This window comes from Balearica regulorum, unplaced genomic scaffold (assembly GCF_011004875.1).
Source record: "Balearica regulorum gibbericeps isolate bBalReg1 unplaced genomic scaffold, bBalReg1.pri scaffold_100_arrow_ctg1, whole genome shotgun sequence".
Classification (NCBI taxonomy): domain Eukaryota; kingdom Metazoa; phylum Chordata; class Aves; order Gruiformes; family Gruidae; genus Balearica; species Balearica regulorum.
Window position 1 is genome coordinate 1 of NW_022679032.1, and position 51974 is coordinate 51974.

The 51974-nt window shown below is 54.8% G+C and overlaps 2 protein-coding genes, 1 long non-coding RNA gene, 1 other non-coding gene and 2 pseudogenes across 7 annotated transcripts; 4 read left to right on the top strand and 2 right to left on the bottom strand.

The window, feature by feature from the left end:
• Positions 1-3426: 3426 nt before the first annotated feature.
• Positions 3427-5980, top strand: LOC142599740 (uncharacterized). Of its 4 annotated transcripts, none has more exons than XR_012833246.1 (6): positions 3427-3546; positions 3654-3756; positions 3995-4747; positions 4863-4918; positions 5068-5228; positions 5371-5980. XR_012833246.1 is itself a non-coding variant. In XM_075741507.1 (6 exons), the coding sequence occupies exons 3-6, from the start codon at positions 4709-4711 to the stop codon at positions 5960-5962; spliced, it is 858 nt and encodes a 285-aa protein (XP_075597622.1). In that variant the 5' UTR covers positions 3427-3546; positions 3654-3756; positions 3995-4708; the 3' UTR covers positions 5963-5980. The 4 variants fall into 4 exon arrangements, 3 of the variants coding, with proteins under 3 accessions (XP_075597622.1, XP_075597624.1, XP_075597625.1); XM_075741507.1 differs by having other exon boundaries at positions 5058-5228; XM_075741509.1 differs by having other exon boundaries at positions 3654-3689; positions 4327-4747; positions 5058-5228.
• A 6385-nt stretch (positions 5981-12365) lies between these two features.
• On the bottom strand, positions 12366-14516 carry LOC142599737 (class II histocompatibility antigen, M alpha chain-like; annotated as a pseudogene).
• Positions 14517-22634: 8118 nt separating this feature from the next.
• On the top strand, positions 22635-25272 carry LOC142599738 (uncharacterized; annotated as a pseudogene).
• A 684-nt stretch (positions 25273-25956) lies between these two features.
• TRNAL-CAA (transfer RNA leucine (anticodon CAA)) lies at positions 25957-26065 on the top strand. Its single transcript has 2 exons — positions 25957-25994; positions 26020-26065. It is a non-coding gene; the product is annotated as a tRNA-Leu (tRNA).
• A 12525-nt stretch (positions 26066-38590) lies between these two features.
• LOC142599739 (class II histocompatibility antigen, M alpha chain-like) lies at positions 38591-41692 on the bottom strand. Its single transcript, XM_075741506.1, has 4 exons — positions 41083-41692; positions 39828-40109; positions 39635-39760; positions 38591-38628 (listed from the first exon to the last, which is right to left on the bottom strand). Exons 1-4 carry the CDS (start codon positions 41690-41692, stop codon positions 38591-38593), a joined length of 1056 nt encoding a protein of 351 aa, XP_075597621.1.
• Positions 41693-45817: 4125 nt separating this feature from the next.
• Positions 45818-47613, top strand: LOC142599736 (uncharacterized). Its single transcript, XR_012833245.1, has 3 exons — positions 45818-45920; positions 46209-46629; positions 47304-47613. It is a non-coding gene; the product is annotated as an uncharacterized LOC142599736 (long non-coding RNA).
• The last annotated feature ends 4361 nt before the right edge of the window (positions 47614-51974 follow it).

A 51974-nucleotide genomic window follows, 5' to 3' on the forward strand; every position in this document is an offset into this window, starting at 1 on the left:
AACCACCTATGATTCTGTGATTCTATGACCAGCATGACACAGTGACTTATCGGGCCACCAATGGGATGGAGTGACACAGGGCTGGTTGTTAGAGGGGCCAAAAGAAGCAGCAATAAATCCAAATTTTCCACCTTTTTCTCCTGGTCATCCCACAGTTGGTGTCTGAGATGTTTTCCTCCACAATCGTTGGCAAGGGTGCACCAAGTTTCTCTCTATTTTCCCATCACACCTCCAGAAAAAAGTGCATTTTCCTCAAGGTTTGGGGTCCAAATGTGTCATCAGAAGGCTGCTTTGGCCAACAATGTTCTCCTCCAACCGATTGCGGCCTTCCAGTACCTTAAGAGGCCTCCAAGAAAGATGAGGAGGGACTGTTCATCAGGGAGTGTGGTGACAGGAGAAGGGGGAATGGGTTTAAGCTGCAGGAGGGGAGATGGAGATGAGATGTGAGGCAGAAATTCTTCCCTGTGAGGGTGGCGAGGCCCTGGCAGAGGTTGCCCAGAGAAGCTGTGGCTGCCCCTGGCTCCCTGGCAGTGTTCAAGGCCAGGTTGGAGAGGGCTTTGGGCAACCCACCAGGTTTTGCCTTTTCCTTCCCATTCTCCTGCCCACCTCAGCGGGGGTGAGGAGTGAGCGAGTGGCTGCGTGGTGCTCGGCTGCCAGTGGGGCTGAACCACGACAGGGCCCCATGGCGGCCCCCGGTGAAACAGGGCATCGTCTCAGCACCCACTCTTAGGGCACGGGCGGGAGCGAGCGCGGGCGCCCTGTGTCGGCGTCTCCCCGTGGGGTTTCCCTGTTCTTCGACGATGTGACTGTCACAGCTGCCCACCCCAGCACCAGGCCAGGTGATCACCAACACACAGGTTATATAGAATCAAAATGTACATATTCATCATCTTTCTCAGAAAAGGCAGTCATATGAGAATCATTTCTTAGAATTCATTTCCATATTCTCCTCCCCATCACGCATGCTCAGTGATTTGAGTCGGTGGTCCTCAAGGGTCTCTGGTGGTGGTCAGTGGTCTTGCACCCATGTCCGCTGGATGACCCCCTTCATGCAGGCATGCGCAGTATCCTTGTTGCAGGTGCACCTGCACGTGTCCATAGAGGTGCACCTGCACCTGTCCATAGCAACTTACTTTCTAAGATTAATATTCCCGGGCCTATTGTCCGGTTGGGTAGGGACTGTACAAGGAACATAGCAGCATTGTATCTTGCCACGGTCACCTTGCCACTTGCCATGGTTTGTTAGCTTCATTACCTATTACCTTGGTTACAAACTACGGACCCCTATCCTACGGTTACAACACCAGGGCTGGTGGTAACCCCCTGCGTGTCTCCCCTTAGCGCCCCAAACCCCCGACCCCTCCGAGGTGCTGGAGACGGCGCTGTGTGGTGCTGCCATGGCTCTGGGCATCCTCCTGGGGCTGCTCGGCATCGCCACGATCCTGGCGGCGTGCCAGAGCAGCCACGGTAGGGCCTGGATGCTGGGGTGTCCCCCCGGAGAGGGGGTGTGATTGGGGGGGGGGGGTTGAGGAGGGGGACTGTCACCAAATCCCCTCTCGTGTCCCCTGCCCAGGCTGAGCACAGGACGGTGCAGAGAGCAGCTCCGCTCGTTGCAGGAGTGGAGATGGTGGGGGGGAGGGGGAAGGTGGGAATAAGCTCCCTCCTGCCCCGCCCCAACCCCCCAGCAATGAAACTCCTCATCCGTGGCTGCGTCCCGTGTCCTCGCCTGTCCCCCACCCCATGCAGTGCTGGCTTCTCCACTGTCTGATATTGGGGTTCAGCTGCATCACGCCCCCCAAAGAGCCATCCCAGAGGAGAGTGCCTCAGTTTCCCCACTGGGGAAGGCCGGGAGATGGCTGCAGCCATGACTTCTCTGCTGCCTAATATTGGGGTTGGGTTGGTTCATGCCCTATCCCCAAAGAGCCATTCCCCAGAGGCGTGCCTCAGTTTCCCCACTGCCAAAGGGTGGAAGGGCAGCAGCTGGCCACAGGGAGGACGTGGTGGTGGCTTCTCCGCTGTCTGATATTGGGGTGCAGCAGGATTGCACTGCCCAGAGAGCCACACCCAAGAGGTGTGCCTCAGTTTCTCCACTGGGAAGGGACAGGGGGGATTCCCGTGGTGCCAAGCCCAGCCCTGGGGCACAGTCCCCTCGGGGCGAAGCCCTGCGCTGCCCATCGCTGGTGATGTGGGGTGCCGGGGCCAAATCCCTGGGGATAAGCCCTGAGGAGGAGCAGGAGGAGGAGGCGGAGGAGGAGGAGGAGGGAGCAGGCCGGTGGCGGAAATGAAGGTCGGGCACTGCAGGGAGAGGCCGGAGCTCATCCGCCATGCCAGACGCACCGGCACCCACCGCCGCCCATGTGGGTGGTGGGGGTGCTGGGGCTGGTGCTGAGCTGCTGGGGGGCAGGTAGGATGTGGGGGGACAGGGGCGTGCAGCAGGTTTGGGGGGGTCTAACCCATGGGGACCCTGCCCACCCCCGTGTCCCCCTCGTAGACGCCTTCCTGGTGCACGTGGCCAGCCCCTGCCCGCTGGCAGCCAACGGCTCCATGCTGGATTTGAATTTGGCCCTCGTCTTCAACAAGAACCCGCTGGTCTGCTACGACCCCGAAGCCCGGCGCTTCATCCCCTGCGACTGGGGGCTGCTCCGCCCCGTTGCCACCCAACTCGCCACCGTCCTCAACAACGGCACCGCCTGGGTGCAGCGCGCCGAAGCCCGGCGTCGGGCTTGTGACGACCTGGCCCCCTAATTCTGGTGATGTGGTGGAGTGAGCCCTGCGGCGCACGGGGGCTTTGCACGGGGGCATTGTGCACAGGGGCTTTGCATGGGGACGTGGCGTAGGGTGTGGGGTGGGGTGTTGCATGGGGATGTTGCACGCGGGTGTTGCATGGAGCATTGCATGGGGATGGTGCATCGCACGTTTCACGAGGACGTTGCATGGAGCATTGCATGGGGATGGTGAATCGCACGTTGCACAAGGACGTTGCACAGAGCATTGCACAGGGACATTGCATGAGGGCGTCGCATGGGTGGGGAGGGGGCTCACTGACCATCCCCCCTCCTTGCTCCAGCACCACCCCAAGCCCGCATCATCCCCTCCACGACGGGCAACGCCCGGGCGCCCGTCCTCCTCATCTACCACGTCTGGGGCTTCTACCCCCACCGAGGTGACTGTCACCTGGCTGCACAACGGGGACATCTTGGGCCCCGGTGAGCACCTCCCCATCCCCAACGGTGATTGGACCTAACAGATGCAGGTCACCTTGATGGCGGCCCTGGTGGCTGGAAACACATTCACGTGCTCGGTGCAACATGCCTGCCTGGACCAGCCCCTACTGGAGCACTGGGGTGCATCGGGGGGGGATGAGACACCCACCAAGATGGCCGGGTCCTCGCCATGTCATTGCTCACCCCCACCATGTCCCCACAGGTCTCGGCTTGTCCCCAGGGCTGACGGTGAAGATGGCCGTGGCCACCGTGCTGATGGTGTTGGGACTCAGCATCTTCATCGCCGGCCTCTACCAGTATCGGGCCAGGCCACCGGCACCGGGTGAGCAGCTGGGGGGGTACAGGGACGTAGACGATGGCTGAGGGGCGACAGGGACTGTGGTCTGCGGTGACACAAAGCCTCCTCACCCCCTCTACTCCCTCTTGCAGGTTACACTGCCCTCCCCGGAGACAACTCCCCTGCAGGTAACGGCACATCCAGCCCGTCCCTGCCCCATGTCCCCAAGGGGCATGTCACCCCTTCTGCTACCCCGTCTGCTCCCCAGGCAGCATCTGAGGACCCCCAGGACTGTGACCTCCTGGGCCGGATGGCCCCCCATGTCACCGTCACCCCAGGGGTGACGGCTACTCCTCTTCCCCTCCTCTCCCGCAGCAGAACTTCCAGAAGGAAAAGAGGGAGACACCCGCAAGCCTGGAAGAGGCGCAGAAGGGAGAGGGGAGAAGGAGGCCCATCCTGACAGGCTCCGGGAGGGGGGTGCCAGTGCACCCAGCTAGCGCCGGCCGAGCCGGGCACAGGGCGAGGGACCGCTGGCCGGGGGCGGGTGTGCAGGCGGCTGATGGGCGCTGGGGCGTGGGAAGCTGGGGCAGCGCCACGGGCGAGGCGGGTCTACGTCTGTGCCAGGGAATCTGATGGTTCCCCATTCCTGCAGGCAGCAGAGGCTCCGGGGACCGATGGAGGAGCCGGCACAGATTCTGTGCAGAGCTCCACCAACATGGCAAAGAGCAAGGAGCTACTGCAGCATATGGTAGGTGTGGAGTGGCTCCCGGTCCGCGGGGGCCGGGGCTGCAGGCCCTGAGCCCCTGCTCTCCTTTCCGCATGCAGGAGGAGACGCATCGGGATGTGCGTGAAGCCATAGACAAGTTCAACAGCAAGGTCGGTGTCCTCTCCTCTGCACAAGTCCCAGGGCAGAGTCGGCTGGGGCTGAGAGCTTTGAAGGGACTTCTGGAGGTCATCTTGTCTTGACCCGCTCAAGGAGGGTCACCTCACGCCGGTCGCCCAGCGGCTCTGGGCAGGAGCGTGACCGGGGAGGACGTTTTCCCCAGACACTGGGGGCATCCACCACTTACTTCCCTATGCCTGGCCCTGCCAGTCGCCCAGTCTCCCAGTGCCCTGGGGCTGGAGGGGGGTGAGGGTGCCCAGGTCCCAGCCCAGCCGCCCGCACGATGCGCCCGTTGTTTTGCAGGGGGACAAGCACTATGCCCAGATGAAGGCCTGGCTGCAGGAGGACAAGCGCTACAATGAGGTAGTGCCAAAAGTGCTGGGGGAAAACGGGTGGGTGCCCACGGGCCCTGCGCGACTAGGGGGGGCTGGAGGAGGGCCGCGGCGGGCTCAGGGACTCAGACCCTTCCTTCTCCCAGGTGCTGCGCCAGGAAATAGGGCAGCTTGAAGAGGCAGTGGAGCAGGAAGAGATCTGGTGAGCTGGGCCCCTGCCCCACACGGCTGTCCGGTGGGGGGCCTCTGCGGCACCCGGAGCGATGGGGCTGCCAGTGCCGGTGCCAGGCAATGGGGTGGGGGGGGACGTGCAGCACGCACATGTGCAGCATGTGTGACAGGGGAGCCCAGTCCCTGCCTGGGGTGGGGTATGTTTGGAAGGGGACCCCCCGCGTGGCCGTGGAGGTCCGTAACTCGTCCAACCAAGCCCTGTTGCCTGCAGGCAGCAGCAGAGGAAGAAGGAGGCAGAGGCGCCGCAGACTGTGCTGCCGGAGGTGGTGGAAGCACAGCTGGTAAGCGGGAGAGGGGTCCGTGGAGGTCAGAGCCATGCGTGGGCTGTAGTCCCGCGCAAGGCGGAGGGGCACCGCGCAACCCCAGCTGTCCCGACCGCGCGGCAGTGCCTGACAAGTGTCCTTGCTCTGTGTTGACCTGCAGGAGAGGGACCTGCTGGCAAGGAGACGTGGCTTCACGTATTGGCTGCAGTGAGTGTCCCCTCTGGGTCCCCTGGGGCCCGCTCCCGGGCAGCGGCTGCGATGGGCCGCACACCTGCTCCAGCCGCCGGGGCTCACAAGTCCAGGCTGCTGGGGAGCTGCTGGCCGGCTGTGGCCTTTGCCGCTGGCGAGTGCTCAGCGTCCGTTTACCCTGGGCCGGGGCGTTCTCCCAGGCTTGCGGAGTCTCCTGCCCCACCCTGCCCGAGGCAGCAACGCGAAACGGCTGGGGAGGCAGCCCCCGGGACTCCCAGGACAGCCCCCTCCATCCCATAGGCAAGATGGGCTGGCGATGCATCCACCCTGCCCTCTCTCCCATCCCTCTTCTGCCCCACAGGATACTCTGCCTGCTCCTGCTGGGCCTGCAGCTGGCCGTCGGCTTCGCTCTGGCTGCTGCGGTGCTCTACGCCGCCTCCTACGACCCCGAGCTCTTCTACCGCCTGCTGCCGCATCTGCTGTGTGAGGAGACCTACACCCACCTGGCCTACGCCCTGGGAAAGATCCTCCCCGTGGCCAGTGAGGGGCTGCTGCCCTTTTGACAGCCCCCGCCAATAAAGCCTTTTCTGTCTCCACCTCCATCTGCTCGGGCGTCTTTGCTGGGGCTCAGGGAGAGGGTCCTGCCCCGCGTGCCGCTCCCCCCAGCCCCTCCAGGCCAGGCCCAGTCTCATCTGCAAGGCACCGGGCACCGCCACCCTGCCTGCCGCAAGCCAGGCCCCTGCGTGCCAGCCTCACCCGGCATCCCTCCCTCCCTCCTCCCTCCTCCCTCCCTCTGTCCCCGCAGGATTGATGGCGCTGGATAGTCAGGTGGAACCCCTGGTCTCCTCAGGCCATGGTCGGGGTTTTACTCCCCCTTTTCGGCAGCCCTTTAGCAATGTGCAGGCCACCCCGTAAGCGTGGCTGAGACTGCTCGGGCTCCAGCAGCCGGGAACTCATTTACACCGAGGCCGGCAAACGCAGATCGGCCGTCCCTGCACATGTGCACACCCGTGGTGCACGCGCCTGCGTGAGAGCGTGTGCGTGTGCCTGCTGGGAGTCCACGCGCAGCTTGGCTCGTGCCGGGTGCTGGGGTGGGCAGCTCTGACAGTCACATCGTCCAAGAACAGGGAAACCCCACGGGGAGACCGCGCTCGCTCCCGCCCGTGCGCTAAGAGTGGGTGCTGAGACGATGCCCTGTTTCACCGGAGGCCGCCGTGGGGCCCTGTCGTGGTTCAGCCCCACTGGCAGCTGAGCACCACGCAGCCACTCGCTCACTCCTCACCCCCGCTGAGGTGGGCAGGAGAATGGGAAGGAAAAGGCAAAACCTGGTGGGTTGCCCAAAGCTCCCTCCAACCTGGCCTTGAACACTGCCAGGGAGCCAGGGGCAGCCACAGCTTCTCTGGGCAACCTCTGCCAGGGCCTCGCCACCCTCACAGGGAAGAATGTCTGCCTCACATCTCATCTCCGTCTCCCCTCCTCAGCTTAAACCCATTCCCCCTTCTCCTGCCACCACGCTCCCTGATGAACAGTCCCTCCTCATCTTTCTTGGAGGCCCCTTCAGGTACTGGAAGGCCGCAGTTGCTTGGAGGAGAACATTGTTGGCCAAAGCAGCCTTCTGATGACACATTTGGACCCCAAACCTTGAGGAAAATGCACTTTTTTCTGGAGGTGTGATGGGAAAACAGAGAGAAACTTGGTGCATTCTTGCCAACGATTGTGGAGGAAAACATCTCAGACACCAACTGTGGGATGACCAGGAGAAAAAGGTGGAAAATTTGGATTTATTGCTGCTTCTTTTGGCCCCTCTAACAACCAGCCCTGTGTCACTCCATCCCATTGGTGGCCCGATAAGTCACTGTGTCATGCTGCTCATAGAATCACAGAATCATAGGTGGTTTGGGTTGGAAGGCACCTTAAAGATCATCTAGTTCCACCCCCCCTGCCGTGGGCAGGGACACCCTCCACTAGCCCAGCTTGCCCAAAGCCCCCTCCAACCTGGCCTTGAACACTGCCAGGGAGCCAGGGGCAGCCACAGCTTCTCTGGGCAACCTGTGCCAGGGCCTCGCCACCCTCACAGGGAAGAATTTCTGCCTCACATCTCATCTCCATCTCCCCTCCGTCAGCTTAAGCCCATTCCCCCTTCTCCTCTCACCACCCTCCCTGATGAACAGTCCCTCCCCATCTTTCCTGTAGGCCCCTTCAGGTACTAGGCGGCCGCAATTAGGTCTCCCCGGAGCCTTCTCTTCTCCACGCTGAACAATCCCAACTCTCTCAGCCTGTCCTCATAGCAGAGGGGCTCCAGCCCTACGATCAACTTCGTGGCCTCCTCTGCACTCGCTCCAACAGCGCCATGTCTCTCCGCTGAAACCGGGGCAGGCCCCACCTCAGCGCTGGCACCAGCCCCAGGGAGGTGATGGCCATGTGACGATGGGCAGCGGTGGCCATGGCACTGTGATGTCACTGTGCGTTTGTGACACGGGCGCCCTGGCTGGTACAAAGGGAGCTGCTCCCAGAGCTGGGGAAGCATCTGGAGGAGAACCCAACCTGGGTGCTACTGGGCAGGAGTTTGGAGAGGAGTCGCCAACGACCTGTCCTGTGTCCGCCGTGCAGTGGAAGGCACCCCACGGAAAAGAGGAGGTGAGGGCAGAGGATGCCCACGGTCCCCGCAGGCCTCGGCCGGGGGTCTGCGCGTGTCTGCCAGCGGCGGGGGGGAAGGCAGCTGCCTGGGCCGGGGCAGGGCCGGGTGGGGAGGACGCATGTGTGCTGCTGGGGCTTATGGGGGGGGGGCGGGGGGGGACCGGTCCCGGGTGCCCCCCACCCACCCCCTCCTGCCACGTGCCCAGCCACCCCCGGCTGGCGCAGGCCCAGCCGGGCACAGAACTAGTGCGTGTGCGCGCACAGGACCGCTGCCTGCGGGGGCTGCAGGCGCGTGACTACAGGTGGCTGACGGTGCTCCTCTCTGGGGGGAGGCTCCCGTGCCAGCCCTGGGCAGCCCTGACCGTGACCGTGACCGTGGCTCCCCCCGCGCAGGTCCAGCCATGCAGCTAGAAGCCGTGAAGCAAGGCCTCCGCATGCTCTGGGAGCAACTGGCGCAGCGTTTTGCGTGGTCGGTAAGGCGCACGCAGCCGCTGCGGTGTCTGGTAGGTGTGGAGCGTTGCCCGTGTCCCCGGGGGGCTGGGGCTGCGAGACCTCTGGAGATCATCTTGTCTCGTGCCCTGGCCCCTGCTCGAGCAGGGCCAGCAAGAGCCAGGCGCTCGGGACCACGTCCAGGCGTGGACCGTGTCCAGCGTTGGGCCTGGGGGTCCCTCTGTCTGCCCGCAGTGCCTGCAGGGCTGGGAAGGAGAGGGGACGCCAGGGCAAAGGCAGTGCCCAAAGGGAGCCGGGAGGGGATAAGGCGGAGGGCAGTGCGCTCGTGGGAGTGTGCCGGTGCCCTGACTGCTGCTCCTCTTCCCCTCCTCTCCCGCAGCAGAACTTCCAGAAGGAAAAGAGGGAGACACCCGCAAGCCTGGAAGAGGCGCAGAAGGGAGAGGGGAGAAGGAGGCCCATCCTGACAGGCTCCGGGAGGGGGGTGCCAGTGCACCCAGCTAGCGCCGGCCGAGCCGGGCACAGGGCGAGGGACCGCTGGCCGGGGGCGGGTGTGCAGGCGGCTGATGGGCGCTGGGGCGTGGGAAGCTGGGGCAGCGCCACGGGCGAGGCGGGTCTACGTCTGTGCCAGGGAATCTGATGGTTCCCCATTCCTGCAGGCAGCAGAGGCTCCGGGGACCGATGGAGGAGCCGGCACAGATTCTGTGCAGAGCTCCACCAACATGGCAAAGAGCAAGGAGCTACTGCAGCATATGGTAGGTGTGGAGTGGCTCCCGGTCCGCGGGGGCCGGGGCTGCAGGCCCTGAGCCCCTGCTCTCCTTTCCGCATGCAGGAGGAGACGCATCGGGATGTGCGTGAAGCCATAGACAAGTTCAACAGCAAGGTCGGTGTCCTCTCCTCTGCACAAGTCCCAGGGCAGAGTCGGCTGGGGCTGAGAGCTTTGAAGGGACTTCTGGAGGTCATCTTGTCTTGACCCGCTCAAGGAGGGTCACCTCACGCCGGTCGCCCAGCGGCTCTGGGCAGGAGCGTGACCGGGGAGGACGTTTTCCCCAGACACTGGGGGCATCCACCACTTACTTCCCTATGCCTGGCCCTGCCAGTCGCCCAGTCTCCCAGTGCCCTGGGGCTGGAGGGGGGTGAGGGTGCCCAGGTCCCAGCCCAGCCGCCCGCACGATGCGCCCGTTGTTTTGCAGGGGGACAAGCACTATGCCCAGATGAAGGCCTGGCTGCAGGAGGACAAGCGCTACAATGAGGTAGTGCCAAAAGTGCTGGGGGAAAACGGGTGGGTGCCCACGGGCCCTGCGCGACTAGGGGGGGCTGGAGGAGGGCCGCGGCGGGCTCAGGGACTCAGACCCTTCCTTCTCCCAGGTGCTGCGCCAGGAAATAGGGCAGCTTGAAGAGGCAGTGGAGCAGGAAGAGATCTGGTGAGCTGGGCCCCTGCCCCACACGGCTGTCCGGTGGGGGGCCTCTGCGGCACCCGGAGCGATGGGGCTGCCAGTGCCGGTGCCAGGCAATGGGGTGGGGGGGGACGTGCAGCACGCACATGTGCAGCATGTGTGACAGGGGAGCCCAGTCCCTGCCTGGGGTGGGGTATGTTTGGAAGGGGACCCCCCGCGTGGCCGTGGAGGTCCGTAACTCGTCCAACCAAGCCCTGTTGCCTGCAGGCAGCAGCAGAGGAAGAAGGAGGCAGAGGCGCCGCAGACTGTGCTGCCGGAGGTGGTGGAAGCACAGCTGGTAAGCGGGAGAGGGGTCCGTGGAGGTCAGAGCCATGCGTGGGCTGTAGTCCCGCGCAAGGCGGAGGGGCACCGCGCAACCCCAGCTGTCCCGACCGCGCGGCAGTGCCTGACAAGTGTCCTTGCTCTGTGTTGACCTGCAGGAGAGGGACCTGCTGGCAAGGAGACGTGGCTTCACGTATTGGCTGCAGTGAGTGTCCCCTCTGGGTCCCCTGGGGCCCGCTCCCGGGCAGCGGCTGCGATGGGCCGCACACCTGCTCCAGCCGCCGGGGCTCACAAGTCCAGGCTGCTGGGGAGCTGCTGGCCGGCTGTGGCCTTTGCCGCTGGCGAGTGCTCAGCGTCCGTTTACCCTGGGCCGGGGCGTTCTCCCAGGCTTGCGGAGTCTCCTGCCCCACCCTGCCCGAGGCAGCAACGCGAAACGGCTGGGGAGGCAGCCCCCGGGACTCCCAGGACAGCCCCCTCCATCCCATAGGCAAGATGGGCTGGCGATGCATCCACCTTGCCCTCTCTCCCATCCCTCTTCTGCCCCACAGGATACTCTGCCTGCTCCTGCTGGGCCTGCAGCTGGCCGTCGGCTTCGCTCTGGCTGCTGCGGTGCTCTACGCCGCCTCCTACGACCCCGAGCTCTTCTACCGCCTGCTGCCGCATCTGCTGTGTGAGGAGACCTACACCCACCTGGCCTACGCCCTGGGAAAGATCCTCCCCGTGGCCAGTGAGGGGCTGCTGCCCTTTTGACAGCCCCCGCCAATAAAGCCTTTTCTGTCTCCACCTCCATCTGCTCGGGCGTCTTTGCTGGGGCTCAGGGAGAGGGTCCTGCCCCGCGTGCCGCTCCCCCCAGCCCCTCCAGGCCAGGCCCAGTCTCATCTGCAAGGCACCGGGCGCCGCCACCCTGCCTGCCGCAAGCCAGGCCCCTGCGTGCCAGCCTCACCCGGCATCCCTCCCTCCCTCCTCCCTCCTCCCTCCCTCTGTCCCCGCAGGATTGATGGCGCTGGATAGTCAGGTGGAACCCCTGGTCTCCTCAGGCCATGGTCAGGGTTTTACTCCCCCTTTTCGGCAGCCCTTTAGCAATGTGCAGGCCACCCCGTAAGCGTGGCTGAGACTGCTCGGGCTCCAGCAGCCGGGAACTCATTTACACCGAGGCCGGCAAACGCAGATCGGCCGTCCCTGCACATGTGCACACCTGTGGTGCACGCGCCTGCGTGAGAGCGTGTGCGTGTGCCTGCTGGGAGTCCACGCGCAGCTTGGCTCGTGCCGGGTGCTGGGGTGGGCAGCTCTGACAGTCACATCGTCCAAGAACAGGGAAACCCCACGGGGAGACGCCGACACAGGGTGCCCGCGCTTGCTCCCGCCCGTGCCCTAAGAGTGGGTGCTGAGACGATGCCCTGTTTCACCGGGGGCCGCCGTGGGGCCCTGTCGTGGTTCAGCCCCACTGGCAGCTGAGCACCACGCAGCCACTCGCTCACTCCTCACCCCCGCTGAGGTGGGCAGGAGAATGGGAAGGAAAAGGCAAAACCTGGTGGGTTGCCCAAAGCTCCCTCCAACCTGGCCTTGAACACTGCCAGGGAGCCAGGGGCAGCCACAGCTTCTCTGGGCAACCTCTGCCAGGGCCTCGCCACCCTCACAGGGAAGAATTTCTGCCTCACATCTCATCTCCGTCTCCCCTCCTCAGCTTAAACCCATTCCCCCTTCTCCTGCCACCACGCTCCCTGATGAACAGTCCCTCCTCATCTTTCTTGGAGGCCCCTTCAGGTACTGGAAGGCCGCAATTGCTTGGAGGAGAACATTGTTGGCCAAAGCAGCCTTCTGATGACACATTTGGACCCCAAACCTTGAGGAATATGCCCTGGGCAGCCCTGACTGTGACCGTGACTGTGGCTCCCCCCGCGCAGGTCCAGCCATGGAGCTGGAAGCGGTGAAGCAAGGCCTCCGCATGCTCTGGGAGCAACTGGCGCAGCGTTTTGCGTGGTCAGTAAGGCGCATGCAGCTGCTGCGGTGTCTGGTAGGTGTGGAGCGTTGCCCGTGTCCCCGGGGGCTGGGGCTGCGAGACCTCTGGAGATCATCTTTTCTCGTGCCCTGGCCACCTTCCCCCTCCCCCCCCACCATCTCCACTCCTGCAACGAGTGGTGCCGGTCTCTGCACCGTCCTGTGCTCAACCTGGGTGGGGGACACAAGAGGGGATTTGGTGACAGTTGCCTCCTCACCCCCTCCCTCATCACACCCCTTCCTCAGCAAGGGGACACCCCGGCATCCAGGCTGTACCGTGGGCTCTCCGGCGTGCCGCCAGGATCATGGCGATGCTGAGCAGCCCCAGGAGGATGCCCAGAGCCACAGCACCATCTCCAGCACCTCGGAGGGGTCGGGGATTTGGGGCACTAAGGGGAGACACGCGGGGGGTCACTGGTGTCTCCCCAGCAGCCCCGTCCCCGTCCCCATGCTCACCCCAGTAGGCAATGACGGAGGAGTTGTCCCCTTCATGGGTGACCATGCAGGTGTAGACGTCACTAGCGCTGGGCGTCACCGGCAGGTAGGAGAAGCGGACGAAGGCCAGGTTGGCCGTGGGGTATAGTGGGTGTGGGTGACCTCTTGGGTGACAGGGACCCCATCCAGCTGCCAACTGATCTCCACCGCCGGCAGGAAGACGTTTCCCACCAGACACACCAGCGTGTTGGGTTCACCCAACGCCAGTGGTCGCACCAGGAAGACGTCGGCCACCGGGACACCTGCAGTGGGTGAGAGGGGACGGGGTGGGATAGAATCCATCAAAGGACCATTTTGGGTGGGAAGGGACCTCTGAAGGTCATCTCCTCCCTCAGCAGGGGCATCTTCAACCAGCTCCTGTTGCTCACAGCCCCGTCCAGCCTGACCTGGAGTGCTTCCAGGTGTCACCGAAATCTGGGAATCAACCTCGGAACACCAATGTAGTGTTAAAAGGCAGGCATTCTTTATTGCAGCGCTGGATGCATGGGGGATAGTTCCACCCAACGTGCATGCCAGGTGATCACCAACACACAGGTTATGTAGGATGAAAACATACATATTCCTCGTTTTTCTCAGAAAAGGCAGTCCTATGAGAATCATTCCTCAGAATCCATTTCCATATTCTCCTCCCCGTCACGCATGCTCAGTGATTGGAGTCGGTGGTCCTCAAGGGGTCTCTGATGGTCGTCAGTGGTCTCGCACCTGTGTCCGCTGGGTGTCCCTCTTCGTGCAGGCATGCGCAGTACCCTTGTTGTAGGTTCACCTGTCCATAGCAACTCCCTTAAGATTAAGATCTCCAAACCTATTGTTCAGTTTGGTAGGGACTGTACATGGAACGCAGCAGCATTGTACCTTGCCATGATCAGTTAGCTTCATTACCTATTACCTTGGTTACAAACTAATTAGCTCAACCTGATTCTATAGTTTCTGTTTCATGGCCCCTATCCCACGGTTACACTTCCCCCCTTTGGAAGTTTTGAAATAATAACTTTTGAATACTTCCACTCATATTTTCCTATCCTAGACACGTTACAGATATTCTTAAACTTGTAACCATAGCATCTATACCCCAGTGTGTCTGCTCATGTTTCTCTTTTGCAAGTTCTAACATAACTTGTGGGGTCACTATTGCCTTATTTTCTGGTGTTACCCACCATCCTTCCATATCCTGAGATGCCTTTAAGTGCTCTGCCAATTGTTCACCTAGTTGACTGTATCTTGCTTTTAAATTTGGAATTTTCATCTGTTTTACTGGTACTAGTGCAAGGACACCTTGTTCAGCAGCCTCCTTTGCAGTTTTATCCGCCAATCGATTACCTATATTTATAGCCGTCTGACCAAATTGTTGTGCCTTGCAATGCATTATGGCCACTTCCTTCGGTTCCTGCACATCTTGTAGGAGTTGAAGAACTTCCTCCTTATGTCTTATTGGTGATCCTTGGGCTGATAACAGTCCTCTCTCTTTCCAGATAGCTCCATGAGCATGGATCACACCAAATGCATATTTGGAATCCGTCCATATGTTTACCCTTTTCCCTTCTGCCATCCGTAAAGCCTGCTTTAGTGCCACCAGTTCTGCTTTCTGCGCTGATGTATTGGCAGGTACCGTCCCTGATTCCAATATCTTGGTGGCGGTGACAACAGCATACCCGGCTATTTGCCTTCCTTCTTGCACGAAACTGCTTCCATCCGCAAACAGTTCCAGATGAGGATCCTTCAAAGGTTTGTTCTTCAGGTCTGGTCTGCTGGAATAAACTTGTTCAATGGTCAGCAGGCAACCATGTTCCAATTTCTTGGTAGGATTTTCTGTTGACAGGAACATTGCCGGATTTACAGTTGCTGTGGTTTTTAATTCCACATCATCTTATTCCAATAGGACAACCTGGTCTTTCAACATTCTGCTAGGGGATAGCCAGTGACCCCCCTTTTGTTCTAAGACAGTTATTACCATATGTGGTACATATACCCCTCTCTTTTGGCCCATAGTCAATTTTCCAGCTTCCTGAATCAGCAGCACCGTTGCTGCCACGGCACGCAAACATCCCCGCCATCCTTTACTCACGGTGTCAAGTTGTTTGGAGAAGCACCCCACCGGCTGCTTCCAGGATCCCAGCCGTTGTGCCAGCACTCCAAGGGCCAGATGTTGCCTTTCGTGCACAAACAGCTCAAAAGGTCTGGTTAGATCAGGGGCCATCATTAATGCCTTTTTGAGTTCTTTGAATGATTTGTGGCATTCAGGTGTCCAAATCAAGTATTGGTCTTTGGATTCCTTCAGGGCTTCATACAGGGGTTTCACATACAGTCCATAATTTAGAATCCAGAGTCAACACCACCCAATTATTCCCAGAAAGGCTCTCAGTTCCTTTGGACTGTTAGGTTCGGGGATCTGACAAATGGCTTCTTTTCTTTCGCTTCCCAATTGTCTCTCTCCTTGAGATGTCTCAAATCCCAAATAAATCACTGCTTCTTTCCCCATCTGGGCCTTGTTTCTAGAAACTCTATATCCTCCTTGGCCCAGGAAATGCAATAAACTGATGGTCATTTTAAAACATGTTTCTTTGCTTCCTGCTGCTATCAGGATGTCATCCACATACTGTAATAATATCCCTTCTCCTTGATTCTGTTTCTTCCACATTTCTAACTCTTTTGCCAATTGATTTCCAAATATTGCAGGGCTATTTTTAAATCCCTGTGGAAGCACAGTCCACGTTAGTTACGTTTTTCGTCTGGTAGCAGGACTTTCCCATTCAAAAGCAAATATGCTTTGACTTTTTGTATCCAGAGGTACGCAGAAGTAGGCCTCCTTTAAATCCAGTACAGTAAACCATTTATGTTCCTCCTTCAAAGAGGTCAGGAAAGTGTATGGATTGGCCACTACTGGGTGTATATCTCGAACTATTTGATCTACGGCCCTTAAATCCTGAACTAATCAGTATTCCTTACCTCCTGATTTCCTTACTGGTAATATAGGGGTATTGTATTCTGATTCACATTCTACTAACAGCCCATATTCTAAAACTTTTATGGTTAATTCCTCTCATCCCTTTCGAGCCTCCCACTTAATAGGATACTGTTTTTGTCTTACCGGCTTGGCCCCAGGTTTTAAAGTCACCTTTGCCGGTTCTGCCAGTTTGGATCGTGCCGGAACTTCACTTGCCCATACCAAAGGGGTTACTGCATTGTCCACCACTTCTGGAATCTGTTCCTCCTTGGAGGACTCCTGTAGCATAAACACTCTCGCCTCTATGGCTTTCAATTCTGGTATTAGTAATCTGATTTCTCCATCTTTTAAAAATAATTTGTGCATCTAATTTGCTTAATAAATCTCGTCCCAATAAGGGCAACGGACATTCGGGCATGTACAAAAATTGACCCGCTGTTTTCCCAGCTTCAATTTTTAACAGTTTCAAGAAAGGCTAGTTCTCTTTTCGCCCTGTCGCACCAACACCCTCTGCTGATTTATGGTTGAGTTTCGCTTTACACGTATTCAATACCGAATATGTAGCCCCCGTATCTACTAAAAACTCCGTTTCTTCATTCCCTAGCTTTAATGTAACCAGGGCCTCAGCTAGGGTTGATTCCCCCGGTCCCCTTGATGATTCATTATCCAAAGTCATCAATTTAACAGCATGGAGTGTTGGACCTAATCTTCCAACTTTAGGGCAGTCTCTTCTCCAATGCCCAGGCTATTGCAAGCATTTTACGTAAGTCTCTGGACTCAGCCCCTTCCAATTTTTGGAGCTTTTTCCTGATGTCTGGGGCTGATTGTCCCATAAATATAGAGGCCAATTGTATAGCTTCCTCCGGTTTTTCTGGGTCCAAATTACTGTAGTTTCTAGCAGTCACCTTCAGTCTTTCCATAAAGGCTGAAGGGGACTCATTTCATTCTTGTCTCACTTCATCAAGTTTAGACCCATTAATTGCCTTTGGCATTGCATGTCTAGCACCAAATAAAATCCACTTCTGAGATCTAGTCAGCATCCCTCTGGGTCCTGGCTGATTAGGGTCCCACTCAGGATTTGTGGATGGAAAATTCTGGTCCACTGTCCCTTGTATAATCCCATTTGCATGAGCTCCTTCCACTTGTTTTCTGGCCGTATTTAATACCATTTTCTTTTCAGTGTCTTCCAACAAAGTATCCAATATTACTTGCAAATCCTCCCAATCGGGGTTTTGGGTTCTGATCATTGTTTCTACTACTTTGGCAACCCTTTCGGGATCATCCCGATAAGTGCCCGCAGTTTCTTTCCATGCTCTTAAATCAATTATTGAGAAGGGAACTTTTACCATTACCGGACCCTCATTGCCAACTGCCTGTCAAAGAGGGGCCTGGAGGGGAGTTAATCTGTCTCCTCCCCCTCTTCCCCTTGTCCTCCCAGCAACCGGGCTGAATCCTTCTGCCTCCCCTTCCACAGGAGGGGTGGAAGCGTTATTAACCTCCAGATTTTGATCCCCCTGATCATTTCCTAGCCTTCTACAAGGTGCAACCAATAATTCAACATCATCGTCTTCAAATTCACATGTAAAACACCGTTTACCAATATCACAAGCTGAGCAAACTTTTTTCAAATTTTTACCAGGTTCCTGCCCATTTAATGCCATTACCGCAGAACTAGGTGAAACCAATTCACATTGCCTTTGCCATTCCGGATGATTTTGCAGTGTGAAAAACAAATCCACATATGCCATTTCATTCCGTTTACCTTCCCTCTTACAAAATAGCACCAATCGCAAAATTGTGTTATACTGCAACGTCCCATTTTCCGGCCACTTTTCCCCATCTCTAAAGTACACAGTGGCCACCAGTGATTACAATATTCAATCTATTCTTTCCGAGTCAAAGGATCAATTCTTCCCAGATCTTTCCAATGTTCCAAAATACATCCCAGTGGTGTTTTTCGCGGGATTGGTTTCTTACTCGGAAAAGTACCCATCTCCCAGGGACTTAGTGGTTGGGATTGTGCACTATCACAAGCACTAGTCGGAGGGACCCCAACTCGCATTGGAGCTCCCTCGGGGATTTCTCTCGGTGCGGGCCTGTCCCGCCACGGTGGTGAGAGAAATCTCAACCTTGGAGGCTTCCCCTCCCCTGTGGGCCCTGCTCCACAGGCTTTTGCCTAGCAGAGACTTTTACCTGAGACGTCTCCCTAGCCCAACTCTGCACAGCTTTCACCGCGCCTTACGAGCACCGTGCTCTTGGTGCGGGCCTGTCCTGCCACGGTGGTGAGAGCCACAGGGCTCCTTAAATAAGGCCTTCAACTTGTGCTCTTGGTGCGGGCCTGTCCTGCCACGATGGTAAGAGCAAATATTCAAAAAACTAACTATTTAAGTCAAATAAGAATGCCTTTACCTCTCCCAGGGGTCTTGCTCAAAGCTCTTCAGTCCGGGGATCGGAGGTTCTCCGGGAGAATTCCCCAGTGCCGGCTGGAGGTCCTGCGATCCCACGGATCCGTCGAGGTTCAAAAGCAGGGTCCCATCTGGGTCGCCAGAAACTGTCACCAAAATCCGGGAATCAACCTCGGAACACCAATGTAGTGTTAAAAGGCAGGCATTCTTTATTGCAGCCCTGGATGCATGGGGGATAGTTCCACCCAACGTGCATGCCAGGTGATCACCAACACACAGGTTATGTAGGATGAAAACATACATATTCCTCGTTTTTCTCAGAAAAGGCAGTCCTATGAGAATCATTTCTTAGAATCCATTTCCATATTCTCCTCCCCGTCACACATGCTCAGTGATTGGAGTCGGTGGTCCTCAAGGGGCCTCTGGTGGTGGTCAGTGGTCTTGCACCCACGTCCGCTGGATGACCCTCTACTTGCGGGCATGCGCAGTACCCTTGCTGTGGGTGCACCTGTCCATAACGACTTCATAAGATTAATATCTCCAAACCTATTGTTCAGTTTGGTAGGGACTGTACATGGGACGCAGCAGCATTGTACCTTGCCATGGTCAGTTAGCTTCATTACCTATTACCTTGGTTACAAACTAATTAGCTCAACCTGATTCTATAGTTTCAGTTTCACAGCCCCTATCCTACGGTTACAAGTCCACGTGGGAACAGGACACCTCAAAGTGCCTGTGGCCATGAAGAAGTCCAGAGCAGAGCCCCTGCCCTGCTGCAGACACTCCCCACTCTCCTCTCCCCCATCCCGCAGCAGCACATGTCCCTCTCGGCCCTGCCCAAGCCCACCCTGCCCAGGCACAGCACCATGGCCTTCAAGAAAGCTTTGTGGGTGACCATGGAGTCTGGCCGTGCTGGTTCCTGGGGGCTTTTTGTCCTGATTCCTGCCTGCCCGGGAAGGCCATTTGCAGCCAGCGCAGTTGGAGCAGTGCTTGGAGCAGGAGCCTGGGGGCAGCTCCCTGCAGGATGAGCACGGGGAGTGGGGGTTGGAGGCGGGGGGCACTCACAACTCAGGCACCCCCTTCTCTTCCTTCTGGGCACCCCCAAACTTTGCCAGCACCCTGTGTCCCCAGGATGCCCCTGCTCTCTCAGCATCCTTCTCCACCACACAATCCTGTTGGGAGCAAGACTGATTTGTCTTTCCCTAATCCCCTTCCTCGCTGGGCACTCGGGACAGGCGGCTGCGGCTCGTTGCTGCTTCTGGGGATGGGGCTGAGTGTGCGAAAGCATCTTGGTAACCGAGTGGCTTTAGGTGCAGCAGCAGAGGAACCTTCTGAGTGCAGAAAGCATTTCCCAACCTGGGGCTCTTTTAGGGGGATATTTAACAATATTGATGGCTGTGGCTGCTGCTGCTGTGGGGTTTGGTGCTGCAGTGGGGACTGTGGGATGGGATAGGATGGATGGGATGGATGGGATGGATGGGATGGGATGGGATGGGATGGATGCGATGGGATGGGAGGGTGCTGGGAGCAGGGGCTGGGGGTGGCCAAGCCTGGCAGGGCGCAGGAAGGGGTGAGGGACACACAAGAAGCAGGGGGCTGGGGCTGTGGGAACCAAGAACAAAGCAGAGGCCAGGCAGCCCCGCTTGTCGGAGCCGGTACCGAAGGTTGGAGCCGCTCCCGGTGATGCCACATCCCTGTAGGTGGAGGGTGGAGGATGGCCGGGGCTGGGGACGAGATCCCCCTGCTGCACTGACCTGGGGGGTTTGTGGGCCATCCTTCTGCTCCCCCTGCCCTCTTTTGAAGGTGGCCTCTGGTAGACAGCGGGTGAGACATAAGGCACAGTTTGGCCCCTTTCGGGGTCCAGACGAGCCCGCAGCCCCAATGTGAGTGGGGCCGTGCGAGGGCCGCTGAGGGAGGTTTGAGGCCAGGCAGCCCTTTTGGGGCTGGCACCTTTGGCCTGGGAGCAGGGGCTGGATGCTGACAGTTTGGAGGCTGGACGAGCGAGAGTGACAGTAAGCCATGCTCGGACTTTAGGTGTCTAGCCAAGCGCGCAGCCCCAGGTTTGGCCCTGGTGGGACCCCATGTCTCCCTGTGTCCCCCCGTAGATGACGGCACCATCCCAGTTTGGCCAAGTCTGGCTCTGAAGGGAGCTCATGTCACCACATGGTTGAGAGTGCCATCCCAGCATGGCCCAGTCCTGCCCTGGTGGGACCCCCACCCCACGCCATGTCCCCATCCAGGTGGCAGTGCCATCCCAGTTTGTCCCAGTCAGTTACTGGTTCTTCACCTCCCAGTGTCCCAACACTTTTTTTTCTTTCTTTTTTTACAGTTTTGCCCCTTTTTCGCACCGTTTCTGCCCATTAAAGCTCATGGAGGTGACATAGGCAGTGGCACTGTGTCCTGTCGGGGGTGGCACTTGGGGACACTTGGGGGGGGGGCGTGGTGGATGTCCCGCAAAAAGGAGGGGAGGGTCCTGCGGGCGGGCAGGAGGACCCGGGGGGCGCCCGCTGCCGTTGCCATGGTCACCCGTTGCCACGGCGACCCCGCCCAGAGGCTGGAGTGCCATCCTCTTGGCAACGCTCGTCCCACCTCCCACGCACCGCCATTGGCTGCCGTGCTCCCGCCTTACGTGCACTGATTGGCTGGTGCAGAAGCGGAAGTAAGAGGAGGGGGCCCTGAGCTGGGAGGCGGCCCCAGAGCAGTGCAGGGCCTGAAGTGGGAGCTGGGCTGAGCCTGGGAAAGGGCCTGAGCCTGGAAGGGCACCTCAGCTGGGCCAGGTCCTGAGTGAAACTGGTCTGGAGCCTTGGACTGGTGTGGGATGTTAAGTGGTAGAGAGTCTGGGCTGGGCCTAGAGGCCTGGGCTGAGTTGTGACTTGAAGTGGTGCAGAGCCCTAAACTGGAACAGCTGTCAGCTGGGCTGAGACCTGAACTGGGCCAGGAGCTGAGCTGGGACTGCTGAGAAACTCTTTTACCAAACAAGGATTAGCTTTGAATGTAACAAGGCCTATGAGTAATTAATGTGTACGGAGAAGATATCCTACCCTTGAGAACGGAAACCTCCTGGCAGGATTGCCCAGACAGGGTTGATCAGGAAGAACAGCTTGGCCGGACAACACCTGATCTAACCTGGTTTACCGTTTTAGACCTGAAGGATGCCTTCTTTTGCCTCCCTCTCCGTAAAGCCAGCCAGAAAATATTTGCATTCGAATGGGAAAATCCTAAAAGCGGTCGTAAAACTCAGCTTACTTGGACGGTGTTACCACAAGGGTTCAAAAACAGCCCTACTATATTTGGTAATCAACTCGCAAAAGATCTTGAGTCTTGGGAAGCCCTGCCTGAGGAAGGGAAACCGTTGCAATATGTGGATGACATCCTGATTGCCACCAAGGCAAAGGACGCTTGTATGACCTGGACGGTGAGTCTGTTAAATTTTGGGGGGCTCCAGGGATACCGGGTATCCAAGAAAAAGGCCCAAGTAATGCAGCGCAAAGTGATTTATCTGGGCTATGAAATTAGTGCTGGACAAAGGACTTTGGGACAGGCCCGAAAAGAGACAATATGCCAAACCCCGAGACCACAAACAGTGAAAGAGTTACGAACTTTCCTGGGGATGACTGGGTGGTGCCGACTATGGATCTATAATTATGGACTGCTTGTTAAACCCCTGTACGCACTAACAACCACTGAGCAGAAACCCCTTAAATGGAGCAAAGAGACCATACAGGCCTTTGAGCTGCTAAAGAAGGCCCTGATGTCGGCCCCAGCCTTAGGACTCCCAGATGTGAAGAAACCATTTTTCCTTTTTTCCCACGAGAAGCAGGGGATTGCCCTAGGAATATTAGCACAAGATCTGGGCCCGTATCGACGAGCAGTTGCCTACTTTTCCAAACAATTGGATGCAACTGCAAAGGGCTGGCCTGGATGCTTGCGAGCGGTTGCGGCTGTAGTACTAAACATCCAGGAAGCCCGAAAATTCACCCTGGGCCAGAAAATGACTGTGTTAGTGTCCCATACAGTATCTGCAGTACTGGAAGCGAAAGGTGGACGCTGGCTTTCCCCACAAAGATTCTTGAAATATCAGGCTATAATGGTAGAACAAGATGATGTGGAGATTGTAGTCACTAACATTGTCAATCCAGCCTCTTTCCTCAGTGGAAACACAGGAGAACCAGTGCATCGAGACTGTCTGGAGACCATCGAGGCAACATATTCGAGCCGCTCGGACCTGAGAGACAGTCCTATAGAAAACACGGAAAACTGGTTCACGGATGGAAGCAGCTATGTCCTAAGCGGTAAAAGACATGCCGGATATACCATTACCACCAGCCAGGAAGTAACAGAGTCAGGGCCCTTGTCCATGAATACCTCTGCGCAGAAGGCAGAAATAATTGCTCTGACCCGTGCCTTGGAATTGGCCCGAGGCAAAGCTGTAAATATCTATACAGACTCGAAATATGCCTTTGGAGTCGTGCATGCGCATGGAGCAATTTGGAGGGAGAGAGAATTACTGAATTCACAAGGCAAAAACATCAAGCATGCGGAGGAGATCCTGAAGCTGTTGGAGGCAGTCTAACTCCCTGAGAAAGTGGCAATCATGCACATGAAGGCGCATCAGAAAGTGAACTCGGAGTTGGAAAGAGGAAACGAGCTGGCGGACAGAGAGGCAAAACAGGTAGCCAAAACAAAGGTAAAAACAGAAGGGGCTTTGGTCCCTGACGGACGAATCTCCCTAGAAGGTAAGCCAGAATATACCAAGGAGGATCAGAAGCTAATCACAGATCTAGAAGGGTCATATAATAAAGAGGGGCGGGCTCTCACCCCACAAGGGAAACTAATCATTCCCTCCTATCTAACATGGTCTCTGATAAGGGAAGAACATAGGAAGAGGCATTGAGGGGCAGAGGCCCTATATAAACACCTAATTAGAGAGATGGTAGCTAGAAATTTATATGCCACTGTGAGACAAGTGACTCAACAGTGCGATCTTTGCCTCCAGACTAATCCCAAGAATACCCCCAAACCGGAAATGGGCCAAATTGGGAAAGGCAACGGGCCTGGGCAACAATGGCAGATTGATTTTTCGGAACTCCCGAGAAAAGAGGGGTATTGATATTTATTGGTATTAACTGATACCTTTTCAGGTTGGCCAGAAGCATTTCCTACCAGGACAGCCAAGGCTCGGGAGGTAACCAGAACATTAATACAAGAAATAATACCATGCTTTGGGGTTCCAGCAACCATATCTTCTGATAGAGGACCACATTTCATTTCAAAAATAGTACAACAAATTAGCCGCCATTTGGGTGTAGATTGGCAGCTTCATACCCCATATCGCCCTCAGTCAAGTGGCCAAATAGAAAAAATGAACCACTTAATTAAACAGCAAATTGTGAAATTGGGACAGGCAACTAACTTGGCCTGGCCTCAGTCTCTTCCTTTGGCTCTCTTGCGCATATGAACCAGGCCAAGAGCAAAAGAGGGGCTGAGCCCTTTTGAAATTTTGTATGGACGACCCTATGGAATACAGAAGGGGATGTCCACACAAGCGGGGGATGAAATCATGACCTCCTACCTGGTGGCATTAGGCAAACAACTCAGCAAAATTGAGAAACACGTGGTTGGGACTCGAAGTAGGGGTTTGGATAGGCCTGTACATAACATACAACCTGGAGACTCTGTATATGTTAAGTCTCTTGCAGAGAAAACCCTGGAGCCACAGTGGGAGGGACCGTTTCAAGGGCTCCTTACTTCTTTTACTGCAATCAAGATTAAAGAACAGAACGCCTGGGTCCATCACTCCAGAGTGAAGAAATCTTGCAAAACCCCATGGAGGGTAAAACAGGTGCAACCTGGAAATTATATTTTTCATGTTCTTAACTCCAGAATATGGATGGGATGACAACTTGTTCATACAGTTTACCCATAACGTAACAAATACATTAAATCTGTCTAATTGCTGGGTGTGCACTGCTCTCCCCAGAAATGATGGAGGCGAAACGAAGTTCCCTTTCTTTGGGATACCGGTGTCTTATGATAATTGGAGCTGGCCATATGATAATTTAGTTACATCCTCCTTGCCTACGGGAGAAAGTATAACCTGGAGAGTGGGAGGGTCTTGTGCAGATGGTCAACAAGAGGTTAAGCTCCCTACTGGAGAATCTATATGTTGGGGTTATGAATCCCCATTGCCGAAAAAAACCGTAACAGACTTAAAATATTCTTGCGGACCTCATGTTGCCCACCCTGTAAAATTTGACTTACAAGTTCTAGGAAAACCGATTTTTATAGAACGATTAAATAAAACTGCTCCAAAGGTTGGAAACTTTAATTTTAATCTGAGCACTATTAATGGAACTAAGTGTACTCGACAAAGCGATAACTCTTCAGAGTGTCCTCTCACAATTAGAACAGGACTGCAGCTTAATTACACATATGACTGTGTACCCGATGGATTATGGTGGTTATGTGGAGACGGTCAGGCCAGGAAGTTCCTACCTCATTATTGGGATGGAACTTGTACTTTAGGATATGTAATTCCCCAAGAGTCCATATTCAATCACTCTTATCCACCTCCAGGAATAATTAGAACTCACTGGAGAAAAACACGTCGTGTTCCATCGAATCCCCTCGTAGAAAAGCCTTCAAGCTTTCACAGTTTTGTAAGATGGCTATTCCCCCCACTTGGCGTTAATGAATTAAAAAAGGCCATAGTAAATATCTCGGCCACAATAGAAAAGCTCGAAAACCTGACGATGGATGCCCTTTAGGGACTCCAGACAGAAGTATCATCCTTAAGCAAGGTAATATTACAAAACCGCATGGCCCTGGACCTTCTGACCGCGAAAGATGGGGGAGTGTGCATACTAATAAATCAAACCTGCTGTTCCTATATAGACCAGGAGAAACGAGTTGAGACAGACTTAGAAGCTATCTGGGAGCAGACTAGAATTCTTCACGAAGTGACTAAAGATGATACTTCGTGGGAGTTCTCTGAGTTATGGAACAAGTTAACATCTTGGTTGCCAAATTTATCATGGTTAAGGCAATTGTTTGTTGTGACAATTATGATTATAACGCTGGCTCTAGTATTGTGTGTGACAATTCGGTGCGCTTTATGGTGTTGTCAGAACACGGGTGATTCTTACAGTAAGTGGAAGAAAAATCAATTACGGAGGAAGCTAGAATCCAATAAATACTTTGAAAAGATGTTAGATAAGGAACAGCTATATTAAAAACAGAGTATTAAATTAGGGGCAGTAAAAGAATTTACTGATTTTCTAGAAAAGGGGGAGAATGAGACGGGGAACTGGGAACTGTGAATTGCGTTTCTACTGACTAGCTTGCAATTGTATAGCACGAAGGGGTTAACCGAACGGAATTTGTGGTGTGAGGGCTTACACAAATCAAGCGAAGCAAGAAGCTCCATGGACCTTGTCAAGGATGACTCCTGATAACAACTAAAAGTCTCTCTCAAGAGACCGGCTGAAACCAACCTTGCAATTTGGACAAGAATCAAGGAGTAACTGAGTCTGCGCAAGAACAAGAGGTTACTTGCGGTGATGAAGAAGAGCCATCAGCCTTCATCTTTATGACCCCCCACGACCACCACCAGGAGGTGCTGCGCAAGCGCAGGGAGGAGGAGTTATGGAAATAATTCCTTGAGATTAATTTTAATACGACGCGGGGACAGGTTATGAATATGTATAGGCATGTTTTGTAATCTTATGAATATGTAATCACTACACTGTATAAAACTAAAACAAAGTAGCAACGTAGCACGCACGATTTTGGTGGGATGACCCCCGTGCTGCCCAGCGCTGAATAAACATACCTACTTTACAATTTTCCCAGTTGTGGAGTCTGATTTTCCGCACGTCACGTTGAGGATGAGGAGGGCAAGGGAAGTGTTTGACAGTGTCAGGATGGCCGAGTGGTCTAAGGCGCCAGACTCAAGGCTCTGCTTTCCCTGCCCCGGGGTTTTCTGGTCTCCGAATGGAGGCGTGGGTTCAAATCCCACTTCTGACACACCTTTTCCTTCGAAAAACCTTAATTTTTTTAGAATTGTTTTTAAAGAATTGCCCCCATCATCCCCACACCTGAGTTAAGGAAACGCCGATTCTTCTCCTCCCCGCAAAAAACCCCAACCCAAAGTTGCTCCTGTGACCGTCTCTACCGTTCGCCGCTTGCAAAGTGCAGCCACGCGTGGAGAAAAAGCACGGGAAGCGGAGGGGGAAGGGAGGGGAAGCGGGCTGGACGCTGCCCCGCGGGTCCCTCGGTTGTGGGGAGAGGCGGGGGCAGTGCAGACGCCCCCTCCATGGGGGTCCCGTGGAGCGGACACATGTGGGGCTGCGGCAGTACCGTGTTATCACCGCTTCCCTGGTGCTCTACTGGTTAGGATTCGGCGTGCTCACCGCCGTGCTGCGGCTTCGATTCCTGGTCAGGGAAACTCGTGGGGGTTTTTTCCCCCCCTTCAATAAAATAATTTCTTTTCCCCCGCTGATGATACTGGCAATAGGCTTTTTCGCAGCAAATGCAACCCTCGAAGCAGACACAGCAACCACCACCATTGTTCTAAAAGCCAGCTGGCACCCTTGCTGCACAGCACGTGGCTGGGCTGATCTTGCTTCTTTTTAAGAATCACTGCTTGAATTGTCATGGCCAATAACGAGGAATACGTTTAACAGAACTGGGATATCACCACCACTATCCTAGGGCAATTTCGACTAGTGGGACTTTTTCCCCTGCTTGCAGCAACTCCCATCATCTGCTGGTGATTTAAATACATATATTCAAGTATATATAACCACCTACTTGCAGCAAGAAGGGCATGAAAGCCCTTATTTCTCTAAGGTAAACCACCTACAGATCCTCACTAACGAAACACCGAGCCACAGCCCAACCCCTCATCATCCTTTCCTGCAAAAGAAACCCCTGACACCACCAAAGGCTGCTGCATTTGGGCTTTATTGCAACACCATGTTATTTCATTTGACAGACTCCCCAACTCCACGTGGTGCGTTGCTCAGGTCTTCCCAGCCTGGTGGTTATGCTGGTCTTTTCAGCAGCCGGGGTGTGTTGGTGTTTTAATTCCTCTCCCTTGGGCTTTAGGTCTTGCTCGGCACCCATCCAAAGCTCAAGGGAAGGAAGACGTTTCGCTAGTGTCTGTTTCTGAAGAGCACGGTGGGCATCTGCTTCCACCTCCTCTTCGGCATCACGTGCTGCAGGGCAGCTTGCACGTGTGTGGGGCTGATGAGGGGATCACGGCTCTTCCTCCGCAGCCAGTCGGCCTCGCTCAGCACCTGCTGGTAGATGTTCTCCACGAAGCTGATCATGAGCCCCTTTGCCCGGTGCGAGAGGAACCGGCTGTCACGCTTGATCTGGTTGAGCATCTTGGCATTGACGGAGCGGAAGGAGCGTTTCAAAGCCCTTTTCCTCTGCTTTGCCACATGTTGACGCTTTGCCTGCCCCCGATGCTTCCTCTGCTTGGCTGGAGATCTCCTGCCACGACTTTTCTGCCTCCTTCCATGCTGGGATCTCCTTTCCTTCTGGGATCTTCTTCCCTGCTGGGTCCTCCTCTTTCGTTCCCTAGCAGATGCCATGGCTCAGCTTTGTAGGGTTGTGAGGGTCACTCGAGGGGTTTTTAGAAGTGAGAGGACAAACATCCCCGCCTCCCCACTTTATGCAAGTGAGCATGCAAATGAGGGGCAGCTCTGAGCCCTACTATTGGCCAAAGGAACAATGCCCCCTCCCCACTTCATAATGGATAGAATCCTGACCGGTGCTGGTCACTGAGGTCCCTCTGGGCCAGGTCAACCAGGCATGATGAGTGCCCGCAAGGTTTGAAGACCTCCAGGACCCCTCACCTCTCTGGGATGCTGTCACGTGAAAGGGTACAAGTCTGATACGTGGCTGAGGGAGGCCCTCCCGTTGAGTCACGAGGTTCAGAAAGGACCCCCTTGCTTTCTAAACTCCTTCTCAGAGAGGAGCCTAGGTGCGGCTAGGTCCAGTCTTAGGTCAACGGTTTATGTCTAAAGGGTTATGTGTGTAGCCACTTATCAGAGTGTATTGGGTCTGGCTGAGATGGAGTTAATTCTCCCCACAGCAGCCCTCATGGTGCTGTGCTGTGTAGTGGTAGCTAGCAAACTGTTGATAACACACCAGTGTTTTGGCTACTACTGAGCAGTGCCAGCACACCTCAAGGCTGTCTCTACAACATTTCTTTTTCCCCAGCAGCAGGCTGGGGGTTGGCAAGATCTTGGGAGGGGACACAGTCAGGACAGCTGACCCAAACTGACCAAAGGGATATTCCATACCATATGACGTCTGCTCAGCAATAAGAAACTGAGAATAGGGGGAGGAACAGGGCGGGGGCATTCGTTGGTTTTGGTTTTTTTACAATGTTTGTCTTCCAGAGTAAGGGGCACGTATACTGAAGCCCTACTTCCCGGGAAGTGGCCGGACATCGCCTGCTGATGGGAAGTAGAGAATAATCTTTGCTTTTTGCTTTGCTTCCGTGCGCGGCTTTTTGCTTTAGCTACATTAAACTGCCTTTATCTCGACCCACAAGTTTGGGATTGTTTTTCTCCATCTTCCTTTCTCCCCTCCCTGCCTTGCTGAGGAGGCGAGTGATAGAGCGGCTCTGGTGGGCACCTGGCCCCCAGCCAGGGTCAACCCACCACACAGAGTCAACGTTTGCCTGTCAGAGCCCCACTAAGGACTTTCACTGAAACAGTTGCGCAAAGTTGAAAAGAGAAATAGGTAATTTATTGAAGCGACAGATATAAAAGTTTGGAATTGCCATTGATAAATGCACTAACTGCAACAATTTTGAGCTCAAGTTAATAGTTCAGCGCTTTTGTTAATGATAGTTTTCCCGGGGTAACATCCGACATAATTGGAGGCGCAAGTCTTACCAAAGAGGCGTCCCTGCTTGGGGAGGAGAGAGGTCCAGGCCCGTCGACCCGTCCGGATAGTTGGAGTTCTCGTCCTCAGAAAAGAGGATTCTAAATGCCAGATTTATACTTTTGGCGAGGTGGGACTAAGTCAGGTATTGTGTGTCGATTGGCCCTTAACAAGGCTTGTTGTGCAGTTGATCGGGGCTGGGGGGGGGAAGTGGCAGAGAACAAAGGCATTCAGTACAGAGGAGCGGTGGTCTGTTTAGTTTTACCAAAGTAACGTCAAGCTGTGAAGGCTCCCCCTCACCCCAGGCGTCACTTAGTTGATTGAGGAGTAGACCCGTGAGGCGCTGCATCTTGTTAAGATGAACAAATTGCTCATCTCCTGCTCCTGTTCAGGTCCAGTGCTTACCAGTGCAAGATAAGCAAGTTGCTCAATCCCTGCTCTCGCCCAAGCTGGACTCCCCCAGGGCCCCTTCTGCTGCGTCATAATGGCCCTGTATTCGGCACCAACAAGCCTGGACAAGTCCAGCATCCGACAGATGCTCACCCTCCAGTGGAAATCTTCCACCCCGAGTCAAAACTAGCATTTACGTCTCAGAGTGTTGCCCCAATCTCAAAAGTTTTGTCTCACAGTTGCACAATCAAGCCAAGTACGTGCAACACATGTCTTGGGAGTCTTCTGCCTGAGAAAATCCTGACAAGAAAATCCTTTGAAAGAACATCTTTCCTCAGCAGAAACTGCCTGCACACCTTAGACCTGCGTCTGTCAGCTTGGAGATTCATTAAGGCTAATTACTTTATTAACAAATCCACCCAGAAACACCCTGGGTTTTTCCCTCCCCATGCTTTACATACATAGCTCATTTTCTTATCCATATGTAAATGGTCACTCATACACACACCTCCCATATTTCTTTCAAGTTCCTCAATGCGCTGTCAAGAACACAGCTGATGTCCCACACCAATGTCTACCTGCTCCAGTTCTGGAGAACCAAACCCTGACTTTTCTCCTCCCTTCAGTAAGAAAAAACAACATTAAAATCAGAAGACAATTATTTGGAAGCAAATCATTGTCCTTTCTTCCTCCATCCCACGCCCACTGATTCAGTTTGGTTTTCATCCCTCCTGCTGTCCTCCAAGCCTCATGTCGTAATTGATTTCAGGTGGAAACTTGGTTTCCAGTAGTCTTCAGGGAAGCAGCAGACAGGAGCAGGAACATGGGAGGAACTTCTTCTGCAATTGGTGTCATGCATTATTTATATGCAGACAATAAACCCTGTCATTTGAGGTTGATCCTAAAGCAACTTGTTAGGACACGCATTAATCTAGCTCTTATCAAAACAAAATGAATCAAAACTGCCCTCCAGAATCTCCAGCTGTCCTGGGAACATGTGTACATACTGATTTCATCATGTAATCCCCAAATACCCCAAGAATATCATTGCTTCATATGAAAGCACAATATGTGGATCTTCAGTGTAGACACCCACACGTATCAAGAATACAACCTGGCAATCACAAGCCAGTAAAAAAAAAAAATAAAATCAGACACCTTTTTTTTTTTCCCCCCAGAAAAATATTGCCTTTGCCTTTTCCAGATGTTAAACCTGAACCAAAGTGGTGGGTTTTCTTAAATAGAAAATCCTTCAGTTTTACTTAGAACGAAAGTTTCCACAGACATTTGTCACCCAGTTTTAATGAGGACAAAGGGGAATTTGTGGACACCACGATGAAATCTGGTCAACTGAATGCAAAGAATCAGTTCCTAATTTTGCCTTGATACAGGCAGAGATAGGTCCTGGAATTAAAAACGTCACCATTTTGGAAGAGACTGACCCTACCAATGGCACAGCCAAGGTGATACTAAAAGCACAATGAACCTCCTTGGCCACCTCAGCAGCACTACTGGGAATATGGTTTTGGGGAAGATTAGATTGCCCCAGGACTGGGCTACCTACAGAATCAGGCAGAGGAAATGGCAGCACAAAATCTCCACCGTGCTATAGAAACACACCTACACTCCATCAATGAGCACATTGCTGGGTAAGACCCACATCTCGGCTTTTTCCAAGAAGACCCATTGCACATAACGCCACAAAAGTCCACCAGAACCAAGAGATCCCACAGATACAAATCTATTCAGTGGTTCCTACTGGGCTGCAACAATTAACCCTTGTTCATCGGTGGCTTAAGCAATTTGGAAGCACCATTCCCCTAAGACCAGGGTAACCCAAAGGGATCTTAATTCGTAACTTCCTGAGAGCATGAGTTCATGGAAGGGGTAACGCAGGGGCTGTCCCTGCAATGCTCACAGTCTTGACCTTCCCATGGTTCTGCAATCCCCTCTTCTGGGGTGTTATTTAAAACAGTAGACCAATGTTGCATCATGAGTGGGCACCACCACCTGATCTTCCCAAGCCCCACGTCCCTTGCCGTGATTCTCCAAAACTCTACTCAAACTTTGGGAGTTGAACTCAATGGTCCTTGGGTTTCCTTGAGATATTTTATGATTAAACTTACTAAAACCCCACAATATTGTGGATACTTGAACAGGATAGACCGTGGTGATGAGGAGACTTGAGCTGTTGCGATCAAAGAACTAGAGGAAGTGGTACTGAAAGAGGACAGAAAAATAAAAATAATACCACCAAAGCAGCACTGTGCTCTCAACCTTACTGTCTGGATGGCCAGGGAAGACGTCCAGACATTTAAAGACCAAACTTTTAATAACACAAAGGAATAAGTTTGCTTCTGCTTTGATGCACGTAGCTCTGGGTTCCAATGCAAGGAGAACTGAAAACATTGCAGAAAAAAAAAAGAGGATTTCAATAAGAAAATAGTACTAAGAAAAGCCAATCACTACTGATGCTTGCAAAACCAATTCCAGCAAAACACTTTGCGGGGAAGCCCCTTCCATGAGACTGGCATCTGACTTGGTGCTGATATATCACCGCTCAGGGTCCAGAAGTCTGGGAAGAACCAACTTTGAGTTTCATTTCCTCAATCAAATCAGCAAATGGTCTGATTGACTGAAAAAGACAGTCTTTAGGCATAAGGCAAAGACAGAAGGTACAAGAAAGTTTGGAGGGAAAGGGTGGTGTGTGGTGGGTTTATTCTTATTGTTTTTCAGGAGCAGACCAGCCAAGATGCCGACACAGAGTTAGGCATGTCTATAGGGTGGGTAAGATGTGGTGAACCAGCCAAGGGATGGTTCCGCAGGTTGGTTTGTGGTGCTTTGGTAGATCAAAGATCTTCATTCTGGAAAAAAATGCTGGTATCACCCAGTTTTTGCCATTTCAGTGAAGGCATCTGAGGTCTGAGTTCCCTCTATAGTAACAAAGACAGGATAAAATCAAAATTGTGCAACTCTTAACATGAGTTAAGAGTTAACAGAGATGACCTGTTATCTGGAAATGCCCATTTTCATCACCAGAAAGGATATTTTGGATGCTAGCTCAGAGGTCTCCCTGGGATGCAGAACAAATCCCATGATACTTAGATAATTTAAATGGATACACCTTTGTGCAGTACAAGGAAAAGCCAAACCTGATATTTCACTGCTGGGAAGTTCTCTGCCCTTCACAAGAAGGGTGCGGTCACCCTTACCGTATTCTAACAATCATAACACTTCCTAAAATGTGCCATAGACTGATGGCTGACGTCCAAAACTGGCAACACCAGTGAGTAAAGAAAGAAAAAAAACCCACCCAAATTGCTGAGGGGTGCTGACTACATACTCAATTGCCGCTTCCCTTTCTTATGACAAATTACACTTTGCTCTCTTCTGGGGTGTACTGATTGGTAGAATTTTTTTGAACCACCACAGCTGGGTTGCCTTTTTTTTTTTTTTTTTTAAGCAGGGTATAAAATGAAAGCAAATCTCAGCAGAAGACTTGTCTTCCTACTGGAACAATGACTAGGATTGGTGAGTGACTCTCCCCTTACCTGTTTTTTTCAGTTTTCTCTCATCTTCAGTGCCTGGCTTTGTTTTTTTCCATCTGGTGGAACATCTGCCTTATGTCATCTTCTGACAGCATAACCGCAGACCTCCGTTTCTTCAGCTAGGGTATTTCACGATCACCTGGAGCTCAACTTTGCAGCACTGTGGGCAGTGGGAGACCTCCCTTCCAAGTGTAGGGAGTGGGATATTCCTAGTTATGCAGGGAGAGATGGAAACACAGGCACAAGCTCAGAGTCTCCAGAGACCTTCCTGGAGGACGCCACCTTGCATCAGGTTTGGGGTTTCTCCACGTCTAGCCACAACACAAGAAGGTCTGATGGAAGATGGAGATCCATCAGATGTTTCCAAGAGCTGATCTCAATGCATTTTCTCTCCTCCCATGGAGAGCCCAATCTCCAGAAAGGATCTCTTTTGTCGTCCCCATTATCCATGAGCCTTTGAGATTGCCACACTGGGTGAGATGAGGGCAGCAAGACTGGCTGCTGGCTGTACACCACTATGAACACCTGGAGAACAGGTGAGAAGTGTTCATGATGATGATGATCCTGATGATATCCTAAGCATGGAGGCAGCATCCTCATGACAGCGCTCAGCATGATGGCTGGAGAACCAGCCTCCTTCTCCCCTCTCCCTTCTGCGCCTCTTCCAGGCTTGCGGGTGTCTCCCTCTTTTCCTTCTGGAAGTTCTGCTGCGGGAGAGGAGGGGAAGAGGAGCAGCCGTCAGGGCACCGGCACACTCCCACGAGCGCACTGCCCTCCGCCTTATCCCCTCCCGGCTCCCTTTGGGCACTGCCTTTGCCCTGGCGTCCCCTCTCCTTCCCAGCCCTGCAGGCACTGCGGGCAGACAGAGGGACCCCCAGGCCCAACGCTGGACACGGTCCACGCCTGGACGTGGTCCCGAGCGCCTGGCTCTTGCTGGCCCTGCTCGAGCAGGGGCCAGGGCACGAGACAAGATGATCTCCAGAGGTCTCGCAGCCCCAGCCCCCGGGGACACGGGCAACGCTCCACACCTACCAGACACCGCAGCAGCTGCGTGCGCCTTACCGACCACGCAAAACACTGCGCCAGTTGCTCCCAGAGCATGCGGAGGCCTTGCTTCACGGCTTCTAGCTGCATGGCTGGACCTGCGCGGGGGGAGCCACGGTCACGGTCACGGTCAGGGCTGCCCAGGGCTGGCACGGGAGCCTCCCCCCAGAGAGGAGCACTGTCAGCCACCTGTAGTCACGCGCCTGCAGCCCCCGCAGCCAGCGGTGCTGTGCGCGCACACGCACTAGTTCTGTGCCCGGCTGGGCCTGCGCCAGCCGGGGGGGGCTGGGCACGTGGCAGGAGGGGGTGGGTGGGGGGCACCCGGGACCGGTCCCCCCCCGCCCCCCCCCATAAGCCCCAGCAGCACACATGCGTCCTCCCCACCCGGCCCTGCCCCGGCCCAGGCAGCTGCCTTCCCCCCCGCCGCTGGCAGACACGCGCAGACCCCCGGCCGAGGCCTGCGGGGACCGTGGGCATCCTCTGCCCTCACCTCCTCTTTTGAGATTGTTCAGCATGGAGAAGAGAAGGCTCCGGGGAGACCTAATTGTGGCCTTCAAGTACCTGAAGGGGCCTACAGGAAAGATGGGGAGGGACTGTTTCTCAGGGAGTGTGCTGACACGAGAATGGGGAATGGGCTTAAGCTGACGGAGGGGAGATGGAGATGAGATGTGAGGCAGAAATCCTTCCCTGTGAGGGTGGTGAGGCCCTGGAACAGGTTGCCCAGAGAAGCTGTGGCTGCCCCTGGCTCCCTGGCAGTGTTCAAGGCCAGGTTGGAGGGGGCTTTGGGCAAGCTGGGCTAGCGGAGGGTGTCCCTGCCCATGGCAGGCGGGGTTGGAACTGGATGGGCTGTGAGGTCCCTTCCAACCCAAACCATTCTATTATTCTATGATTCTATGGCGTCATGCTCAGCATAGAAGGGCGCTAGTCGGGGAGGGGCGACACGGCTCCAGGCCATGCAGACACCCTGCTTGCAGAGTCTTGCTGGGTAAAAAACTGGCTGGAAGGCCGAGCCCAGAGAGCTGTGGTGAACGGAGTTAAATGCAGCTGGCGGCCGGTCACAAGCGGTGTTCCCCAGGGCTCCGTCTTGGGGCCAGTCTTATTTAATAAGGTTAAATGGGTTGACAGGTGGGCTTGATGATCTTAGAGGTCTTTTCTAACCTGAAAGATTCTATGATTCTCTGAGTGCCAGGAGGAAGGCAGTCTGTGCCGTGCTCAGAGAGCCGCGGCTGCCGCAGGCGGGGGGACACCAGGAGGAAGGGGTGGGGGCACGCGGGGGCAGGCAGGCAGGCAGTGACCGCCGTGCTTCAGGCCTGGCCCCTCGAGCGGCTGCGTGCAGCGGCGCCGCATTCCGGAGTTGGCAGGCTGTGTCGCTCCAGCCTCCATGCGGCAGGGCCTTTCCCCTCGGCAGCCAAAGCGTGGGGCTGTGGGGAGGGAGAAGGGCAGGGCCTGTGGGCCTGTGGGGAGCTGTGGGGAGCTGTGGGGAGCTGTGGGGAGGAGGGAGGGGGCTTGGAGGGTCTGTGGGTCTGTGGGGGACAGAGTTTGCTGGCCTCAGTGTAAATGAGTTCCCGGCTGCTGGAGCCCGAGCAGTCTCAGCCACGCTTACAGGGTGGCCTGCACATTGCTAAAGGGCTGCCGAAAAGGGGGAGTAAAACCCCAACCATGGCCTGAGGAGACCGGGGGTTCCACCTTCTTATCAAAAAATATTATTATTATTATTATTACTATTACTATTATTATTACTAATATTATTAGTTGTTGGGGAAAATATTTTCCATCCAGTCACTTTTCCTTAAATCCCACAAAGCTCCTTCCTTTCTCCAGGTTCCTATGAGCCATGTTATGTACCTTGTTTTATACTAACCATACCTCCTGCTTCGAGGAGTTACACACGTAAATCTTCTATAGTCAAATGGGACATTTAATGAACATCTCCTGTGTGATACAATTCCTTTACAGGATGACGTTTGATTAACACATTTGTGGCTCATAGGAATAGCACAGCCAAGCTCCCTGTTAATTCGCATAAGGTGGTTGGTTTTGAACACTAATTTCTTTGTCTTTTGATTTCACAAGTTGTGACTGTTTCTTGCACTGCTTCTCATAAGCACCCCTAAACGGATGGTTTGGTACATGATTTGCGCAGTTTTAGGCTTGCGGCACCCTTAGCTACTTATAGTCATGCCGTTAGGTGATTGAGGGTGGTTTTTGTAGTAAGGATTTCTGGCACTTCACACCCCTCAGTGTCTTCAAAACCTTTTTTGTTTTAGCTTCTAAGTAATTTTGTTATTCCGGGTGGTGGTACAAATGTCAGATACGGCAGTGTCGGTAGCATCACTAACACAAGGTGCTTCTTGCATGTAGCCCAAAATCATCAGTTTCGTATTTTGTTGCATAAAACACCTTTGCAAAGTTGGGAGTTCAAAAAGATCCTGTCATCTTGTGCTCTCTTCTTAGGTGATTGTCAAATGCGAGAAAATAGGCGCTAAACCTTGTTTTCCCTTTTAATTTGATTTAACCTGTGCAGGACTGTGAAGCACTAGATTGTCCATCTTCTCTTAGAGACTGCTCCGTGTGACTGCTGCCTGGGATTTTGTTTTGCTCACTCCTGTTCTCAGCTTGGAAGAAACACCCCTGAGGTCTCACTCACCCCCGGTTTCAGTTTCCTGGAGCACTTGCCCATCTGTTTTGGCTTTGTGTGGGAAGAGTTTGGAATTGGGGGGGGTGGCCCCCAAGTCCAACAGAGCCAACGCCAGCCGGCTGCAAGACGGACCCGCTGCTGGCCAAGGACGAGCACATCAGTGACAGTGGTAGCGCTTCTGGGATAACAGAGTTAAGAAGGAAAAGAAAAAAAAGAAGCGGCAGCTTTTGCAGCCAGATTAAGATGTGAGAAACTCTGCAGACACCCAGGTCAGTGCAGAAGGAGGGGCAGGAGGTGCTGCAGGCGCTGGAGCAGAGATTCCCCTGCAGCCTGTGGTGAAGACCATGGTGAGGCAGGCTGTCCCCCTGCAGCCCCTGGAGGAAAGATGATGGTGGAGCAGAGATTCCACCTGCAGCCCCTGGAGGACCCCACTCTGGAGCAGGTGGAGACACCTGAAGGAGGCTGTGACCCCATGGGAAGCCCACGCTGGAGCAGACTCCTGGCAGGACCTGTGGCCCCATGGAGAGAGGAGCCCACGCCAGAGCAGGTTTGCTGGCAGGACTTGGGACCCCGTGGGGGACCCACGCTGGAGCAGTTGGTGAAGAACTGCAGCTCGTGGGAAGGACTCACGTTGGAGAAGTTGGTGGAGGACTGTCTGCCGTGGGAGGGACCCCACGCTGGAGCAGGGAGGAGTGTGAGGAGTCTTCCCCTGAGGAGGAAGGAGCAGCAGAGACAAGGGGTGATGAACTGACCACAGCCCCCATTCCCCGTCCCCCTGTGCTGCTGGGGGGGAGTAGGTAGAATTGGGGAGTGAAGTTGAGCCCGGGAAGAAGGGAGGGCTGGGGGGAGGTGTTTGAAGATTTGGGTTTATTTCTCATGGCTCTACTCTCTTTTGCTTGGTAAGAAATTAGATGACTTTTTTCCTCTAAGTTGAGTCTGTTTTGCCCATGATGGTAATTGGTGAGTGATCTGTCCCTGTCCTTCTCTCGACCCACCAGCCTTTCATTACACCTTTCTGCCCTGTCTAGTACAGGAGGGGGAGTGATGGAGCAGCTCTGGGGGGCACCTGGCCTCCAGCCAGGGTGAACCCACCACAGCCGGACACCGCTTGTGCCCAGTGTCCCTTATGGCGGCATCTCTGTCACCAGGCATCGCATGTGCCTGGCCCTGCCTGCGCCTGGTGTCCCTCGTGCCTGACATTGCTTGTGCCCGGCATCGCTTGTGCCCAGTGTCCCTCGTGCCTGGCATCACTTGTGCCCAATGCACGTGTCACCGCTCCTACCAGGCCCCGCTTGTGCCACGGGGGGTGTGTGTGGGGGGGGGTTGAGGGGGTTGTCCCCTCAGTGGGACACCACAGGTTCCCCTGTACAAAACCACCCAGTTGCCACGCAGCATCTTTATTGTTGGCACCACAGTGTCACCCCCAGAATGACGGTGACACGGGGGGGCCATTGGGGCCGGGAGGTCACGGTCCTGGGGGTCCTCAGATGCTGCCTGGGGAGCAAACGGGGTAGCAGAAGGGGTGACATGCCCCTTGGGGACAGGTGGCAGGGACGGGCTGGATGTGCCATTACCTGCAGGGGAGTTGTCTCCGGGGAGGGCAGTGTAACCTGCAAGAGGGAGTAGAGGGGGTGAGGAGGCTCTGTGTCACCCCCGGCCACAGTCCCTGTAGAAGCGCCAGACGGGGCAGGTGAGGAGGACGGGCGCCCGGGCGTTGCCCGTCTTGGAGGGGATAATGTGGGCTTGGGGTGGTGCTGGAGCGGGGAGGGGGGACAGTCAGTGAGTCCCCTCCCCACCCATGAGATGTCCCCATGCGATGTCCCTGTGCAACATCCCTCTGCAATGCTCCATGCAACATCCTCGTGAAACGTTCAATGCACCATCCGCATGCAATGCTCCATGCAACACCCGCGTGCAACCCCCATGCAACATCCCCGTGCAACACCCCACCCCACCCCCTACGCCACGTCCCCGTGCAAAGCCCCTGTGCACGATGCCCCTGTGCAAAGCCCCCGTGCGCCGCAGGGCTCACTGCACCGCATCACCGTCTGGGCCCAGGAAGGTGCCTACGAGGGGGATGCGGGGGTGGGCAGGGTCCCCAGGGGTTGGATCCCCCCCACATCCTACCTGCCCCCCGGCAGCTCAGCACCAGCCCCAGCACCCCCACCACCCACATGGGCCACGGTGGGGGCCCGTGCATCCGGCACAGCGGGTGAGCTCCGGCCTCTCCCTGCAGTGCCCGACCTTCATTCACACCACCGGCCCGCTCCCTCCTCGTCCTCCTCCTCCTCCTCCTGCTCCTCCTCAGGGCTTATCCCCAGGGATTTGGCCCCAGCACCCCACATCACCAGCGATGGGCAGCGCAGGGCTTCGCCCCGAGGGGACTGTGCCCCAGGGCTGGGCTTGGCACCGCGGGAATCCCCCCTGTCCCTTCCCAGTGGAGAAACTGAGGCACACCTCTTGGGTGTGGCTCTCTGGGCAGTGCAATCCTGCTGCACCCCAATATCAGACAGCGGAGAAGCCACCACCATGTCCTCCCTGTGGCCAGCTGCTGCCTTTGGCAGCAACCTCCACCCTTTGGCAGTGGGGAAACTGAGGCACGCCTCTGGGGAATGGCTCTTTGGGGATGGGGTACGAACCAGCCCAACCCCAATATTAGGCAGCGGAGAAGTCATGGCTGCAGCCATCTCCCGGCCTTCCCCAGTGGGGAAACTGAGGCACTCTCCTCTGGGATGGCTCTTTGGGGGGCGTGATGCAGCTGAACCTCAATATCAGACAGTGGAGAAACCACCGCAGCGCGGAGTGGGAGACAGGCGAGGACAAGGGGCGCAGCCACAGACGAGGAGTTTAATTGCTGGGAGGTTGGGGCGGGGCAGGAGGGAGCTTATTCCCACCTTCCCCCTCCCCCCCCACCATCTCCACTACTGCAACGAGCGGAGCCGGTCTCTGCACCGTCCTGTGCTCAGCCTGGGTGGGGGACACAAGAGGGGATTTGGTGACAGTTGCCTCCTCACCCCCTCCCTCATCACATCCCTCCCTCAGCGGGGGGACACCCCGGCATCCGGGCCGTACCATGGGCTCTCCGGCGTGCCGCCAGGATCATGGCGATGCTGAGCAGCCCCAGGAGGATGCCCAGAGCCATGGCAGCACCGCACAGCACCGTCTCCAGCACCTCGGAGGGGTCGGGGGTTTGGGGCACTAAGGGGAGACACGCGGGGGGTCACTGGTGTCTCCCCAGCAGCCCCGTCCCCGTCCCCATGCTCACCCCAGTAGGCAATGACGGAGGAGTTGTCCCCTTCATGGGTGACCATGCAGGTGTAAACGTCACTAGCGCTGGGCGTCACCGGCAGGTAGGAGAATCGGACAAAGGCCAGGTTGGCCGTGGGGGTGTAGTGGGTGTGGGTGACCTCTTGGGTGACAGGGACCCCATCCAGCTGCCAACTGATCTCCACCGCTGGCGGGAAGACGTTTCCCACCAGACACACCAGCGTGTTGGGTTCACCCAACACCAGCGGTCGCACCGGGAAGACGTCGGCCACTGGGACACCTGCAGTGGGCGAGAGGGGACGGGGTGGGATAGAATCCATCAAAGGACCATTTTGGGTGGGAAGGGACCTCTGAAGGTCATCTCCTCCCTCAGCAGGGGCATCTTCAACCAGCTCCTGTTGCTCACAGCCCCGTCCAGCCTGACCTGGAGTGCTTCCAGGTGTCACCGAAAGCCGGGAATCAACCTCGGAACACCAATGTAGTGTTAAAAGGCAGGCATTCTTTACTGCAGCCCTGGATGCACGGGGGATAGCTCCACCCAACGTGCATGCCAGGTGATCACCAACACACAGGTTATGTAGGATCAAAACATACATATTCATCATCTTTCTCAGAAAAGGCAGTCCTATGAGAATCATTTCTCAGAATCCATTTCCATATTCTCCTCCCCGTCACGCATGCTCAGTGATTGGAGTCGGTGGTCCTCAAGGGGTCTCTGGTGGTGGTCAGTGGTCTCGCACCCGTGTCCGCTTGGTGTCCCTCTTCGTGCAGGCATGCGCAGTACCCTTGTTGTAGGTTCACCTGTCCATAGCAACTCCCTTAATAAGATTAAGATCTCCAAACCTATTGTTCAGTTTGGTAGGGACTGTACATGGAACGCAGCAGCAGTGTACCTTGCCATGGTCAGTTAGCTTCATTACCTATTACCTTGGTTACAAACTAATTAGCTCAACCTGATTCTATAGTTTCTGTTTCACGACCCCTATCCCACAGTTACACTTCCCCGCTTTGGAAGTTTTGAAATAATAACTTTTCAATACTTCCACTCATATTTTCCTATCCTAGACACATTACAGATATTCTCAACCTTGTAACCATAGCATCTATACCCCAGTGTGTCTGCTCATGTTTCTCTTTTGCGAGTTCTAACATAACTTGTGGAGTTACTATTGCCTTATTTTCTGGTGTTACCCACCATCCTTCCATATTCTGAGATGCCTTTAAGTGCTCTGCCAATTGTTCACCTAGTTTACTGTATCTTGCTTTTAAATTTGGAATTTTCATCTGTTTTACTGGTACTAGTGCAAGGACACCTTGTTCAGCAGCCTCCTTTGCAGTTTTATCCGCCAATCGATTACCTATATTTATAGCCGTCTGACCAAATTGATGTGCCTTGCAATGCATTATGGCCACTTCCTTCAGCTCCTGCACGTCTTGTAGGAGTTGAAGAACTTCCTCCTTATGTCTTATTGGTGATCCTTGGGCTGATAACAGTCCTCTCTCTTTCCAGATAGCTCCATGAGCATGGATCACACCAAATGCATATTTGGAATCCGTCCATATGTTTACCCTTTTCCCTTCTGCCATCCGTAAAGCCTGCTTTAGCGCCACCAGTTCTGCTTTCTGCGCTGATGTATTGGCAGGTACCGTCCCTGATTCCAATATCTTGGTGGCGGTGACAACAGCATACCCGGCTATTCGCCTTCCTTCTTGCACGAAACTGCTTCCATCCGCAAACAGTTCCAGATGAGGATCCTTCAAAGGTTTGTTCTTCAGGTCTGGTCTGCTGGAATAAACTTGTTCAATGGTCAGCAGGCAACCATGTTCCAATTTCTCGGTAGGATTTTCTGTTGACAGGAACATTGCCGGATTTACAGTTGCTGTGGTTTTTAATTCCACATCATCTTATTCCAATAGGACAACCTGGTCTTTCAACATTCTGCTAGGGGATAGCCAGTGACCCCCCTTTTGTTCTGAGACAGTTATTACCATATGCGGTACATATACCACTCTCTTTTGGCCCATAGTCAATTTTCCAGCTTCCTGAATCAGCAGCACCATTGCTGCCACAGCACGCAAACATCTCGGCCATCCTTAACTCACGGTGTCAAGTTGTTTGGAGAAGCACCCCACCGGCCGCTTCCAGGATCCCAGCCGTTGCGCCAGCACTCCAAGGGCCAGATGTTGCCTTTCGTGCACAAACAGCTCAAAAGGTCTGGTTAGATCAGGGGCCATCATTAATGCCTTTTTGAGTTCTTTAAATGATTAGTGGCATTCAGGTGTCCAAATCAAGTATCGGTCTTTGGATTCCTTCAGGGCTTCATATAGGGGTTTCACATACAGTCCATAATTTAGAATCCAGAGTCAACACCACCCAATTATTCCCAGAAAGGCTCTCAGTTCCTTTGGACTGCTAGGTTCGGGGATCTGACAAATGGCTTCTTTTCTTTCGCTTCCCAATTGTCTCTGTCCTTGAGATGTCTCAAATCCCAAATAAATCACTGCTTCTTTCCCCATCTGGGCCTTGTTTCTAGAAACTCTATATCCTCCTTGGCCCAGGAAATGCAATAAACTGATGGTCATTTTAAAACATGTTTCTTTGCTTCCTGCTGCTATCAGGATGTCATCCACATACTGTAATAATATCCCTTCTCCTTGATTCTGTTTCTTCCACATTTCTAACTCTTTTGCCAATTGATTTCCAAATATTGTAGGGCTATTTTTAAATCCCTGTGGAAGCACAGTCCATGTTAGTTACGTTTTTCGTCCGGTAGCAGGACTTTCCCATTCAAAAGCAAATATGCTTTGACTTTTTGTATCCAGAGGTATGCAGAAGTAGGCCTCCTTTAAATCCAGTACAGTAAACCATTTATGTTCCTCCTTCAAAGAGGTCAGTAAAGTGTATGGATTGGCCACTACTGGGTGTATATCTTGAACTATTTGATCTACGGCCCTTAAATCCTGAACTAATCAGTATTCCTTACCTCCTGATTTCCTTACTGGTAATATAGGGGTATTGTATTCTGATTCACATTCTACTAACAGCCCATATTCTAAAACTTTTATGGTTAATTCCTCTCATCCCTTTCGAGCCTCCCACTTAATAGGATACTGTTTTTGTCTTACCGGCTTGGCCCCAGGTTTTAAAGTCACCTTTGCCGGTTCTGCCAGTTTGGATCGTGCCGGAACTTCACTTGCCCATACCAAAGGGGTTACTGCATTGTCCACCACTTCTGGAATCTGTTCCTCCTTGGAGGACTCCTGTAGCATAAACACTCTCGCCTCTATGGCTTTCAATTCTGGTATTAGTAACCTGATTTCTCCATCTTTAAAAATAATTTGTGCATCTAATTTGCTTAATAAATCTCGTCCCAATAAGGGCAACGGACATTCGGGCATGTACAAAAATTGACCCGCTGTTTTCCCAGCTTCAATTTTTAACAGTTTCAAGAAAGGCTAGTTCTCTTTTCGCCCTGTCGCACCAACACCCTCTGCTGATTTATGGTTGAGTTTCGCTTTACACGTATTCAATACCGAATATGTAGCCCCCGTATCTACTAAAAACTCCGTTTCTTCATTCCCTAGCTTTAATGTAACCAGGGCCTCAGCTAGGGTTGATTCCCCCGGTCCCCTTCATGATTCATTATCCAAAGTCATCAATTTAACAGCCTGGAGTGTTGGACCTAATCTTCCAGCTTTAGGGCAGTCTCTTCTCCAATGCCCAGGCTATTGCAAGCATTTTACGTAAGTCTCTGGACTTAGCCCCTTCCAATTTTTGGAGCTTTTTCCTGATGTCTGGGGCTGATTGTCCCATAAATATAGAGGCCAATTGTATAGCTTCCTCCGGTTTTTCTGGGTCCAAATTACTGTAGTTTCTAGCAGTCACCTTCAGTCTTTCCATAAAGGCTGAAGGGGACTCATTTCATTCTTGTCTCACTTCATCAAGTTTAGACCCATTAATTGCCTTTGGCATTGCATGTCTAGCACCAAATAAAATCCACTTCTGAGATCTAGTCAGCATCCCTCTGGGTCCCGGCTGATTAGGGTCCCACTCAGGATTTGTGGATGGAAAATTCTGGTCCACTGTCCCTTGTATAATCCCATTTGCATGAGCTCCTTCCACTTGTTTTCTGGCCGTATTTAATACCATTTTCTTTTCAGTGTCTTCCAACAAAGTATCCAATATTACTTGCAAATCCTCCCAATCGGGGTTTTGGGTTCTGATCATTGTTTCTACTACTTTGGCAACCCTTTCGGGATCATCCCGATAAGTGCCCGCAGTTTCTTTCCATGCTCTTAAATCAATTATTGAGAAGGGAACTTTTACCATTACCGGACCCTCATTGCCAACTGCCTGTCAAAGAGGGGCCTGGAGGGGAGTTAATCTGTCTCCTCCCCCTCTTCCCCTTGTCCTCCCAGCAACCGGGCTGAATCCTTCTGCCTCCCCTTCCACAGGAGGGGTGGAAGCATTATTAACCTCCAGATTTTGATCCCCCTGATCATTTCCTAGCCTTCTACAAGGTGCAACCAATAATTCAACATCATCGTCTTCAAATTCACATGTAAAACACCGTTTACCAATATCACAAGCTGAGCAAACTTTTTTCAAATTTTTATCAGGTTCCTGCCCATTTAATGCCATTACCGCAGAACTAGGTGAAACCAATTCACATTGCCTTTGCCATTCCGGATGATTTTGCAGTGTGAAAAACAAATCCACATATGCCATTTCATTCCGTTTACCTTCCCTCTTACAAAATAGCACCAATTGCAAAATTGTGTTATACTGCAATGTCCCATTTTCCAGCCACTTTTCCCCATCTCTAAAGTACACAGTGGCCACCAGTGATTACAATATTCAATCTATTCTTTCCGAGTCAAAGGATCAATTCTTCCCAGATCTTTCCAATGTTCCAAAATACATCCCAGTGGTGTTTTTCGCGGGATTGGTTTCTTACTCGGAAAAGTACCCATCTCCCAGGGACTTAGTGGTTGGGATTGTGCACTATCACAAGCACTAGTCAGAGGGACCCCAACTCGCGTTGGAGCTCCCTCGGGGATTTCTCTCGGTGCGGGCCTGTCCCGCCACGGTGGTGAGAGAAATCTCAACCTTGGAGGCTTCCCCTCCCCTGTGGGCCCTGCTCCACAGGCTTTTGCCTAGCAGAGACTTTTACCTGAGACGTCTCCCTAGCCCAACTCTGCACAGCTTTCACCGCGCCTTACGAGCACCGTGCTCTTGGTGCGGGCCTGTCCTGCCACGGTGGTGAGAGCCACAGGGCTCCTTGAATAAGGCCTTCAACTTGTGCTCTTGGTGCGGGCCTGTCCTGCCACGATGGTAAGAGCAAATATTCAAAAAACTAACTATTTAAGTCAAATAAGAATGCCTTTACCTCTCCCAGGGGTCTTGCTCAAAGCTCTTCAGTCCAGGGATCGGAGGTTCTCCCGGAGAATTCCCCAGTGCCGGCTGGAGGTCCTGCGATCCCACGGATCCGTCGAGGTTCAAAAGCAGAGTCCCATCTGGGTCACCAAAAACTGTCACCGAAATCCGGGAATCAACCTTGGAACACCAATGTAGTGTTAAAAGGCAGGCATTCTTTATTGCAGCGCTGGATGCACGGGGGATAGCTCCACCTAACATGCATGCCAGGTGATCACCAACACACAGGTTATGTAGGATGAAAACATACATATTCCTCGTTTTTCTCAGAAAAGGCAGTCCTATGAGAATCATTTCTTAGAATCCATTTCCATATTCTCCTCCCCGTCACACATGCTCAGTGATTGGAGTCAGTGGTCCTCAAGGGGTCTCTGGTGGTCGTCAGTGGTCTTGCACCCATGTCCGCTGGGTGACCCTCTTGCGGGCATGCGCAGTACCCTTGCTGTGGGTGCACCTGTCCATAACGACTTCATAAGATTAAGATCTCCAAACCTATTGTTCAGTTTGGTAGGGACTGTACATGGAACGCAGCAGCAGTGTACCTTGCCATGGTCAGTTAGCTTCATTACCTATTACCTTGGTTACAAACTAATTATCTCAACCTGATTCTATAGTTTCAGTTTCACAGCCCCTATCCTACGGTTACAAGTCCACGTGGGAGCAGGACACCCCAAAGCGCCTGTGGCCATGAAGAAGTCCAGAGCAGAGCCCCTGCCCTGCTGCAGACACTGCCCGCTCTCCTCTCCCCCATCCCGCAGCAGCACATGTCCCTCTCTGTCCTGCCCAAGCCCACCCTGCCCAGGCACAGCACCATGGCCTTCAAGAAAGCTTTGGGGGTGACCATGGAGTCTGGCCGTGCTGGTTCCTGGGGGCTTTTTGTCCTGATTCCTGCCTGCCCGGGAAGGCCATTTGCAGCCAGCGCAGTCGGAGCAGTGCTTGGAGCAGGAGCCTGGGGGCAGCTCCCTGCAGGATGAGCACGGGGAGTGGGGGTCGGAGGCGGGGGGCACTCACAACTCAGGCACCCCCTTCTCTTCCTTCTGGGCACCCCCAAACTTTGCCAGCACCCCCTGTCCCCAGGATGCCCCTGCTCTCTCAGCATCCTTCTCCACCACACAATCCTGTTGGGAGCAAGACTGATTTGTCTTTCCCTAATCCCCTTCCTCGCTGGGCACTCGGGACAGGCGGCTGCGGCTCGTTGCTGCTTTTGGGGATGGGGCTGAGTGTGCGAAAGCATCTTGGTAACCGAGTGGCTTTAGGTGCAGCAGCAGAGGAACCTTCTGAGTGGAGAAAGAATTTCCCAACCTGGGGCTCTTTCAGGGGGATATTTAGCAATATTGATGGCTGTGGCTGCTGCTGCTGTGGGGTTTGGTGCTGCAGTGGGGACTGTGGGATGGGATAGGTGGGATGGGATGGGATGGGATGGATGGGATGGGATGGGATGGGATGGGAGGGTGCTGGGAGCAGGGGCTGGGGGTGGCCAAGCCTGGCAGGGCGCAGGAAGGGGTGAGGGACACACAAGAACCGAGGGGCTGGGGCTGTGGGAACCAAGAACAAAGCAGAGGCCAGGCAGCCCCGCTGGTCGGAGCCGGTACCGAAGGTTGGAGCCACTCCCGGTGATGCCACATCCCTGTAGGTAATGGGTGGAGGATGGCCGGGGCTGGGGACGAGATCCCCCTGCTGCACTGACCTGGGGGGTTGTGGGCCATCCTTCTGCTCCCCCTGCCCTCTTTTGAAGGTGGCCTCTGGTAGACAGCGGGTGAGACATAAGGCACAGTTTGGCCCCTTTCGGGGTCCAGACGAGCCCGCAGCCCCAATGTGAGTGGGGCCGTGCGAGGGCCGCTGAGGGAGGTTTGAGGCCAGGCAGCCCTTTTGGGGCTGGCACCTTTGTCCTGGGAGCAGGGGCTGGACGCTGACAGTTTGGAGGCTGGACGAGCGAGAGTGACAGTAAGCCATGCTCGGACTTTAGGTGTCTAGCCAAGGGCGCAGCCCCAGGTTTGGCCCTGGTGGGACCCCATGTCTCCCTGTGTCCCCCCGTAGATGACGGCACCATCCCAGTTTGGCCAAGTCTGGCTCTGATGGGAGCTCATGTCACCACATGGTTGAGAGTGCCATCCCAGCATGGCCCAGTCCTGCCCTGGTGGGACCCCCACACCACGCCATGTCCCCATCCAGGTGGCAGTGCCATCCCACTTTGTCCCAGTCAGTTACTGGTTCTTCACCTCCCAGTGTCCCAACACTTTTTTTTCTTTCTTTTTTTACAGTTTTGCCCCTTTTTCGCACCGTTTTGGCCCATTACAGCTCATGGAGGTGACATAGGCAGTGGCACTGTGTCCTGTCGGGGGTGGCACTTGGGGACACTTGGGGGGGGGGGCGTGGTGGATGTCCCGCAAAAAGGAGGGGAGGGTCCTGCGGGCGGGCAGGAGGACCCGGGGGGTGCCCGCTGCCGTTGCCATGGTCACCCGTTGCCACGGCGAGCCCGCCCAGAGGCTGGAGTGCCATCCCCTTGGCAACGCTCATCCCACCCCCCACGCACCGCCATTGGCTGCCGTGCTCCCGCCTTAGGTGCACTGATTGGCTGGTGCAGAAGCGGAAGTAAGAGGAGGGGGCCCTGAGCTGGGAGGCGGCCCCAGAGCAGTGCAGGGCCTGAAGTGGGAGCTGGGCTGAGCCTGGGAAAGGGCCTGAGCCTGGAAGGGCACCTCAGCTGGGCCAGGTCCTGAGTGAAACTGGTCTGGAGCCTTGGACTGGTGTGGGATGTTAAGTGGTAGAGAGTCTGGGCTGGGCCTGGGCTGGGCCTAGAGGCCTGGGCTGAGTTGTGACTTGAAGTGGTGCAGAGCCCTAAACTGGAACAGCTGTCAGCTGGGCTGAGACCTGAACTGGGCCAGGAGCTGAGCTGGGACTGCTGAGAAATTCTTTTACCAAACAAGGATTAGCTTTGAATGTAACAAGGCCTATGAGTAATTAATGTGTACGGAGAAGATATCCTACCCTTGAGAACGGAAACCTCCTGGCAGGATTGCCCAGACAGGGTTGATCAGGAAGAACAGCTTGGCCGGACAACAGAGTTGGGAAACATCCCAGGAGAACAAACTGTCCTCAAAGACTTGTGACCATAAAAGGGACAAAGGAGTGGGGGGCTAAGTCCCCAAATGGCCACCGGCAGCCACCTGAGACCCTGCGCATGCATAGTGTAGCTTTGCAACGCCGGCATTATGTACTAAAACAAAGTATTGGAGAGATTCTGATCCCATATTTGTTGACAAAGGCTCCAGGGAGACCTAATTGTGGCCTTCTAGTACCTGAAGGGGCCTACAGGAAAGATGGGGAGGGACTGTTCATCAGGGAGGGTGGTGAGAGGAGAAGGGGGAATGGGCTTAAGCTGACGGAGGGGAGATGGAGATGAGATGTGAGGCAGAAATTCTTCCCTGTGAGGGTGGCGAGGCCCTGGCACAGGTTGCCCAGAGAAGCTGTGGCTGCCCCTGGCTCCCTGGCAGTGTTCAAGGCCAGGTTGGAGGGGGCTTTGGGCAAGCTGGGCTAGTGGAGGGTGTCCCTGCCCACGGCGGGGGGGGGTGGAACTAGATGATCTTTAAGGTGCCTTCCAACCCAAACCACCTATGATTCTGTGATTCTATGACCAGCATGACACAGTGACTTATCGGGCCACCAATGGGATGGAGTGACACAGGGCTGGTTGTTAGAGGGGCCAAAAGAAGCAGCAATAAATCCAAATTTTCCACCTTTTTCTCCTGGTCATCCCACAGTTGGTGTCTGAGATGTTTTCCTCCACAATCGTTGGCAAGGGTGCACCAAGTTTCTCTCTATTTTCCCATCACACCTCCAGAAAAAAGTGCATTTTCCTCAAGGTTTGGGGTCCAAATGTGTCATCAGAAGGCTGCTTTGGCCAACAATGTTCTCCTCCAACCGATTGCGGCCTTCCAGTACCTTAAGAGGCCTCCAAGAAAGATGAGGAGGGACTGTTCATCAGGGAGTGTGGTGACAGGAGAAGGGGGAATGGGTTTAAGCTGCAGGAGGGGAGATGGAGATGAGATGTGAGGCAGAAATTCTTCCCTGTGAGGGTGGCGAGGCCCTGGCAGAGGTTGCCCAGAGAAGCTGTGGCTGCCCCTGGCTCCCTGGCAGTGTTCAAGGCCAGGTTGGAGAGGGCTTTGGGCAACCCACCAGGTTTTGCCTTTTCCTTCCCATTCTCCTGCCCACCTCAGCGGGGGTGAGGAGTGAGCGAGTGGCTGCGTGGTGCTCGGCTGCCAGTGGGGCTGAACCACGACAGGGCCCCATGGCGGCCCCCGGTGAAACAGGGCATCGTCTCAGCACCCACTCTTAGGGCACGGGCGGGAGCGAGCGCGGGCGCCCTGTGTCGGCGTCTCCCCGTGGGGTTTCCCTGTTCTTCGACGATGTGACTGTCACAGCTGCCCACCCCAGCACCAGGCCAGGTGATCACCAACACACAGGTTATATAGAATCAAAATGTACATATTCATCATCTTTCTCAGAAAAGGCAGTCATATGAGAATCATTTCTTAGAATTCATTTCCATATTCTCCTCCCCATCACGCATGCTCAGTGATTTGAGTCGGTGGTCCTCAAGGGTCTCTGGTGGTGGTCAGTGGTCTTGCACCCATGTCCGCTGGATGACCCCCTTCATGCAGGCATGCGCAGTATCCTTGTTGCAGGTGCACCTGCACGTGTCCATAGAGGTGCACCTGCACCTGTCCATAGCAACTTACTTTCTAAGATTAATATTCCCGGGCCTATTGTCCGGTTGGGTAGGGACTGTACAAGGAACATAGCAGCATTGTATCTTGCCACGGTCACCTTGCCACTTGCCATGGTTTGTTAGCTTCATTACCTATTACCTTGGTTACAAACTACGGACCCCTATCCTACGGTTACAACACCAGGGCTGGTGGTAACCCCCTGCGTGTCTCCCCTTAGCGCCCCAAACCCCCGACCCCTCCGAGGTGCTGGAGACGGCGCTGTGTGGTGCTGCCATGGCTCTGGGCATCCTCCTGGGGCTGCTCGGCATCGCCACGATCCTGGCGGCGTGCCAGAGCAGCCACGGTAGGGCCTGGATGCTGGGGTGTCCCCCCGGAGAGGGGGTGTGATTGGGGGGGGGGGTTGAGGAGGGGGACTGTCACCAAATCCCCTCTCGTGTCCCCTGCCCAGGCTGAGCACAGGACGGTGCAGAGAGCAGCTCCGCTCGTTGCAGGAGTGGAGATGGTGGGGGGGAGGGGGAAGGTGGGAATAAGCTCCCTCCTGCCCCGCCCCAACCCCCCAGCAATGAAACTCCTCATCCGTGGCTGCGTCCCGTGTCCTCGCCTGTCCCCCACCCCATGCAGTGCTGGCTTCTCCACTGTCTGATATTGGGGTTCAGCTGCATCACGCCCCCCAAAGAGCCATCCCAGAGGAGAGTGCCTCAGTTTCCCCACTGGGGAAGGCCGGGAGATGGCTGCAGCCATGACTTCTCTGCTGCCTAATATTGGGGTTGGGTTGGTTCATGCCCTATCCCCAAAGAGCCATTCCCCAGAGGCGTGCCTCAGTTTCCCCACTGCCAAAGGGTGGAAGGGCAGCAGCTGGCCACAGGGAGGACGTGGTGGTGGCTTCTCCGCTGTCTGATATTGGGGTGCAGCAGGATTGCACTGCCCAGAGAGCCACACCCAAGAGGTGTGCCTCAGTTTCTCCACTGGGAAGGGACAGGGGGGATTCCCGTGGTGCCAAGCCCAGCCCTGGGGCACAGTCCCCTCGGGGCGAAGCCCTGCGCTGCCCATCGCTGGTGATGTGGGGTGCCGGGGCCAAATCCCTGGGGATAAGCCCTGAGGAGGAGCAGGAGGAGGAGGCGGAGGAGGAGGAGGAGGGAGCAGGCCGGTGGCGGAAATGAAGGTCGGGCACTGCAGGGAGAGGCCGGAGCTCATCCGCCATGCCAGACGCACCGGCACCCACCGCCGCCCATGTGGGTGGTGGGGGTGCTGGGGCTGGTGCTGAGCTGCTGGGGGGCAGGTAGGATGTGGGGGGACAGGGGCGTGCAGCAGGTTTGGGGGGGTCTAACCCATGGGGACCCTGCCCACCCCCGTGTCCCCCTCGTAGACGCCTTCCTGGTGCACGTGGCCAGCCCCTGCCCGCTGGCAGCCAACGGCTCCATGCTGGATTTGAATTTGGCCCTCGTCTTCAACAAGAACCCGCTGGTCTGCTACGACCCCGAAGCCCGGCGCTTCATCCCCTGCGACTGGGGGCTGCTCCGCCCCGTTGCCACCCAACTCGCCACCGTCCTCAACAACGGCACCGCCTGGGTGCAGCGCGCCGAAGCCCGGCGTCGGGCTTGTGACGACCTGGCCCCCTAATTCTGGTGATGTGGTGGAGTGAGCCCTGCGGCGCACGGGGGCTTTGCACGGGGGCATTGTGCACAGGGGCTTTGCATGGGGACGTGGCGTAGGGTGTGGGGTGGGGTGTTGCATGGGGATGTTGCACGCGGGTGTTGCATGGAGCATTGCATGGGGATGGTGCATCGCACGTTTCACGAGGACGTTGCATGGAGCATTGCATGGGGATGGTGAATCGCACGTTGCACAAGGACGTTGCACAGAGCATTGCACAGGGACATTGCATGAGGGCGTCGCATGGGTGGGGAGGGGGCTCACTGACCATCCCCCCTCCTTGCTCCAGCACCACCCCAAGCCCGCATCATCCCCTCCACGACGGGCA

Coding starts and splice junctions, on each gene's coding strand:
- LOC142599740 (XM_075741507.1), top strand. CDS start 4,709: ATGAAGGCCTGGCTGCAGGAGGACAAGCGCTACAATGAG. Junction 4,919..5,057: donor GTGGAGCAGGAAGAGATCTG/GTGAGCTGGGCC, acceptor CATGTGTGACAG/GGGAGCCCAGTCCCTGCCTG. Junction 5,229..5,370: donor AGGTGGTGGAAGCACAGCTG/GTAAGCGGGAGA, acceptor GTTGACCTGCAG/GAGAGGGACCTGCTGGCAAG.
- LOC142599739 (XM_075741506.1), bottom strand. CDS start 41,692: ATGTTCCTGTCAACAGAAAATCCTACCGAGAAATTGGAACATGGTTGC. Junction 39,761..39,827: donor CTCCGTCATTGCCTACTGGG/GTGAGCATGGGG, acceptor GTCTCCCCTTAG/TGCCCCAAACCCCCGACCCC. Junction 38,629..39,634: donor GGCACGCCGGAGAGCCCATG/GTACGGCCCGGA, acceptor TCCCCCTCGTAG/GCACCTTCCTGGGCCCAGAC.